Below are 72089 nucleotides of genomic sequence, written 5' to 3' on the forward strand. Positions count from 1 at the left end.
CTCTGTATGCCAAGCTGTAGGTCAGCCTACCTCTGCCTCCTAAGTGCTGAGATTAAAAGCCACTGGGCCTGACTTTTTTTGGGTTGTTAGAAATTGTTGGTGTGTTTATAAATACCAACAGTTTATAACAAAGACGGCCAATTGAATCGTAGTTGCTACCACCTGTATCATAATTAAGTAGTTCATGGGAAAATTTTACAAAATTTAATTTGACAAAATTTAACATTCATTTGTTTTGTTTTATTTGAACCAATAACAAAGTAAAAGATACTTTTCTTGACTCGAGTAAAAACAGCTTATCTGAGATTGGTGACTATTCAAAGATTAGGTCCTGGATGTTGTCACAGTTAATCAGGAACAAAGGCGGTCCCTTCATCATCTACTGTTGACTTAGAACAGTGGTTCTCAACCGTGGGTCACAACCCTTTGGTGGGGATCGCAGAACGACCCTTTTATAAGGGCCACATATCAGATGTTTACATTACAATTCATAACAGTAGCAAAATTACAGTTATGAAGTAGCAACGAAAATAACTTTATGGTGGGGGGGTCACTACAACATGAGGAGCTGTGCTAATGGGTCACAGCATTAGCAAGGCTGAGAACCACTGTCTGAGAAGCTCTGGTTGTCAGTGCAAACCATGGGCTACTTCAGAGTTGACATGAGATAAGTAGGAGACTATGGGCCAACAGTGAGACCCTGTCTTAACATAAAACAACAACAACAAAACAAAAACAAAAACAAAAACAAACCAACCCCCCCCAAAAAACCAACCAATCAAACAAACAAACAAACAAACAAAAAACCCTAAATGCTATAACTACTGGAAAGGCCAACTACCCTAAAACATCTAAGAACTTAGCTTTAAATTCGTTAAAGAATTCTAACCTGGCCCCATAGGGGCTCCTAGAGACTGAAACGCCAACCAGGGAGCATACATGGGACTGATCTTGGCCTCTGCACGCATGTAAGAGTTGTGTAGCTTGGTCTTCATGTGAGACTCCTAACAGTGGGAGCAGGGGCTGCCTCTGACCCTGCTGTCTTACTTTGGGACCTTTCCCCTACTGAGCTGCCTTGTCTAGCCCCAGTAGGAGAAGATGCACTTGATTTGCCAAGGCTGGTTGATATCCGTGTGGCCCATCCCCTCCTGTTAAGGGAAAGGGAGGAGGAGTAGATTGGGGGATGGGATGGGGGGTTAGGAGGGAAGAAACTAGGAGCAGAGGAGGGGACAGGAAACTGCGGTGGGTATGTAAAGAAAACTAATTAAAGATTCTTTGAAGTTGAGTTGGGGCTATAGTCAGTAGTGGGGTGCTTGCCTAACAGATGGGAAGTTCTGGGTTCAGTCCTCAGGCCCATCAGAAGAAAAATAATGGAAATCTGGAGCTGGGGAGTTGGTTCAGTTGGTAAGAAACCCACAAACCAAGTCCAGCATGGAGAGGGATGCTGTAATCCCAGAGCCCTGGGAAAGCCCCTGGGCTTGCTGGCAGCAGTCCAGCTAATCAATGGGCTCCAGATTCAGAGAGAAGTCCTGGGTTGACAATAATAATAATAATAATAATAATAATAATAATAATAATAATAATAATAATAATAATAATAATAATAATAATACAAGAGGGAGAGGTTAGGGAAATGGCTCAGTATTAAAGCGTTTGCCGCACAAATATAAGGACCTGAGTACAGATTCCTAGCTGTATCTGGCATGTAAGCGCTGGCCAGGCAGCGTTTCTGTAACCCTAGTGTTTGGATGGAATGGAGTGCACCGGCTGATCCCCAGCGCACATTGGCCAATCCTCCTAGCCAAATGGTGTACTTCAGGTTCAGTGAGAGGCCCAGTCCCAAAGAGTAAAGTGGAGAGTGATTGAAAGAGACACCCAGATTCAACCTCTGGCCCCTACATGCACATGCACACGTGTTCGTGTATGTGTCCCTGCATACACATGTGCACATACTACATTCACTCACATAGACATACACAAAAATTAAAGTAACCCTGCCTCAGATGTTTCTTTTTTGAGGGCCCCCACCCCCCCTCCCTCAAACACTCCTACAGATGGCTTCACTGTCTCCCAGGCACATTCACCACATGCAATCTGCCCACAGCAGCAGAAACCTCTTAGGCGTTGCCCTTGTCAGATGTACCTTTGTGACCTTAGGTAGAAGGATGCCTGAGTCTGGTATCTAGAGAAGCCTGGGCAAACGCAGGGCCAAGACTCTTAAGGCTGGTGTTCCCAGCCCACGTCCAGTCCCCCAGAGCTCATAGTAGCCTTGGGCTGTCCAGGGTAGGGAGTGGTGGGTGGTGGTGGATGGCTGTGAATACATTGGAGCTTCAGACTGGGGTGTGTGTGTGTATGTGTGTGTGTGTGTGTGTGTGTGTGTGTGTGTGTGTGTGTGTGTGTGTGTGTGTGCGCGCGTGCGCGATTCAAGGCAGGGTTTCTCTGAGTATCCCTGTCTGTCCTGGAACTCACTCTGTAGACCAGGCTGGCCTTGAACTAAGAGATCTACCTGCCTCTGCCACCTGAGTGCTGGGATTGAAGGTGTGCGCCACCATTGTCTGACTTCAACCTGATTATATATATATTCTTCTCTCATGCATTATATCCTCCCTCCGCTCCTCCCAGTTCCCCCCCCCCACGCACCTCCCCTCTCTCCCTCAGATCCACTTCTCCCTTCAGAAAAGAGCAGGCCTCCCAGGGATATCAACCGAATAATAAATACATAAATTACAATAAGTAAATACATAAGAATTTACATAATACCATAAGTAGATACATAAATAAGCAAATAGTATATTACAATAAGATTAGACACAAAAGGCCGGGGCTGCCAGGCCTGCTCCTGCAACTCCACACTGCCACCTTGTGGTTTCAGATGCAGTGCCATCACTAATTATGCCTCGCCTCCCCTGCCCTGCAACTCCCAGGCTGTTAACTCAAGAAATAGTGCTTTAATTTTAATTTTATCTTGTGGAGCCCATTATCATTGCTCATAAGAAAGAAACATGTCTAGGATTTTCCTGTGTATTAAAGAATCTTACTGATTATGGACTTTGTAGCTCTGGACCCAGAAGGGAACTGCCACAGCCTGAGCTGAGTTAACAGTCAAGACCTGTTTACATACAAAACACAAGCATAGCCACCTGGGAAACCAGCAGCCGGTACCAAATACCTTAAAAATCCATCCTGAGGATATCAGATATCCTGCATATTATATATTTACATTATGATTCATAACAGCAGCAAAATTACAGTTATGAGAAAGCAACGGAAATAATTTTATGTTTGGGAGTCATCACAACATGAGGAACCATATAAAAGGGTCTCAGCATTAGGAAAATTGAGAACAACTGTTCCAGAGGCAGCCTAAGACAGACAGTCATGTCCCCCTGTGACATTAGTAGAGAGATCTTCACAAATCTCTCCCAACAAAGTGACATTGTTATTTCTACTTCATACAGAAGGGCAATAGAACTCAGAGAATTTGTCGGCTTGTTGAGTGCACATGGGTAGAAAGAGAGCAAAAACTCAAACCCCGATCTTTAGGCTGCACAACTGGTGATCCAGCCACATGGTACTATACTATATTATACTGTACTGTACTATGGTACTATAGACACTGGGGCCAGGAACTGCAGTCAGATGGGGGAGTGGGGTGCAGAAGATTGCAAAAGCAGGAGAAGCAACCTCTTCAGCTGCTCTGACGGGATTGATGGGGTGTGGGTCCGCAGCCCAGAGCCACACATCAGAGATGTAGTTAGATGTTTAGGGTTGCATTGGGCAACAGAAGCCACAGGACAGAGAGAGAGAGGAGGTGACTTCCTCTCCGACTGCCTTGCATCTTTAACCACCCCACCCCACTCTACCCTGTCTCACCCCTCCCCCACCCCTGCCTCCTAGTGTCTGTTGCTCTCTGGTTCTCTAGTACTGAAGGGTTGGAAGTTCTGCTGAGCCATAGCATCCAACTTGGGTTCTTTTCTTTTAAGGAGCCCTAAGTGGGCTTCTTATGACAGAGTGGCTCTCAAAGTGTTTTCTGTTGCTGTGAGAGACACCATGACCAAAGACAACACAGGGAGGGAAGTGTTATTTCAGCTTACAACTCCCAGGTCACACTCCTTCACTGAGAGAAGTCAGGGCAGGAACCTAAAAGCAGGAGCTGACGCAGAAGCCATGGAGGAACGCTGCTCACTGGCTTGCTCTCCATAGCTTGGTCAGCCGGGTTTCTCTCTCTCTTTCTCTTAATTTTTAATTTCTTTAACTTTTTGAGATTATAATATAATTAAATTATTTCCTCCTTCCAAACTCTCCCATGTACCCTCCCCTTATCTTTTTCAAAGCCATTGCCTTTTCAAAAAAAAATTGTTGTTACATCCATATATGCATATACATTTATCTTCCTAAATACACAAACGCAAACTGCTCTGTCTGTATGGTGTTACTTGTATGTATGTTTCCGGTCAGGCTTCTTTTGTATACAACCCATGGCTACTTCCTAAGGGTGGCACTGCAAACAGTGGGCTGGGCTCCCCACATCAATCACCAATCAAAAAAAAAATGCCCACAGGCCAGTCTGGTGGAGGCAGTTCCTCAAATCTTGGTCCCCTCCTCCAAGATGAATACAGTTTGTGTCCAGCTGACAAAAAACAAAAACAAAAACAAAAACAAAACACTAACCACTTATGAAAAGGGTCCTTACAAAGCCATAATCACCCTTTAAAGCTTCCCAAAGGAATGGGCAGAGAAAACATGTTCCCTAGAGTTTTGCTCAGAAGCCTGTAGATCAGCAGTTATCGCAAACCACGCATTTGTAACCCACTTTGTCTGACTCTCATAACTGAGCTAGCTGGGCTCAGCGGTTCACTGACTATGGTCACTGCTAGGGCAGAGACAGGACCTGGCTCTCCTGACCTCCTGCTGGCTGAGATATATATATATATATATAATGTTGGCTGTCCCTTAGAACCAGAACCAAAGTGAAGTTCCCCTAAGCTGATTAGCTCCCCTGGAGACAACGAGAAGGAGCGGGGGCCGCGCCCCAGGTTTCACCTCTCCTGGCTCTCTTCTTCCTATGTTGGAGGAGGATTCGGCAACATAGAACTGAGATCAAAGTGACCAGCGTGGCTTCGGGTGGAACCTACCAGAGCTGAGGTCAGGGTGCATATGTCGTTTCTATGAAAATAAAACAACTCTTGAGCCTGATGGTTAGAAGACGCTTTGTGGTTGTGTGCTATTACCACATTCTAGTCTTGCAAAGCCACAGAAGTCGAGAGCCAAGAAAGACCATAGAGACATCTCTCTACAGGTGAGGCTGGGGCCCAGAAAGTGGAGGTGGCTTCCCAGGGCAGAGCAGAGATTTAAAATCCTTGATTACAATTTCTAGAATGTCAAGATTTTTGGAGCCATGATTGATACTGGCTTTTTTTTTTTTTTTTAAGGAAGCCTGCTCCACATGGTCCCAAGAAGTCTGGATCCCTGGAGGAAACGAGGAAGAAGGCACTAGCCCTCTGGCCTCCTCTCAGGCTCCTTCTTGCTTCTGATTTTATTGTGATCTTTTTCACACCACTGAGAATGCAGGGTGTGTCCCCAGTGCCACCCATCCTGTGGCAGGCAGGAGTGATGCGGGAGAAGAGGTAGCACTGACCACATTTCTACTAGGTACCAGGTCCCACAACTCCAGCAGACGACTTCATTTCTGTATGGTCGTGGGCATAGCTGGACGTCTCACATACCTGTTCGCCTTTCTAACAATCTTCTATTCTTTCCCTCTCCCGATTGCACTGAGATGTACCAGGAAGGTTAGAACGGGAACGGTAATGAGACGAGCCTCTGAGTTGACAGTGCCATCTAGGCACTGGTTGGGTGTCTTTATGGGTGCTTTACGAATGTGGCAGGAACAGGGAGATTGAGTCTCCTGATTTCCAGCCATCTAAATTTGAGAGAGAATGGCCCGCAGTCAAACTAGGGGCTGCCATGACAACTAAAGTAGCGGCGGCCATTCCGGTCTGTTTACCCTGCCTCAAACTAGGCTCCATTCAGTACCACCCCTGACCCTTCTAGTCCATATTCCCAAATGTCTGAGATGCACAGAGACGGATTCCAGGGAGTCTTTTTTTTCCCCCTAAAAGATGCTGGTTTCCATAGTGGCTTCTCCATCCACTTCCTCCAACTCCTTCAGCGACCCTGCAGGCCTGGACTTTGCGTGGAGGCTGAGGTTAAGGCTGAGATGGACCACTGGAGACGGACCGCTGGAGTGGGTCAGCAGTGTGGTGCGGCGGCTAGCGAGGCTGCTGTTGGAGAGCTGCCTGTGTACCCGAGGGTGGGGACCCCCGCAGCAGGCACGGCGACTCAGAAACCGTGGCAGCAGGTGGCTGTTGAAGCCCATGTAGATCCAGGGGTTGCAGCAGCTGCTGAGGTTGCCCAAAAGCATCGAGATGGTGAACGCCACGTTGGTGGAATCTGCCGAGACAGAAGCACAAAAGACCTTAGAGGAGCGGGGAGAACCCTAGGACAGAGGCTGAGTCTCCACTGAGAAGATGAAGACATTTCCCGGGGTTCTGTGCTTGGTAGGCTTACCTCAGACTCGACCCATAACTCCTGAGTTCGGTTCTCACCACCCTAGTTTTAGTTGCTTTATAGGGGTAGGGATAAGGTTTGTTTCAAGTTCAGTTTAGAAAAGTAAAATCTGCTGGGTAGGACTGGTCCACATAGAAGAAGAAGGGTTCGCTCTGTAATGCAGACCACGGGTCCTCTAACGGAGGCGTCTCTCCATGCTCTTCGCACCACGTCGCACTCCGTAGCCAGTCAAACTTAATGCAGGCCTCTGAAACTTTCTCTACATCTGATCCCTTCTCACCCAAGAAAAATGAATGTGTCCTAGGGTAGATAGGGAGACGAATGGAACAGTTTCTGATAACAGAACATGAAGAAATTAACTTCCTTCTTTCCTGTGTCCTCGTGACTGTGTGTAGTTTTCTCTTCGGTATGAAGGATCCTTTTCCAGCATCTTCTGCAGAGCCTAGTGGTCCTGGGTTCCTTCGGTTTGTTTTCATCATTGAAAGTTTTCTTTCTACTTTAGTTATAGTGGACTGTAAGCTGAGCAGAAACATATCTAAACCCCTCCTTGCCTTTAAAGACTGTTGAATCAGCAGTTACTCTGAGGGGCGTGTCTTTTTGTGTGAATTGGTGTTTCTCTCTTGTTGCTTCCAATGTACTTTAACTATATGATATGGAGAAATTATTTTCTGGTTGTATCTACTTGGTATTTTAACTCCATCCCTTACCTGGATGTGTACCTCCTTTAGATAGGTGAGTTTTGAAGCTATGATTTTTGGCTTGGGTTTGTTTATTTGTTTTTTATTTTGTTTTGAGTTTTGATTTTTTTTTTTTGAGTCAGGGTTTCTTTGTGTAGCCCTGGCTGTCCTGGAACTCACTTTGTAGACCAGTCTGGCCTCGAACTCACAAAGATCTACTTGCCTCTGCCTCCTGAGTGCTGGGATTAAAGGCGTGCACCATCAGGCTGTTTTTATTGGAAATGTTTTGTATGCCTTTATCATGAAAATGTTCTCTTTCTTCCCTGCCCATGATTCGTAGAGCACGTCTTCTCAGGGTATCCCTTAGATCGCTGATGTTTTGTTAGCACCTTCTGGCTAATTTTCCTTTGTCATTGACTGACCTAACTTTTCTATCCTGTCTTCAAGACCTGATATTCTGTTATTCTCATGATCCATCCTTTTGGTGAGGTCTTCCAGAGATTTCTAGCGACTTACTACTTTTAATTTTCCAATATTCAGCTTGTTTTTTTTCAACATGTTGAATCTTGTATTGTTTTCCTTATTTCCTCCAGCTCTTTGTGTTCTCTTGGAACTCATTAGGGAGTTTGTTTGTGTCCTCTATGTTTTCCTTTAACATACTTACAGTCATTCTTTTAAATCCTTTGCATGGGATTTTTGTCTAATTCAGTCTCATTGGAGGTCATTACTGTTGAATTAGTAAATTTTGAAGGAGTTATTTTTTTCCTTAGATTTTCATTTCCTTTATGGTTTGGGTTGGGACTTGTGCATCTGGAGTTAGGCCACTGGTGAGATTTTTTTTTAATCACTCTTATTCTTTCAGAAGATGTATTCACAGTGTTCAAGAGGATCTACATTATAGGGTTGAGGCATCATTCTCCTCTATTAGACGAGTGTTTAGGGCACCAGGATTGATCTCCCCTGAGAACGGAATAGCAGCTGCAAAAACAGTCACGGTGAAGGAGCAGACCCACTATGCAAATATAATAGTAGTTAAACAAACAAAACAAAAAACAAAAAACAATCTCTTCCTGAGCATTAACCATCTTTGGTAACAAAGAAGAGCTGATAGTACCATACCCCTGAGCTTATTAGTCAGTCTGGGTATAGGTAGGAAAGAAAAACAGAGTAGGACTGGTGCTGAGTTGATGAAGAAATAGCAGAGGAGGAAAAAGTAAATTGAAGGCCGAAGAGTAGGGACAAAAGGGAAATGTTTGATACTGTAGAACACAGAGCAGTTTCAACGTCTTTCGGAGTTGATTGGTATTCTGAATTTATAATAGTCAGTGTTGAGAAGGTCACTTTGTATGAACATGTAATATAAAATGACAGAAGGATGTATAAGACCTTATCTGATATTGTTGGACATTTTATCCTAATCCCAGGTAAAAGTTCACTCAGTGATGTTTTCTTATAACTGTAGAAGAATATTAAGTTAGAACATGGCTGCTCTGGCAAGAGATCACATGCAAAGATCTTCTAGGTCTGTGTGATCCGGCTGGAATACAAACACGCCTTTAATCCAGGAGACAGGGCCAAAGAGATCTGAGCACAAGGCCAGCCTGGTATAGAGCAAGTATCAGGTGATGAAAAGCTTAGGTCCAGGCATGGTGGTACATGCCTTTAATCCCAAATGAAGGTAAAGTTAGTTTGTAGAAGGAAGCACCCATGTTTGAAAATTATATCTAATTGAGTGGCAGAAAAAGTGACAAATCAGAGAAGATTTGACAGAATAGGATACACCCAACTCTCACAAGAGGAGAGTGGAAAGGGAAGCTACTTAGAGGCAGTTTTACACAGAGAGAGGAGGCAGTTTTACTAGGACAGTAATAGAGAGATGGGTTGCAGAGAAAGAACTCAGGTGAAGATGAACTGAGCCAGAAAATGAGAAGAAGCCAGAAGATTAGAGCAGATTGCTGAGTTAGTTTGAGGCCAAGCAGAGCAACTCTGGGCCAAGAGAGAAGCCAGATTAAATAAATCAGCTGGGAGAAGAGTTTGAGCCAGAACAGCTGAGTTGAGCCAGCCAGCCCAGAGCTCAGAAAGAACAAGTAAGGGTGAGCTTATTAAGCACGAAGTCTCAGATACTGAAAACATTCTAGGCCTAGGTTAGATTGTAAGGAGGCTAGAAGCTTCCAGGACTAAGCCTAGGTTAGCAGAAAGAGGCAGTAAGCCTCCCAGACAACAATTGAGCCAGGAGAATAAAAGGTACTTTTACATCTAATGTTTCCGATCCTTGTATGTGAACTGTATACGCGTGTGCATATGTGCATATAGGTGCACAGGATTGTGCATGCATGTATAGAGGTCAGAAGTTCATATCTCGTATCTTCCTCTATTACTCTCTACATTACTATTATTTTTTTTGACACAGGGAATCTCACTGAGCCTGGAGCCCAGTGCCTGGGGAGACTTGGCCAGCCAGCAATTGTTCAGTGTCTCCCTGGCCCAGCACGGGATCCAGCACCCACCAGACTTTCCCCATGGATGCTGAAGATCCGAATTCAGGTCCTCGGCTTTTCATGCAAACACTCTACCCACCAAACCACCTCCCCTCAACCCTGATTATCCTTAATATGATGCTAAAGTCGGTAACTCAAACAGAATTTTAAAACTCAAACATTCTGACCCAGTCCAATCCAAAGATAAGCTAATTCGATGCATGCCCAGCCGTGATGGCAGTGGTTTTAGTCTTTCTATTTTTGAGAGAGCATTCTTGCCATGTGCCCTGGTCACCATATTCTCCTTTGCCTCAGGTCCAAAGCAGTAGATCAGCAGACCTTCGGATGAAACTTATAAAGTTCCTTCAGTGTGGGGGAGAAGCCAACTGCTGCTCCAAGCATGCCTGTGGAGAGGCTTCCGTGGCAGGTTCATGTGGCCAGCCTATTCACAGAAGCCTGCCAGCCGAGATTGATAGGCAGGCACACTTGGAAGCAGATTTCCCCAAGCCGAGCCTTCAGGTGGCTATAGAGCTGGGTGATACCTTAACTGCTTCCCTGTGAGAGACCCTGAACCGTAGGACCCAACGAAACGGTGTGCGAATTCCTGACCCACAGAAATGGTGAGGTAAAGCGCATCACCATAAGGACAGCCAAGGCTCACCTAGATAGCTCCAGCCATCTTTATCTGCCTCCTTATGAAAGCGATCTTCACCTAGAGCTGTGGTTCTCAACCTTCCTAACGCTGCGACCCGTCAATACGGTTCTTCACGTTGGAGTGACCCCCAAACCCTAACATTATTTCACTGCTACATCATAACTGTACTTTTGCATTGTGTCATGGGTCATAATGTGAATATCTGTGTTCTGTGATGGTCTTAGGTGACCCCTGTGAAAGGGTCCTTTGACACCCCACCCCCAAAGAGAGGGGGTTCTCAACCTCCCCAGGTTAAGAACTGCTGATCTTTCTCCTCGGAGAGACTCATTCCAATGATACGTCTACCACATCATCCAGGGGTTTCAAGGCTACCCATGGCTGTCGTCTCACCAGCTCCTTCATGCTTCGCTTCTAGTTCCCCAGGGACGCCTCACTCAGCTTCCCCCCTGCAGTACCTGTTGTTACTTCATTTCATCCCTTAATTAGGCCGGGCCTCCATCTAGTCTTTTGCTTATGTAGCCTGCTTCCTGTTCCCCATTCCTCTTCCAGATCCCCTGCCAAAGATACCCAGGAACAGCTTGTCTTTCCATGAAGAGAAAAAGGTCTTTGTTTTCACATTAAAAAAAAAAGTATATTTATACAAGAGCAAAATATTTGTATACGCAATAAAAAAAAATTGGAGTTTGTAACGTGCGGTAGTTTTGTATCTGAGCTGAGGTGCTTCACGCAGCATTCTTTGACATTGTGTGGCATTAGTGCATGCACAGTGCAGAGTGTACATGCTGAGAACCAAGGCTGCAATGGGCCTGCAGGGCGCAACACAGGTGGGCACTGCCGGAAACGCATCATTCTCATTACACATTGGATGCTCAACAAATCCTTGGCTGCTGCACATTCAAAAATTCTTTGCTCTCACCATGATATTTTCAGTCCCCACATCCACCCATGTGACTCCATATGGGGCCCAACACACAGCCAAAGGGCTTTGTCCCTAATGGATATAGACCTAAGACGAGACATTGTCTACACCTTACCCAGGGACAAATGACCGAATTCAGGGCCCTCTGTGTCATCCTCACTTATGCATGTGGTCCCATGAACTGCATCCTCCTCCTTCTCTCTGGGATGGTCTTGTTCATTCTGTCACTCAGTCATGGAACATGTGGATCACTGACTTTGTGCAGGTGCCTGTACTAGGGACCCAGGAAGGCAATGAAAGAAACACGCCTGTCCTTCAAGTCTGCCACCATATCAAGTACAACAGGGCGGGCAGTTTCTAGGCGCAGAGCATCTACTTGGATCTCAGTCGTGTTCTCAAATTGCCACTAGGGATCTACTCTCTCATGGGAGAAAAAAAAATATGTCTCAGGCAGGCAAAATGTCTAGGTGGAAAACTCCAATATGATTCCTTCCAGATACAATTTTCTTCCTAGAGATTATATGAAACACTTCTTACAAACAGAAATGCTGCTAGAAGGACCCTGGGCCCCTGCTGGACACATCTGTGCAACCACACAGCTGGCTTACAAATAGCTTCTTCACAGAGGTAGAATTCTTGAAAGCAAGGACAGACCTGGAAGGAAACTCACAAACAGACCTCCCATCCTTCTAGGATAGTCTAGAACCACCATTGCCACACCTTCTGTCTCTAAAGCTGTGATCCTGGACCCCACCAGAGCTTCCTCCACTAACACCAAAGATCCAGTTCATGTGTTTACTCAGTAGCACATGACAAAAGCTTCTGGACAAGCATAAATGACTCTCTTGGGTATGCTCTGGGCATGGCCACTTCTGGGACAAAGAAAAAAAAGAGAAAGGGGGTGGGGACATCTGGTAGGAACATTCAATAAAAGGCACAAGTCACAAGGGAAGAAGCTAAAGCCATCCATTATAGATGGACAAACTCTATGCCTTAGGAAGCATGTTTTGATTGGTCCATCTGAGCCAGGCGTGGTGTAGGGGCTGGGGATGTGCATGAAGAAGCTCCAGATTCCATGGAGGCTCTGCTTCTCAGTCCTCATGGGAAGATTCACCACATTCTGTCCAGGCAGAAATTCAGTCCACCCAGGCAAGGAGACAGGTGTAACAAAAGACCATGAGAGAATGGGCCGTACTGAACAAACAATTCTAAAGCAGTGACTCAAAGCCCATGGGGTATTTATTTATTTATTTATTTATTTATTTATTTATTTTTTATTTAAGAACACATTGCAAGACAGTGATTTGTCCTGGCATGCAGGCCCAGAGAAGCCCTCAGCGGCAGGAAATCACCGTCTACGCAGACAATGTATTGGGGACATTCTCATAATAATGGTGGGCCCTTCAGGCAAACAGGGATAAATCACACTGCCTAACGGAGACAACAGAATTCATCTTCCCACACATCCTTCAATAAAGGGCAAAAACTACCTCATCCCTGGTGTCATTGGCCAGACTGTAATTGTAGGGAGAAAAGCCATGTAACAGATAAAGTTGGCCCATAAAACACATGATTCAAGTACCAGCTCCATCACCTGCTAGCAGTGGCATCTTGGGCTGGCAGCTTCAGGGCCTCTCTGAGCTCCAAGTTGCTCAGAGGTACTGCAGAGAAAGCTACCCCATAACACCATGAAGATCCACATACTTTGGTACCAATAAACCCTTCTTACTGGTCTGTCCTTGGCTAGAACAGGGAAAGCCTTAACAATAAGTTGGCATTAATATGCTTGTTGCTTACAGAGGAAATTGCAAATACCTTCCTGTCCAGGCTAATGTCAAAGAGACAGAATCAAACATGATGTCACACATCCGTATTTCCGACACCCAGGAGGCAGAGGCAGAAGAGTCTAGGTTTGATATCAGTCTGGGCTGCACAGCGAATTACAAGGTTAGCCTGAGACACCTGCAGCATTTCAAGCTCAGGAGCGAGTCATCTACATCGCTCCCGGTTGCCATGTAGAACTCAAGACTTTTTGAAGAATCTCATTTTGGTTTTCGGGTCAGGGGAAAGCCTCTCCCCTTGTAAAGACAAGTGAAGAGCCAGGCTTGTAGACAAGGCATGGGTTAAAAGGAGAAGACTTCGTCCACTCTCACCACCCACATGACGCCTCATGACCATCTGTAAGTCCTGTTCCAGGTGAGCCAGTGCCCTCTTCAGGCCTCTGTGGGCACCAAGCACGCATATTGGGTACAGACATTTAGGCAAAACTTCTGTACTCATAATATAAAATAGCTAGAAAGAAAGGAAGAAGAGAGAGAGAGAGACAGACAGAGAGAGAGAGAGAGAGAGAGAGAGAGAGAGAGAGAGAGAGAGAGAGAGGAGAGACAGATTGGGGAAGCTATGTCCAGAACAGAAGGCACCCAGAGAGAAGACAGTCCCTACACCCAACATCGCCATCCTGGACCAGATTGTATGAACCCTCCCCCTATCAGATCTGTCTATGGTCCCCAAGCCCATGCAGCATCCCGGAAGTTGGCTGAGCAAATACACCGGAACCTTTCTTTCCCTCAGGGGCCATACTAATCTCTGCATTGTTCCAGAGCAAACCTCTTTCACTAGCATCATAATTGTTAAATAAATAACCAAAATTTAAAAATCAAGAAATTCCACCTATTTGCTATTCATAGCTTTGGTGGGCTAGACGGGACCACGTGAGGGGCAAGACTTTGGTCTGAACATCTCTCCCCAGAATTTCTGTATTGGAAACAGAGCCCTCAAAGTCATATGCCAGTGGCGTTTTCAGGTGAGACCTTTTGAAAAATGGTTAGACCATAGGAGCTCGGGAATGTTAATAAATGATATCATAAGAATATGCCCATTAAGAATAAATTAATAAAGGAGAAAAAAATGAAAAAAAAAAGAATATGCCCATTTAAAAAAAAAAAAAACCAACGTGGCCACACCCAATGGTGCTCTTCACCAGCCTGGAAATCTTCAGAGAGTCCTCACTTTCAAGGAGAGCCTTCCCCAGACTCCCCAGCTTCCAGGACAGTGAGAAACAAACTTCTCTGCTTTAAGTGGTAGGTGGGCATTTGTTACAGCAGCAGAGAATGCACTAAGACAAACAAGCACCTACTTTCTTAGCTACCACGTTCGCCTGTGGCCTGGGAGGCATTGTAATCCTTATCCTCACCCTGTTGCCCCTCCCTCACCACCTCACATCAGCCACATACTTGCCTTCATCGGGGGCGTTGTCATCCCACACAGACCACATCTGGACACTGAAGAAAGGTGCCCAGCAAGCAATGTAGGCCAGCACGATGACAAAGGTCATCTTCACAGTTCGGATCTTTGCCCTGGAGATGGTGCTGATGCTGCTGACCCGGGACGGAGGCCCTCTAGTGGCTGCAGCAGCGCCAGAAGATGAGGGCTTGTCCCAGGTCCTCCAACCCGTTCTTTCCTCCCTGCCGGCCTGGGTCTTGACTTTCACGTTCTTGTAGATCTCGCAGCAGATGAGGCTGTAGCAGGCCGTGAGCGTTGCCACGGGCAGCACAAAGATGGCCATGGTGGTCCAGGTGATGTAGGCCCGTGGGCCCCAGGAAAAGTAGAAATCCGCCCAGCAGTCCAGCACCCCTGAACCCTGGATCACCTCTCGCAACGAAAAGATGAAAATTTGAGGGAGGCTGAGGATGGCAGCCAGCAGCCAAGGAGCAGCGATGAGAGGGTAGGTGGACTGGCTGGGCTGCTGGAGGCTTCGAAGAGGGTGACAGACAGCCAGGTACCGGTCCAGTGTCATGGCCAGCAGCATGTAGGTGGAGGCGAACATGCTGAGCACCTGTAGATACTTGACGGCCCGGCAGAGGAGGTCAGAGCCCTGGAAGCGGTAGGTGATGTCCCAGAGCAGCTGAGGCAGTACTTGGAAAACTGCCACACCCAGGTCAGTCAGGGCCAGGTGCAGCACAAACAGGTGCATGCGGGAACGCTTGCGGCCCTGGCGGCCCAGGGTCAGTAAAACAGCCAGATTGCCCCCTGTGGCCAGAACCAGGACCGTAGCTAGAATGCCAATCTCCACCTTGGCTAGCTCTTCATCTCTGCCCAGCCAGGGTGTGGTGGCATTGGGGACAGGCAGAGTGGCCCCAGGGGAGAGGGTGGCAGTCCAGGAAGGTTCAGAATCCATGGTTAGGATGTAGCGGAGGGAAGGAGAGGAAGGTGGATGGAGGGATGGTGTGAGTGCAAGAAGGTGGTAGATAAAACGGAGTGGGAGAGAAAGGTTTCGGGGTGAGGATGACAGGGTGACGGCAGAAACAGGTGAGGCAGTTTAGCAGACAGGCATAGGGAGGAGAATTGACATCTTTGTCCCCACAAGAGGCCAGGGAATCAAGGAAGAGGGTCTTGGAGCTGGCCATCAGTGTGCCAAGGATGGAGGGGGTTGGAGTGGGGGCTTATAAGAGGTGCCACAAAAGAAGCGAAGGGAGCAGCGGCCATCTCCCAAACCCACCCCAAATTCACTTTGTCCAGACTTTTCTGGAGAGAGTGGATGTCCCTAAGCTGTCAAGAAGGCGCAGTCCAGGTCCATGGGCCAATGCCTGCAGAAATTGGACACCCCAGCTAAGCCACGCGCTCACGCTTTCCCAACGCTCTAGGCTCTCACCGGAGCGTGAGCACAGGCAGAGCAGAAGCGGCAGCGTTTTATGCGTTTGGATTCCTAGTCCAGAGTCTGCTGCTTGCGGCTGGTTGGCTCTTGCAGAAGAGGGTGGGGTGAGACTCAGTGGCACTCTTCAGACCAGGGTACTGAGGGGAGGGGCTGAGGAGCTGGGTGGGACCATGGCGGCGGAGAATCAGGGAAACAAGAAACAGCAGGGAGAAGCAAGCCCTTTTCAGTTGTCAGGGATCCACTGGATACCAAACAAACTCACCCACACAGGCATCCTGGCTCTCTCCAAGCAGGAGCTTACTAGTGATGGGGGAGTGTGTGTGTGTGTGTGTGTGTGTGTGTGTGTGTGTGTGTGTGTGAGAGAGAGAGAGAGAGAGAGAGAGAGAGAGAGAGAGAGAGAGAGGCGAGGGGGGGGGACAGAGAGACAGAGAGAGAGAGAGAGAGAGAGAGAGAGAGAGAGAGAGAGAGAGAGAGGGAGACAGACAGACAGACAGACAGACAGACAGAGAGACAGACAGAGAGAGAGAGAGGCGCTTTCCAAACGCAAAGCGTTGCGGGGCACCCAGGCATGTGTGAAAGATCTCAAATTTAATTTTCAGGGATGGCTGAGAGGCATGCCCTAAAGAAACCAATGTTGGGGAACCAGATGTGGCAGCTATTTGTCTTAGGATGGGCACTTGGAGATTTGGAGGCAGAAGTGAGGACTTTTGTAATTCGGAGGAGTGGGGGTGGGGGTGGGTGGAGGCGGGGCTGGTGGAAGGAGCTAGATCCGGAGCGGATGACAGGGAAAATTCCAAACAGAGTTTGCGTCTCCTGGGTAAGTGTGAACTTCTGGCCTCTCTGGGCATACATCTCATGAGCTACGAGTGTGAGGCAGAAGCACAGCCGCTTAGAAATCATGTCACTTGCTTAGAAGGTTACAGAGCTGGTCAGCAGCAGCGCAGAAGCAGAACAGACCAGCGTGCATGCGTTCTGTGCCACAACAGAAGCGATTACATTATCTTCAACAGCACTGACGTGATGTGAGCTGTCTGAGAAGCGGCAGCTAATCGCAAGCAAGTAAATACCACCTGGCCCTGAGAACGTTCACAGCTCGATGGAGCAGGTGCTGAATGGTGTTGGTTGGGAAATTCACTTTATCTTCCGGAATTTCACGCTGATGGGACTCCCTAGGTAGGTCAGAATTCGGAGGAGCTGCGATCCTGTGATCCAGGCTTCTCAGGGAGAGGGCAGGGTCTGTAATAGCAGATCCTTTTAACTTGCTCTTTTAATCAAAGCTGATTCAAACTCTTGACAAAAACCACCCATCCATCTAAGCAGTTAGCATCTTTTTAGACTGTGGTACTTGCTATACACTTCACAAAATGCTTATCTTTTGCGCTTTGCTGTCCAAGCTTCCACTTTTCTCCAGAAATTTGCTGTTTATGAGCCAATTGTTTTCATTTTGTCTGCTGGATCACTCCTACCTCTATGCAAACACACTCTAGTACTGTTCACTAGGGGGAACATTCCAGCCTTCCCCAGAGACGGTACCCAGATTTCCATATGGCAGCCTCTTCTTGAACACAACATGCCTTCTTGCTCCCGCTCATTCACGTTGTTGTTGTTGTTTGAGACAGGGTTTTTCTGCGTAGCCCTGGCTGTCCTAGAACTCCATCTGTAGACCAGGCTGGCCTCAAACTCAGAGATCCACCTGCCTCTGCCTCTAGAATGCTGGGATTAAAGGTGTGTGCCACCACCATGGGGCTCACTTTTCTTTAAAAAGTTTTTGAGACTGGAACTCACTGCATAGTAGAGATTTCCCTGCAATCAAAAGTCGGCCTGCCCCAGCCTCCCAAATGCTGAAGGCAACATCAGTGAGTTGCAATTAGAAAATCTAGAAAGCTCTTGAAATTTCAGCATTCATTCAACTCTAGGTGTCATCATATTTTGAATTCTTTTCAGGGCAAGCAGATCCTATCTTTTCAGGGCCTGAGGCCTTTGTCAGGACCAGTGAAACAGTTTGAATCCGTGAATAGTTTGAAATAGATTCTCATTCTCGTTTGTTTGTTTTCAAGACAGGGGTTCGCTGTGCGGCCCTGGCTGTCCTGGACTTGCTATGTAGACCAGGCTGGCCTCGAACTCACAAAGATCCACCTGCCTCTGCCTCCCTGAGTGCTGGGATTACAGACATGTGCCACTGAGCCCGGCTTGAACTAGATTGTTTTGACTCATCTATTAGTAATAGGCTCTGTCCTAGTTTTATATCAGTTGCTATGGTTAAAACCCTAATATAAAACAAGCTAGGGGTAAAGCAGTTTATTTTAGTTCACAGTTCCAGGTTATTAGCCATCACTAAAGGCAAGTCAGAGCAGCAGAAGCTTAAGGCAGCTCGTCACATCATTTCAAGAGTAGAAAAAAAAAAACCAAACAAACAATGCATGCTTGCCTGCGTGCCTACTCTCAGCAAGGTTACTCCACTTACATGGCAGGACCCTCTGTCTAGGGAATAGTGCTGCCTACAATGGACTGAGTCTTCCTACATCAGCAAGTCAGATTAAGACGATTCCCAATCCAGTGTAGCAATCCCTCACTGAAACCCTTCCCTCTGGTAATTCTAGGCTGCATCAGGATGACAATTAAAGCTAACCGTGATATATTCCAGGTTCTAAAATGTAAAAATTGTTGACTGTCTGCGAAAACCAGATGGACATCCGGCATTTGCCTTCCCTTGCTAGTACCTTCAGCCTTTCTCTCACTCCAGGGCCACAGCCTGCACAGATCTGTCCCCTGTGCCTTTCTCAGGTCTGTCCTCCTGCAATATGTATCCAGAATAATTTCTCAGAATCTCACAGCCATCATGTCAATTTCCTATCTGTTTTGTCTTTTGTTTGTTTGTTTTGTTTGTTTGTTTTGAGAAAAGGTGTCACTACGTAGACTAGGCTGACCTTCCTCCTGCCTCTGGCTCCTGAGTCCTGGGATTAAAGGTGTGCACCACCATTTTGGGAGTTCCTTTTTTCTTTTCTTACTTTTTTTTTCTTTTTTTCTTTTCCTTTTTTTTTTTTTTTAGTTGTCTCTACTATAAATTTTAAGCTTCCTAGGGACATAAGCTAGATGTGTTTTTACATGCCCTATGCCTCAATGACTCTCAAACCTTGGCAGAACAACTTGAAATGTAACTCCTTGGCTTTCGCCTCAGAGACACTCCCAGAGACTGTGGGCCCGGGAGGTTCAGGGGCTTCACTTTAAAGTCCCAAACACAAACCACAGAAAAGGGTGTTGGTGTTGGTCTAGAGATCACAGATTGAGAAATTGCACACACATGTTTTAGTTTACGATTGTGGGTAAGCTAAAATGGATCCAGGCCTGCCTGTAACTCATTATGTAGGCCAGCCTGGCCTCAAACTCATGGCGACACTCCTGCCTCAGCCTTCCAGTCACTTGGAAGTCACAGTCACTTCTACTCACAGGTATAAGGCAGGATTTCTGGCTTCTCGGCATGTCTGTTTTAGTCTCATTTAGAGAAACATTCTCTCTCTCTCTCTTTTTTTTTTTTTTTTGAGTTGGTTGTCAACATTCAAGCATCAGATGACTTAGCCTTAAAAAAAAAAAAAAAAGAAAGAAAGAAAGAAAAGAAAAAAAGAAAATCCTAAAAATTATCAACTTTCGTGAATAACAACAGTAAAAACCAGATCTGGTAACTTCAGATTACTAGGACACAACTTACCAGCCGTCACTCTCAAGTCCCCAGGACTCACTCTTATCTCCTTGCTACGGGGATTAGTCACTTATCTCACTCACCCGTGCTGTGTGCCTGCCCCTGTCACACTGGAGCTGTTGAGCCCTGTAACAACACTTTCAGCACCACAAGGCGCTGCCAAACTCTATGTTCTCCCACTGCTCCTGCCCGTTACCTTGGCATAGAAATATTAGAATGCTCTGGGGCACCAGTGACCTCCCCAAGAATATCAAGGTCTCCTGAAAAGTGGAAGGACGACTAATCAAAGAAAATTATATTCTTCTGTGATGATGTTGTGTGGCTGTCAGAGGAAAGCATGTCAAGAAGAGTCCACTCCAGACGTGCCAGTGGACAGAGCCCTGGTGTCTAAAGGTCTGAGGGTGGTCTTTCCTCCACCTGGTTCTTGGCCACATCCACTCCTCCTTTTGGCTGATTTACATGCTCACCAAATAGCCTCCTGCTTACACAATTCCATTCCAGGAGGTGGGTGCCTTGGAAAGCAACGGTGACTATTTTGGTCACTGGACAGCTGTGACCCTGTATAGCTAGCTCACTGGTACAGAGGCTTCCTGGCAGCCGTGTTTCTTATGAGGTTAAGTTAGTGCAGGCCCCCACAGAGTCGGAACCAATTAAAAAAATGGAGCTCCTGACCTTGCACACTGAAGACTTGAGCAAGATTCGAGGAGGGACATCCTCACCAAAAGGCAATATTCTGCTGGCCAGAGATCTTTCCTCTGAATTGGGCCTGTCCCAGTCCTATTGCTATAACCTATTGCATGTAACTCCAGCCATGGTCTATAGAGACTGGTGAGTCTTGGTGCTACCCTGAGTCTAGCTGTCCCTGAGTGATGCCACTGTACTTTGTGTTATACCTGACACACGGGACCAATCTGGAACCATGAAGGGCCTCAAGCAGAAACACTGAAGCAGAAGCCAGGTGACCGACCACCCACCACCCCTGCCCTGCTTGAGAGCCTGTGCCTTTCCATTTCACCAGTCCCTTTCCTTTCTGTGTGCCGTGTCTAGATTCCTGGGGCTGGCAGGGAGAAGTGGCACGAGCAAGAACAGAACGGAGCTGGCATTCAGCCAGCGAACAATCGCTGAAGGGCGGAGACCCACAGCCGTTGCCCGCCATGCATCTGTCAGCTTCCAGGTGGCTCAGAGGCACTCTTCTCAGATCCCTGGATACAAGGAGAGAAGAAGCTCTGAGGGAAGAGAGAACAGCAAGGTTATCATCTCTGTGGCAGCAGGACCAAAGTAGCACAGGGCACAGAGGGGCTGGTGGCCTGCTGCACAGGAAGAGGAGATCTTGCAGGAGAGGTCAGCCCTGCCCCTAAGGTTAAAATGGGTTGCACAGCCCTTACTTAACTGGGCCAAGTACAGGAGTCCCACAAAGAGAGAGTTTTTGGTTCTTGGCTAGCAGTCATGGATGGCGAGTAAGCAGACCCACCCATCCCTGATATTTCTGTGCCCCACCCTCACCCGACATCAAGCTCTCAGATCTACTAGTCCTCTTTGAGGCCTACAAGGTCCCCCAGTTTGCACTGGCTTTACTTTTCACAAAGAATATCAAAAGGAATCCTGTACACACACCCCCACCTAGATTTAGTATTGTTTCCATTTTCCTATATTAATTCTGTTTTATGCTAACTAGTCTCAGTCACCATGAAATACGAAGCTTTAAACAATAAAGATATTTTGTCATCTTACCTAGTGCCATTTTCCCTAAAAAACCAAAACAACCTGTTGTCACACCTAAGAAGATGGATGATTGTTCCTTAATGTCACCTAGGACTAATCTATGCTCAAGTTTCCTCAGTGTCCTAATAATGAACTTGTAAGCCTGGTCGGTATATTGCAAAGCTTTTTGTTTTTATATTTTCCTCCTTGCAACAGCAGCTCTTGGTATAGGGCTGGCTGGCTCCAAACTGCTTATCCTCCTGCCTCTGCCTCTCATGTCTGGGGATACCGGTGTGAACCACCACAGCTGACTTCCTTTCTCCCTGAGGCTGAGGGGAGGCCTCAGGGTCTCAGCCCTTGCTTTAGCTAGATTTGTTTTCTTTCTTTCTTTTTTCCCTTCACATAATATTTTTGTTAATTATTTGGGACTTTCATACATTGCTCCCTGATCACACTCACTCCCCATTCCTCCCAGGTCCACCCTCCCACCCTTGTGACACAACCCCCCCCCAAAAAAAACCCCACCAAGTCCAATTTGTGTTGCCCACTGGAGCATGGTCAAACTCTCAGCAGCCAGCCCCTTAAAGAAAATGGAGTCTAGTCCTGTTCCCCATCTCAGCCCGGCCCCATTCCCTTCCTTACCAGAAGCCATCTGCTGTGAAGAGCTACACTTCAGCATTTTTACCACAGCTTTTAAGGACTCTCTTCAATGGTTTCCTGCCTGGACTATTTCTTTTTTTCTCTTGGGGTGGGGCAGGAGGTGTGTGGGCAGGGGGGTTGTCACAAAAGCCTTCAACATCTCTCATTCTTATTATGAGGCTGCAGTGGGCTGGAGAGATGTCTCAGCCGTTAAAGGCTAGGCTCACAACCAAAAATATAAGAGCTAGAGCTGTTTTCATTATTAGACACATGCAATTATTTTCTGTTGAATTTGTTTGAAATGTATTTCCATGAGACACGATCTCTGTTGTATTTTCAAAGAGAATACCTGTATGTGGCCCTAAACCTAAATGACAAATCTGCTAGTGTTGTGGGAGTGGGAGCCCCCCCAGGGGTGGTCACAAAGGACTTCAGGGAGAACGGGACAGCTGTTACAGAACAGATGTTATTCCCGAATGGCATGAGGCCAGACTCACAAAGCAGACTTTCCCAGGCACTTTGCACCTGGCAGTTTCTGCCCCCAATACTGACACATCTACTGTGTTGCTTTTCCCCCTTGTAGGCCCCTAGATGGCAGTCTGTAGAGTCCCTTGTGGTTCTTGCCCTGTCATGGGCCAACTGGCACACTGAGAGGGCACTGACTCCAACCCCCTCCCCTGCTGCACTTTCCATTCCTTTTCTCAAGTCTGCTCTAAAGACCTAAAGACCCCATAGACCCTACCCATTACAGTTAAGCGTTGCCAAAATAGGTTTCAGTCAGGCGCAGCGGTCAGTCGCAGTCCTGTCTGCCTCAACAAGCAAGAGTTCTCTCTCCCTGCAGCACCGTGTCAGCCAAAAGGCCACAGCAATTGTTATCCAGCCTGAAAAGAGGAAAGTGTCCATAGAACGAGATTCTAGGAAATTCTGACCTCGTGTGTGTGTGTGTGTGTGTGTGTGTGTGTGTATTGGGGGCTGGGGTGCTTTACAATCCCAGCTTTCAATAATAGCTTGAGAGCTTTCTTCTCCTTCAGGAAAAGAAGGCCAGATTAAACCACCAAAACCCTCACTGAGCTCCTGAGACACCAAAGTTATCAGCAGTCATCTTGCTCTCCTGTTAAAAATGCAGACTCATACGCTCTGTAAAACAGGGGATAATGACCATCTTACACACACACACACACACACACACACACACGCACATGCACACACACACACAGACATGTCTGTGAACCATCAGCTAACACACTTATCCACTAACACACAAACACGCAGAGCCCACACTGAGTAGAGAAACACTGAGGGGTATTTTAAAATGAGACTTTAATCCTTTTACAGTTACCTATACTTTTTGTCAGGCTTCAGTGGGGGCTGACAGACAGACCCCTCCCTAGCTTTAGCCTTGGACCTGGCTAATATGTGTAACTACCTAGTGGGTGCCTGCTCTTTTTGGCTATATGCAATGCATATGGTTCGACACTTTACCTGGGATGTTTGCAATCTAGTTGGCGACACAAATCTACATACATGCTATGTATGATAGTATATGCTCTTCCCAGTCTAAGCCCAGGATAAGACTCCAGACAAATATTCCAACATTAAATATCAATCATATATCCATTCACATACCTAACAAGCCTTTCCTGAGGACTGACTAAATGCCAAGTGCAATCCTACACCACACAGACAGAGTGGTGAGACAGCCACAGTTCCTACTCCAGCACTTAACAAACCAAGCATCTTGAGATGTTTTCTAGCATGCTCTCATCATCAAAACTGTGAACTCCAGGAGAGCAATGACCACCTTCTACCATCGCCTCATCTCTCATCTCCTCGCCAGCTAGCATCTGACCGTAGAATATAGTGAATAGAATCTGAAGGGCCAGGTTATAGAAAATTTTCAGTGAATGTGAATAGCTTTGAATGAGGCTGGGCTTCATGTAGCCCAGGCTAACCTTGCACTTGCCTTGAACTCTCAATCTTCCTGTTTCCACCTCCCAAGGGTTGGGATTACAGGTGCATACCCACCGTGATCAGTTTTGTGCGGTGCTTGGGATTGAACCCAAGTACTTCGTGCATGCTAGGCAAGCACTCTTCCAACTGAGCTACATCCCTAAGCTCACCATAATGAAACTCTAACACAGAGAAACCTTAAAACCCTTGCTCACTCTTCAAAGTACAGCTCAAATATCATGGCGTCTTTGTCATTACCCAAACAGGCTTGGACTCTTTTTTAATTGCCAAGTCTACACACTTGGTGAAGACCTTGGTCCATAAAGGCAGTTACCTTAATTACCAGTTTCACCTTAGACGAGCAGTTGGGTGTTTGGGGAAAGGAAGAGAGAGTCACGTGGCCTATCCAGAAAGAGAGCTCCTGTCTGTTTCTTGGACATAGTGAGGATAGAAAATACATGTGTCCAGGGGGATTTCTCCTGATAGAGTTACAGATATGCAAGTGAGGATGTACACATTACACATCCATGTAAATCTAGGACTGTCCTCCCTACCCTATTTTTTCTGTAGAATGTAAGAATAAATTGTCCTGGGCCTTCATGAGAGGGCCATGGTCTAATTGGAGACCACTGAAAACTCGAAGGTCAGGAGACCTACCATAGTGAGGTCAGAAGACTTACAGACTGTCCTCACTCAGCACTATCAAGAGACTGGTGGCAGTTGACAAAACCAGCCACCAGGGGCTAGGACAGCGACACCTAAAAGGAACCCAGGATTAAGGGCAATTAACAGGGATCTAGACATCTGGGAGAAAGGATGGTGATTGGGGGGGGGGGCAATGTTATGATTAGGAGTCAAGTGTTACAGGCATGTGATCCTCCCAGCCAGAGACGGGACAGTGTCTATAAGGAAGAAAGCAACCTCAGGAGCCCACTCTCAGGAATGGCATTACCAGATAAAAATCTGAGGCAGGAACCCAGTCTTGAGAGATAAGGAGGAGGCTCAGACATTGCAACTGCAGAGGCGGACATGGCATGACTGATTTCAGAGCCTGGCATCTATAGGAAAAGGGGACAAGGCTCAGACCTCAGATAAGTGGGTACACAAACTGCCTAAGCCTCACCCCACAGTCTGGAACACAAAGCTGTTTAAAGAAACACGTGAGATTATACGTGAGAGAGTTTAGGACAGAGCTTGATGCACAGCAGGCTCTACAATAGTTGTCTCCTCAGGAATGGCTCCTGTGGAGGATGAGCATAGTAGGGTAGTGCAAGCGGAGGTGGAACACTGGTAATGAGGAAATATCAAGAGTCTGATATGTGGAATTAAAGTATTTATGAGTTGGCATCAAATGGAAGTCAACCTATTGGATCCCAATGCTACTTTTGCTGAACGCTAGGTCTACAGTCCTCTTTCAAATCAATCAGATTCTTGCCTCGGTTTCCTCATCCATCACCTGATGTTGCTCACACTCACGGTGCACTCCTCCCAAATGGCCTGTGACAGTTTCATCAAACCCGGGGTCTGCAACCACCCACGAGGGTCTTGTACCCAGGCAATACCTGATGAATGTTGACTCAGTTTAAGGGTCAGGATTTACCACTGACACTGGCCCAAAGCTGAATGAATTGTTCCTGGGTTTCCTTGATTGAAGGAGGGTACAATCCAGGCTCTGGGCCAGGTTGAGGTTACCAATGCCCTTTAAGTGATCTCAGTAAAGTGATCACTGTTTTGGTCATAAGCCCTCTCCAAATGGCCTGGCTGTGACCACCAGAAAGCTGAAAATCCTCGGAACCAATCTTGAAAGAAAGGATAAAAGAAGTCAAGACTTTGACTTGACTGGGCGTTTAGGTTTCGGATCTGCTTGTGAACTGAGGGAAATCTGGAGCAGATGAGGATACAGGTTTGCAATTTTAACCTGAGGCCAAATCTCTCGGCCTTCTTCTAGCATCCCTCCTTAGTTAACTGGAAAAATTGAAAGTAAATACATTTTTGAAGGGACGGGAGTAGGGTTCCTGTTGCTCTCGCATGATCCTCTGCTGTCGAAGATGATGTCATTATTTTGCTGCCTTTAGAACCAAATGGAGATTTTCACCTTCCTTCTCTTTAGAGCCATTTGTGTGGCAAGGATCATGGCAGTGAAAGTCTCCAAAATTATTTATTTTTGGTGTTGAAACAGGGTCTCTCTCTACATAGCCCTGGTTGTCCTGGAACGCAAGGCTGGCCTAGAACTCACCTTTCTGCTTCCCGGGTGCTGGGATTAAAGGCATGCACCACCATGCCCAGAATTTAAAATGTATTTATGTATGTGTATGGGCGTTTTGCCTGCATGTATAAACTCTCTTCAGATGATTTGGCTGCGACCACCAGAAAGCGTGCACCACACAAATGCCTGGTCCCTGCGGAGGCCAGGAGTGAACATCAGATTCCCTCGAACTGAGGTTACAGGTGTAGGTACTGGGAATTGAACTGGGAACATCTAAGAAACCAGAGCTTTTAATTGCTGAGTCATCTCTTCAGCCCCATCTAAAAAATGTTTTTAAACTACGGAGTTTAAAATACTCCTTTGGAAAACACACTCTGCATTAACCGAGGTGGGCCTTAGCAGGGCAGCACACTGTTTGCTTTAGGCAGACATCTGAAGTGGTAGCCATGGTGACCAGGTGCATCCACTGGCTGCCATCTATGCCCTGGGACTCAGGCAACCATCACAGAGATACTGGACGAAATTAACATTTTATAACCCACCAAAGCACTTTTCTCACTTTAATTTGACTTGTCTGCTGGAGCTAGTATTTGAGCTGAAGGGCTTTAAAGAGAAGGCGCCAACTGTCCTGATTGCTGGGGATTTCCAGAGATGTGGGAGTCTGATTTAAACCAGAACCATCTGCACGGACTGTGACAGTGTTCATCCTACCACATAGCGTCCTATTTTCCTGTTGTTGGTGTCAGCAAAATGTGGCAAAGCGAAGGGACAGGACAGCACAAGCTCTTCTACCAAACCTCAGGCTGCATTTGGGGGTCTCTGGGCTCACTAAAGAGCTGTGGGTCCACCTCTGAGCTTCTAATTCAGCAGATGTGGGTAGGAGCTGATACGAAGCAAATCCCTACATCAGATTGATATTGCTGGAGCAAAGACCATTTTAGAGAACCACTGCCTTAGATTAGGAGTTCAAGGTAATTCACAAACGTAAGGCCAGCCTGGGCCATACAAGACCCTGAAACAACAAACAAAGATGAATAGTCATCTATGTGTACATTTATAAAGTGAAAGAAAAAGGGAATCTCTGCTTTAAGGCAGCTAAACTGGAATCACTTTAGGAATACACACACACACACACACACACACACACACACACACACACACACACATGCACGCACTCACGCACAAGCACACACGCACAGGCACGGGCACGCAGCACATAGCCAGGGCCTTTCCAACTAGGAAGTTCCAGAGAATGGTACTGACCAATGTCCATCTTTTGGTCAGTATTTTATATCTAATAAAGCTTGCTTTAATTTTAGCACAAACTGGTGGAATTGATTTTTCTCCTATGAATCTTAGTTAAGAGCAGTGACTGCTCTTCCAGAGGGCCCAGGTTCAATTCCAACCATCCACATGATAGCTCATACATCAAACTAGAACAGGCTGAACACAGAGCAATCACAGCTGTGCTCTTCCCTGCCTCTGAGTGTTAGGCATACCTCAAAGTTCTGTTTCAATTGCCTCGTGAGACTTCAAGCCTTCTCCAGGTGACTCTAATGTACAGCACTGACTGAGAGCACTGCTCCAAACTTCTGCTACCATTGTATTCAGAAGTGAGCTGAACGGATTTCTTAATATTAATTCATTTGACATTCAACATGAGTTTGTTAAATTACTATGTGCCAGGCACTATGCAAAAAGCTGTGCTGGCTAAAAGATGTATGAGATCTCTCTCTCTCTCTTTCTCTCTCTCTCCAGCCCTCTCCCGCCCCCCACCACCCCCCACCTCCACCCTTCTCAGAGCTCAGAGCTTATTGAGTAAGTGAAAACAACACAAGCAATAAAAACAGGTATGGTGGTTTATACCTGTAATTTTCGTATTAGAGGAGACAGAGGCAGAGGAGGCAGAAGGATTGCTAGTCTGAGGTCAGCCTGAACTATACAGTGTGACTATATGTCAATAAAGAAATAAATAGCGAAAGTGCTGGTCATAAAGATCAAGCAGCCAGGGATCAAAGAAACCATGAAGCCAGGAAGTGGTGAGGAGGAGGAGAGGTAAAGGGTCTGGGAATTGAGGGGCAGGCGCTTAAAAAGCTCTTTTTCACAGAGAAGTCACTGAGGGTGTCTTAAGGGCGACAGAATGACACCTGAAAAATTCATAGTCAGTGCACTGAATGGAGGCAGAAACACACACCAAGGAATAGAGATGGTTCTAAGACCCACAGAAGAAGGGATGTTCCTGGAGGGCCACAGAGAACAGGTGGCCTGAGGGACGGTCAGTGGAGGAGGGCTGCCCGAGCCAGGGGACTAGCTGCAGGTGGAGTTGTATTCTAAAAGCAAAGGGAGCCAGTGAGAGAGCTCAACATTTCTGTTTATGTCCCTGGATCTTTTTAATTGACATCCATGTTCATATCTATGGGGCTCATATTTTTGTGTGATAGTTTGACACGTGCATATATGTCAGGATAATTAGCATTCCCGTCATCCCCCTGCATTGCTCATTTCTTTGCTTTGGTAGCACTCAAAATCTTCTTTTCTAGCTTCCTCAAAGCATATTGTAACTTGATTTAGCCGCAGTCATCCTGCTGTGCTGAGGAGACCTGGAACTCCTACTCTTTACGTTAAATACTCACCGTCTACCCTCCCGCTCCCCTCCCCGGCTTCTGGTGGTCTCCCTCTATGAGACCCTTTTTAACTACTGAAAATAGAGGCATTCACCCTTCTGCAGCAGAGAAAGGGAGACTGCAAGTAGGTCTAGGTTCTCCAAAGACTTCTAGTGTGGCGCTATCTTTTCAGTAGATTGCTGAGTCCTGGGGACTGCGTGGGGGTGGGTGGGGGACGGGACACCGTGTGCAGCCAGAGCTATGGGTGCGTGTGTAGCAGGGGACCTCGAGTACCAGTCACTAGGGATGAGTGCACCGGCCAGGTTTGCATCTCTTTTGTGCAACCTCACCAGATTTCAGGTGCACCTGCACCTCTTTGGGGGGTGGGGGGGATGGACTTGGCTGGATGCTGTTCTAATGAGGAACAGGCTTTGCAGTTCTCTGCTAGATGAGCTGCAAGTGCTAAGGCTGGCAGCCAAGCAGGGAAGCCCAAAGCCAGGCTCTGGGGCCCAGGCAGTTGGGAGTCCCAGGTGCACGGCCATCTGCAGTGAATCTGTTGCCCAGATGGAGGGGCCGATTAAAGGAGTGACTGACCAGAACCTGAGGTGAGAGTATAGAGGCGGGGACAATCTGTGAGCGAGCCTGTCCTTAGTAAGTAGGTGCTAACTCCGTTAGGGCAGGAGAACTTTGTGTTACTGAAAAAACATCCCCCCCCATCTCATGCCAAAAACATAGCACAGGACTCTCGCCTTGACCTGAACTACCTGGGGAGGACGGGGGTGGGGGCTGGGGGGGGGGGTTGACTCACAATATCATAGGAATATAGAAGCCCAGAGCAGGGACAGGACTTCCTACCATGTAGAATAAAGCTATCAGATCAGATACCCAGGCTCCTGTTTACCCAAGACACTGTCCCATAAATACAGTATCCCCAAAAAGCTTCTAGGCCAGAGAATGTGTTTCAGAACACCATCTCTGCTATTTGAGAGGGGGGGGGTGCAAATGCAAATGAACAAAGCTAGTCTGGAAGAAATTGGGTCTAATAATTATGTTCTCAACACTGAATGCTCACTGATTGGCATCTATGTGTGTCAGGAACTGGGACCAATGTTAAGAACAAAAAGACCCTGGTCCATGCAAAGGAAGGCCATTGGATCTCCTGGCGCTGGAGTTACAGGCAGTTGTGAGCAGCCTGCTGTGTGGGTCCTGAGACACACACTCAGGTCTTCTGAAGAGTGTTGTGAACTCTTCTTTACCTCTGACTGTCTCTCCAGCCCCCCCCCCCGAAAAATGATTTCTCGATGTCATGAATTCAATGAGGCAGGCCTGGCTATCACTGGACACTCCCTGATCTGCTTTAGAGCATGAAAGTTTCTTCCAGGATGACTACAAAGGAGATCCTAAACAGATGATGGAAGCTTGGGGAGGGAAAAGTGGGGCGAGGGTCTTGGCAAATAATACAAAGAGAAAGCAATGTAGAGTGTCATAAACAAATCTCAGGTGGAAAGGAGGAGCTGGGTGCAAAAGGGGCCAGTTTCCTACCTCTGCAGGAGACGAACGATGGCTGAAACTGAGAATTCAATGAGAAGGACTCAGTTAGCCTTTAGATACACGAAAACAGACGCTAACGGCGGTTGCCCTTGGGGGAAAGGACAGCAAATACCACCCTGCAGACTTACATCTCTCCTACACATCTGATTCCTTTAGCTTAAACCAACATTAACCAAGCCTGTGCATCATATGGCCAGCAACCCCACCGAACAAAAACAAAGAGAGAAGATGGGGCCTGTGAAACGCCGAGTAAGGACAAGCCGTCGCGTGGTGGGATGGTGATGCTCCCCTGGGGAACTTCCAAAATCTTTCAAAATGAGGTTTGGTTTTCTGAGTCAAATGGGAAACTCCAAAAAGCTAATTCCTTGGGGAGGAGATGAAACAGTGATGGAAACTACGGGAGGGAAGAAGGGTCAAGGTTAGATAAAAGCTAATCTGCGGTTGCTCCTCGCTCACGCAACCCGGTTTGTCTAGCATAACTCAGCCTCCTCCAGCTTGAGGACAAGGGGAAGAGGCCCTTAACAGAGAGAAGCATAAGGGCAAAGGCAGAGGATGTAAGGACCAGACAAACTCCATTTTGAAAAATAAATTCCATTATGTATTAAACCTGGCCTAGGGCTGAACCCAGATCCAGGGAAAACCACAAAGTAGTCTAAACAGAAATACTCCGCTAGCAACATAATCAAGTCACTTTGGGAAAGTCCAAGTATACTCTCTGCTGGTCAAGCGGACCAGCAGGTGGTCTGGCACATAGCAACAACTAATTAGGAGATGCTAGGCCAAAGTTCCTAATGCTCCCATGACTGCTTCAACTAATCTTTTCTTTAGACCAACTTGCCCCTATACCTATTATCCAACCATGAAACACCAAGGCTTGTAACTCCCTGCTTGCAGCTTTTCTGTCCAAATGCCATCCAATCATATTCTGTAAAATCCGTTTCTTTTTCTCAAACCTATAAAAACCCCTCTCAATTGAGACTCAGGGCCACTTCCTTGCATCTGTTGTGTCAGTGCATTGGAGGTGTGACCCAGGCTCGAGCCTGCAACAAAGACTTCCTTGTGATTGCATTTGGACTAGGCTCTTGGGCAGTCTGTTCAGGGGGTCTCTCTCAATTGGGGCCTAACAAGGACAGAACCAGGGCTGGAACTAGACGCTGTAACCATCATGTCCAGCTCCTTCTTTGGAGAGCGTGAAGTTTTGGTGGTTGAGCAACTTGTCCATGGTGCAGAGGGGCTGAGCTGGCAGCCCACAGAGTTTGCCTGTTCTGCCTCCAGCCCAGGCAGGCATCGTTTACTTTGCAACATCACTCAGGTGACAAGATGAGCAGAGCGAGCAAGGGGCTGGTGCCCTGGTCACTGGCTGGATCACCAGACCTGGGCTCTGGCTCAGCTCCACTAAAAACCTAGGTGACACATCACGAGGTTCTGGTTCCAGCCAAAGAAGCCAATTTGCAAACTTGAAGACAGATTTTACGCTCATGTCCATCTGAAATCCAAACCTGGAGGGCAGAGGCCCATATGTTAAACTGAACTTGTGAACTGAAGTTTTTAGGGAAAAAGCCACACATGCATCAAAGGTTCTACAACAGTAACTGATTGGTTAGAACTTCATTATCACTCGAGGTAGCTGTGGTGGTTCATGCTTCTAATCACCTGGATGGTGGGGACAGGAAATCAGGAATTCACACCATCCATAGCTACACATCTGTAGGAAATTTGAGGCCAGCTTGGGACCAAACAAACAAACAAAACCAACCTTCTCTCCTAAAAGCAAACAAACAAACTACAACAAAACTTGATGTTTTCACACAGCTGACATATCACAGAGCCACAGCCAGATTTTCTTGGGTTATCTTTAATTCCCTCAACAACTATTCATGGATTATTTCTGTATATTACATACTATCCTTATGATTGTCAAGTATAGTCTTGTAGAATGTATTAATTTAGCAGACTGCTAGCTTCTGTCATCACAAAAACTAAGGCTGTCAAAAGACAGAGATTTCCCACTGCCTATCTGATGTCTACGCCAACATATTTGAGACACTGCTTCAATTTATGAATTTCTTTTGTTCCATAACTAAGAAAACTCCATGAAACCAATTCCACATTGGAACAGGTCAACCTGAATCTGTGTTCCTTTTTGGTTTGTTTTTTGAGACCAGGCCTCTCTCTATAGTCCTGGCTGTCCTGAAACTCAATATGTAAACCAGGCTGGCCTCGAACTCATAGCGAGCCTCCTGCCTCTGCATCAGAGTGTTGGAATTAGAGGCCCACTCCTCTGTGCCCATGCTGCATCTGGGTTCTTAACTACTGAGCCACCTCTCCAGCCCCTGGAAATGGATATTTTTTAAAATCCTAAGATATATAGCCATGGCTACTCGTAGAATAAGCTATCTCTTGTTCCTTTGAGGTTAGGAACTGTGGTGGCACACACCTTTAATCCCAGCCCTCATGAGGCAGAAAGAAGCTGATCTCTGTGAGTTTGAGGCCAGCCTGGTCTACAAAGAGAGTTCTAGGACAGCCAAAGCTACACAGAGAAACCCTGTTTCAAAAAACAAAATAAAACAGAAAAAGAAGGAAAGAAGGAAAGAAAGAAAGAAAGAAAGAAAAACCACTGTACAACATGAGTCACTCCTGACACCAGATTTGAGCAGAGAATGTGTAGACATCGACACAGGAGTCTCTACACACCAAACAGCAAGCACGCAATCCTACAGCAGCTAACAGCCGAGTGTCCTCTAATATAATTTTGTTTTGAAGTGACTTGGAGAGGGCACCAGATGCCACAGACTGAGGGCTTAGCCCCCAAGAATGTCCTTCCCACTGCCAATGCCAGTCAAAAGCCCCTCGTGCCTCCTGTTGTCCAGATGGTCTTGTGGGAGCAGTTCTACAGAACAGGCTCCCTGACCTGTGAGCCTTGTCAGATTCCACTTTATGATGGCAAGATTCTAGACCTGGATGGCAGGTTCAATGTCTTATGGGCCAGATAAAAACCCAGGTTCTGCCAGAATGTCACAGAAGAGCAGAAGCTTATGAACTGAAGGAGGGAGTTCATACACTTGGCAATGTGTGTCATGTCTGGGCACTCAGTGTCTGCCGCATGGCCTAGATGAACACAGAAACACTATATCTGCCTGTGGTATGCAACCTATGCACCCAGGAGGCCATTTCTATGCACAGAGAACTAAATTCTGGCTGAAACTCCAGTCTCCGTACCCAGAGTTCTAGCTTCTGTATTTGTGTGGTCACGTTTTATTTATACTTGGACACTGAGATTCCATGAACGGAGAGCCACACTCATACCTGTGTTGTCAGACATTGCAAATGGTAATTGAAGAGTGCTGGGTTCTGGTGCTATAAATGGACAAATATTTCCTTTGAGATCTACGTTGTGAAGAAAGCTAATTTTTTTTTCACTTTAGGCCAAATTTCTAACTTGGTTAAGCTAATTCCAGTTCTACAGAGAAGTTTTCACAAATTCAAGGTCTTGGGTCCTGTCTGAAATACTGGATGCTGTATTTGGAAAGTAAAGTTTGAAGCCAGGCTCCATACCTGATCAGCCAGATGATGTGACTTGTGGCTCAGGTTTGACACAGGAGATCATGGCTCAGTCTTGCAGGTAACAACTCATGGTATATGAAGTCCTAACCCCATGGCAGAGGCACAGGATCCTCAGAAACAGCCTGTGCCACACACCCGGATGCTGTAGTTTATGCCAAGGGAGGCAAGATTTACATTTGAAGAGCAAGTTCTTGTCAGGCAAGTCAGATTCTGTACTTGAAGAATGAGGTGTCCTGGTCAGAGGACCAAGCTCCCAGCCCAACAACTGTATAGAGGGTTATACGAATGTGGGAGGCCTGATTATATGCCTAAAGAGTAAGGACAGTACTGAGAAAGTTCAAAATGAATAAATGAGCATCAGGGCTCGTTCTTGGAGGTTGAGGCTCCTTACATGGATTGCCAATTTCCAGCCCTGGAGAACGAGTTTTATATTTTGAGTTTTTAAGAATATCTGTTTCCAGGGGCTAGAGAGACGGCTTGGTGGCGAAGAGCCACTTCCTGATCTTGCAGAAGACCCAAGTTTGGTTCCCAGAACCCATACGGCATCTCATAAATAATCTTACTTCAGTTCTGGGGGATCCGGCATGTCTTCTGGTCCCCACTGGCAGCAGGCACGTATATGGTGCATATACATTCATGAGGTCAAACAAACATACACATAAAGATAAATATTTTTTTAAACCCCTCTCTTTCCAATTTCCTAAGCCACAAAGCACACTTTCTTATAAACAGATTTGTCTTATTGTCTGTTTGTGGTCGAGGAGTGATGCTGTCTCACTGTCTTCATGTCTCCTTCACAATTGCAATTCCCCCTTTTACTAAACATAATAAATAGGTGAATGAATGGCACAGCGTAGAGTACTGGCTGGGTGTAATTGTAACGCATTTGCACTAGAATATAATAACCGCCTGTGTAATAATGGATGATTTAATGTGCTCTAGTTATAGAAACCACTGAAATCCCACACCAGGGCTGCCTGCTCTTGTCTGTCTTTTTAGTAGTCCTTATAAGGTTGAAACATAGAAATGGCATTGTTTGGGGATGTCCTGACGTCATCTCTCCTGAGAAGTAAAGTGACGGGTGTGATGACAAGTTTGGCTTAATGATCTTCCATTGTCTAATATCATCAAAGAGTGCATGGCGTCTATGGGAGGGATCCGGGAGAGAAAGAGAGTCACTAGAAACCAGCAAATTTAGCAGAGCTTTTTTCATCCAGGTGACAAAATGGCTCTCTCACTCTCTCTCTCATTCCCTTCATCCTTTTTCTCTTGTATCATCTATCTATCTATCTATCTATCTATCTATCTATCTATCTATCTATGCAGGTTAAAAGAGATTAAAAACTATCATTATGCCATAGACCTTCATCTGTGCTTATTCGTGTCCTAGTTGAGTATTTCACATTATCTCAAACAGAAGACGGGAAGTCCTCCCTTTATCTCCAATAAAGTGTTGTGTTGTATCTTCATGTTAGGAAAAAACTATTGAACGTAAGGGGTGGTACCTGATAGTCCTGGAAAGGCTCATTCAGACTTGTAGAAAGATTATTTTCATTAAATTTATCCAAGATATTATATTTTACGGCATCATGGATGGAACCCAGGACCTTATTCCTGCTAGAAAAGGGCTCTACCACTCAGCAACCTCCCTAGTCCTCTTGCGTTTTACTGATGCTATAAGATCATTGCTGTTTTTTAAACGGGCATACCCTCCTGATTTTTATAACAACCCTTTTTTCATTCCACGTACCCTTTGGATTGAGACTAACTTTATAAAGGCATATTGTGACTCAAGTGAAAAATGTGCACTTAGTTACTGTATCTTTTGTAAGCACCTCACTTTCCAGGGGCACAATACTTCCTTCTTTGACTATTTGTTTCCATCAGGCAGATTAAATCCCCCTATTAACAGTGGGGTATTTACTTATGCAGAACAGGATGTTCCTAAAGGTAATCTAGTATGTAATGACTTGGGCACTTTAGAAAACTAGCCTTGTTCATTTTGTTTGGGGAGTACATACATAAAAATGTTATAGATGTGGGGAGTCATGCACATAATGGCAGCGCTCAGGAGGCTGAGGTAGAAAAATGAGGGAATAGAGTTCCAGTTGAGCCTGAGCTACACAGCTCTATTAAAAAAAAAAAAAGAGGGGAAAATTTGAAAACTACCATAAGAAAAGATGTGAGGTTATTTGCATAATTGCTAAGAGAAAGAAGCAGAGCTCCAGGTTTGGAGGGTGCGAAGTCGTTCCTGTGAACAGATGCAGGTGACAGGCACACAGGACACGGGGTCAACTCCTGCCTCTTGGGGCCCTTTTTGTGTTCTCACCTGAACAGGTTTTTACTCACAAGCACATCTTCTGCTCTGAATTATATCAGAAGCACAGCTTGGAGGAGTCAAGGGAAGCATGGCGTGGGGATGAGGAGGTGCCGGGGGAGGAGAAGACACAGCACTGGCTTTTCTTTCCAAAAGGCAGACTCACTAAACGGGAGTGTCCCAAGTACAGAAAAGTATCCCAAGCATGTAGATGGCTAAACAAAAATGACACACACCACACAAACTATATAAAACATGGTTTTAAGCACCAATGTTTTCTTGAAATCAATATGTGATCAAAAATTATACTGAAATGGTAATTTTGTTATGCTTTATTATAACATTGGACCAGTCTTTTATTTTCTCCCTTTTAACGAGTCACATATGGTTCTTATTTTATTTTAAACCAGTTGCATAAAAAAATATGACCTGCTAATAATAAATAAATCTTAAATAAAGGTACTCTGTAGTGCTGGGGTTGGCATATTGACATGCATACAGAAATATATATGTTGCAGTATGAAAGAATCTGTTTCTAAGGCTTGGGGTTTGATTACTGCACCGTCTATTTGAGACAGACAGTTGAAATGGCTTTCGACACACCCAGATCCACCTGGCTGCCTGAGACACAGCGCCCGGCCGTTCTTCACCTCACCTTCGCCTGCTCACTGTTGGGGTGAAGTGAGGACATGGCCACTCCACGGTGCGGCTGAGGGAAGGTGTTTATTGTAGCTACGAGAGAGAGTGCAGCCAGAGGCGTCTGGAAGAGTCCAGAGCGAGGAGAAACAGTAGTACACAGAATACTACCAGGAGACTGAACCGGGCTGTGCAGGGAGAGAGAGGCAGGGAGTAGGGGTGGGAGTGGGGAGGGAGTGAGGGGGAGGGGGGTTAAGCAAAAGAGGAAGAGGAGAAAAAGGAGAGAGAGTGAAGGAGCAAGAGAACGCATGGCTGAAATAGCTGGGATATGCAGGAATCAGAAGCTGGGGAGGAGAAGCAGAGCCCAAGGGCTGGAGAGGTTTAAGGTAGAGGCCGGGTGAGAAAAGCTGAGAGAGCCACAGGTCCTGGGTGGCCGGCTTGGGCTTTGGCATTCTAGCAAACACCTCGGTTAGACATTTGTACTGAGTTTCTTTGGGACCTGACACTGTTGAATTGTATCATATGCTTTAACTGACTAATGATGGGGTGACCAGGGCCATTTGAAATGGAATGAGTGACTTTGTAAAAAAAAAAAAAAATTAAAAAATAAAAGAAACAAACAAGCCCAAGCCTAAGCTTAGGGTGTAACAGGGCTTGCTCAGTATACATGTGTAAGAGCCTGGCTTGAAATCCTTGGACCTGGACTCAAAGATCAAGTGCAAGAGGGCTTGAGACGACTCTGACGACTGGCTTCTCATTTACTGGGAGCGGAGACTCTTCATACCCACAATATGTTATTTGCTGAAAAGGTGCTTATAAATAGCAGCCTGAAACCTTTTATCTTATTTGTTCATTTAGAAACAAAACAGTTGAGGCCTTATCTTAATGCATGTGATATTCCGGTTGTAACCAGTAGAGCTTTTAGTCACAAGAAGTGACAGCAGGCTGGGAGTGTTCACTTTGCTTTCAACCAACCCATAAAATGGAGATGAGCGACTAGATTAAATACTAAAGCCAGGAGCTAATCCCTTAGCAGCCCTGTTCGAATTAGAATGGGAGGCTCCTGCTATCGAATAAACACCCCTTTGAGGCAACGAAGGACTGTGACTTAGCTACCACTCTTCCGCAAAAGGTCCCCAACCTAGAACAGCTGGTACTTTGGTGCTGCACATGGGGCCAGAGAGGCTCAGAGGGAGGGCGTCACTGACTCCAGGCACCAGATGGTGGACTCAGTGTGGACCACATCTGCTCTATGTGTGGAATACCTGAGGCCTCAGTCTCCCCGTCATTCCCTAGGCTGCGCATCCCAAGTGTTGGCTCCATGGTGTCCTACTGGCTATCCCAGCCCATATTATTCTTTCCAGTTATTCTCTCTTCCAGTTCTCATGGCTCAGCTGAACCAATCATTTTTTTAACACTTACTTATATGCTGCCCTGCCCTGTTAATCACTTCATGAATGCATGTATATCTTTCTTTACTTTGAAGACATTGATATATATTGCATCTGAATAATGCCATGACTGCTTCGTTAAGTTTTGTTACCTTGTACCCTGGTAATGGGTAACTATTATTTCCACAGGAACATCATACAATGATCCGGAAAGGACTAATTGTCATCTCAGACCTGGAAAGGTTTCATGAGACTCAAGTGTTGGAATCCTGTTTATTGCTTGAGATAGAGTGTAGGGTCTTGTTAATTCAGAGATGCTCAAGAGAATAACCAGTTTCACAATTTTGAGCCAAATTTGAAATAAGCTTTAATTAAATAGTAACCAGGATGGACTTTAGTCAGGACCACTCTCTGGAATTTACGGTGAGTGGCCCTGAGATATTTGTTGGACAAAACCAGATAGCCACCGTATTTTCCCATGTGGCTTTGTTATTTTTCCAAGAACTACAACTCCCAGTATTCCAGGAGGTTGTTCAGTCTTAGGGCAGATGGGGTTTATAGGTGAACTTTAACCATCTAACCTTAGAAACTGTTGTAACTGAGTGGGAAGGACTTCAAAGAAAGGATGCTGTGCCTTTGTAAATATGAGGTTGGGGTATGAGGTTGGGAGGGGTCCTTTATCCAGAAAAATGACAGGGTATCAAACAAACTGGAGAGTGTCAAGAAAGCAAGATGGCAGCTAGCTGTCTTCTGGCTGAGAAAGTATTGACCATAAACCAAAACAAGCCACACCCACACCCCAACAAGGGTCTATGCAGTCAAAAGAACCCTTCAATGTTACCTTAGGAACAGAAGTTTGCTCTCTGGAATTCTAACAGTGCTTAAACTTTGCATTTCCCTTTTTTCCATCTCTCCTAGTATCAAGTGACTACATCCTGGAAACATAATATGACTATGCTAAGAGGACTCAAGGTAAAGTGCTCTGCAAACTTGAACCTCCCCTTTCACAGAGAACTGAGCATTGACTGATCAGCACTGAGTTCTCCACAAGCATGGACTCTTATTTGCATGAAGGACCTGGAGGTATCCCTTTGGTGAACACCCTCCCTTTATTATCTCCTCCTTTTCCTTTTTAGGGGCTGCTGGTCTGACTTGCTCTTGGTCAGGGCTGCATTTGGCCTGATACTCAAGCAGATGTCCCAAGATAAGCCTTGCCTGTATTCATCTGCGTCCAATCTTGTTTCTACTATTTATGGACCCAAGAATGTGGGCCCAGTAGCCAATAGTACCTATATTGATTCCTCATGGCAATCTTAGGGGGTCAATGATCAATGAACAATTATAAAGATCTTTGAACACTATAAGGTACATTAAAATTGAAAATATTATTAGAGATCAAATGTTCATTTTCCTAGGTATGGTAGCATTTTAATTCTGTGGTCCTAGGGATTAAATCCAGGGCTCTACACATGCAAGACAAATGCTAATATGTTTGGTTTGGTTTGTTTTTCAAGATAGGGTTTCTCTGTATAGCCTTGGCTGTCCTGGACTTGCTTTATAGACCAGGCTGGCCTCGAACTCACAAAGATCCACCTGCCTTTGCCTCCCAAGTGCTGGGATTACAGGCATGTACCACCAAGCCAGGTTACAAATGCTAATTTTATTCTATTTTATTTGTATTGCATGAATTGTTAGTTCCTTCTCTCTAGCCTCTTAAGTTCCCATTCCCTCACTAGCGGGTTGAAAGCATAACTGAGCACCAGCATACGAGCCACACCCATTCTTACTAGGAGAATTCAGACAGGTTCAGTCTCACTGAGGTGTGGGCGGGATCTGGGTATAGAGGAGTGATGGGTCCACCAGGGAGCTATACATGGCAAGCAGAGAGATATAGGATTGACACATGTGGTGCTGCTTTGTACCCCCTTATCTCCCAAGAACCAAGATTAAGGGGAGCCAACCAGTTAAACAACTTTCAGCTGTCCATCTATAAGAAGGGATACATCTCTAGGATAATAACACAATAACAGGAATAGAACTTAGGAGCTGGAGAGATGGCTCGGCGGTTAAGAGCACTATCTGCTCTTCCAGAGGTCCTGAGTTCAATCAATTCTCAGCAACCACGTGGTGGCTCACAACCATCTATAATGTGATCTGATGCCCTCTTCTGGCGTGCAGGTGTACGTGCAGATAGAGCACTCATACATAAAATAAATAAATAAATAAATAAAATTTTAAAAAGAAATAGAACTTAGAAGAGTAGTTTTATGAGAAATTCTCTCACAGAGACAAAATGGGATTTGAAGAAATACTTCACCGAACACTTCAATATCGGGCTTAGGGAAGTAGGCACTTGGAAGGTTAAGGCAGAGTATTCTCAAGTTTCAGGCCAGCCTAGGCTACATAGAAAGACCTTATTGAAGAAGAGGGAGGAGGAAGAATAAAGGAGATGGAAGAGGAGAAGGAGGAAGAGGAAGAGGAGCACTCAGGGAGGGGTGAGGCCCTATTGGTCATTCTGGTTCTTCTAAGACGCATGATCATGTGAACGACACAGTTGCTGTTTTGAAAAAGGGCTGAATCTCTCTGTATTTTGGAAGCTTTATATGAACAGCCCCCACCGTCCTTTTTACTGGGCAGAGTGCTATCCCTAAGAATCGAGAATTAGCATGTACCAGTTGGTGTTTAGGGTGCCAAGGCAGAGATATATGTCCTATGTCCATCATATTGGGAAACACCACTGTCAAAATAGGCTTGTGCTCATCTCCTTGGCCAAGCACCTGCACCAATGGGAGGATGTATAAACTGACAGCTGCACCCGTTGGCCATGCTTTGTCCCCCTGGTCACCTGGAAAGCTTATATATACCCTCTAAGGTTCAGAATAGAACCCATTCTTCCCAGAAGACTTCTTTGACCCCCCGAGTCCAAGTTAGGTGTCATTCGTTGGTGCTCTGACGGACCCTGTAATTCTCTGTTGCAACACTTACATGTATGTTGTCATTGCTTGGTTATATATATGGCCAGGGTCTTTGCTGGCCTATGAGCTCCAGAGGGTAGGAACAATGTCTGTACTTCACTGCTGTACTCTTGGTAATGAGCACCTAAGCCACCAAGTACACAGTCACAGCCACTTGATATTTGAATAAGGAAAGAAAGACAGTGTTGCCAGGTATTTGTAAAAGTCAAGGATGGGTACTTTAATTGGAGTGGAGTGTCACTTACTTCAGCCAAGCATTGGGCACATGGCTGGGAAGTAGCCAGAATAGTTCAGACTGGTTAGAATAGATGTAAATGTAATAGCCTCATTATCTGGGGACTAGAGCTGGCTTAGGAAAAAAAAAATAATCCCAACAGCTGTATAGCTATTTTATTTGATTTGAAACAATTCCAAGAAGGCTCTTAAGACACAGGAAGTGAACAAAACTTAGAAAGCTCAGGAAGTAAACAAAACTCACAAGGCTCAGGAGACTAGAGAAATGGAAGATTCATATGGTCCCTCCCCAAGGTTAGACAAGCAGTCACAAGTTCTGAGGAGCCGAGACTCTTCAGCCAGCTGATCTGTCTACAAGTTGTACAGGAAGCTTCAGGGATGCAGCGGGGATGGGCTTCTCAGTGATGGAGCAGCCTTTGAGTTATCTACTTTCCTGAAAGTAAGCTTTACCCACACCCCTGCAAGCCCAGTGAACTCACTAATTCACCATGAAGACTGGGTAGAATCTTTTCTTTGGTCTGTTGTCAGTGTCCTATCTGGAATAGATAGAGCTGTTGACACTTGTTTCTAAACTCTACTTTACTTGGGGTATTGAAGCCTCTATCTCCCATTCCACCAACCCCTCAACCCTGGGTATGAGAAAGAATGTTAGTGGGGAGAGGGTGCAGAGCCCTTTACTTCTCCTGCCTGTTTAGGGTCAGTTGAACTCTTCTGGGGTAATACCAATCTCCGTCAACAGCTAATGCAGCAAGCAGTCTCCTCTGAGCCATTGCATTGAAACATTTCTCTCCTTCTACTGCACGGTCCGACTCCGGTCTCTCCAAACTGCTACAGGTCACACACCACCACCTCACACCACCTTCTCTCTCTGGGCTCCTGTATTTATCTTCCTCAGAGCCCTAGGCCACACCCCTCTCCATGCCCTAAGAGCCAGGCCATTACCAGCTGGCAAAGACCCACATGAGACAGTTATCAGCTGTGTACAAACTAAAGCCCAAACTAAAATCCCCACACTTGGGATAATAACAAAAACATATTTACATAACATAACTGAGCTTACAAAGATCCCAAAACTTCCATTACACAGACCTTTGTTTATGTCTCCTCAACAAGCCACAAAACAATTGGTTCCTGAACAGAGACTGACAGAACCAAAGCTGAGCTGGGGAGGAGTGTTTGCATAGCCCCTGAGATGGATCCCGAGTCATATAAATAAACATGACTTGGGTAAGGGTAAAACTTCTGTGGAGAAAAATCTTGATATGGTTCTCTCTAAGGGGTGACCTTCTGTAGTGGTGGTTGCGTGCCCCCCTCAGTGGGTAACGGAACATGCAACCAAGGGCAAGCCATCTGAGAGGCAAAGGCTGCATGCCCCTAGGCAATACATGGGAAATCAATCCCCAGTGGACTAACCCATACACACCATTCAGGACACTTGGTTATTATGGGCTGAGGTCTTTATAAATATCAGGGCCTGGAGAACATCAGAAGAAGAACAGGCATTATCAAGACCTGCACATGAAAGAAGGTGTGTTTGCTATCCAGTTGACCAGGTCTGACAGGACTTGTTGCCCACAGGATTGCTAAGAAAGATGTTGATTCACCAGGGCTGTCAAGACTGGCATAGAGCTTTAATGGCTTTGGTGAGACTCACGGTGACACATATTCTTCACAAGGTAGGAGAGGCTCCAGAAGGTATAAATTCTTTAGATTGGTGGCATGTGAGTCAGGTTCATAAAGGGCAAAGGGCAATCAAGAGGGATAGGGGAAGGTGAAAGCAGACAAGGTGGGATCTTGGGCATTTGAAGACCAACATGCAGTGAGAATCATCTCAGGTGTGGGATATGTGGCAGTTTTAGATACCCAGTTTTTTGTTTTGTTTGTTTGCTTTGTTTTGTTTTGTTTTTTATGCATATTTATTTATTATATATACAGTGTTCTGCATGCATGTCCACCCATAGGCTAGAAGAGCACATCAGTTCACGTTACAGATTGTTGTGAGCCACCATGTGGTTTCTGGGAATTGAACTCAGGACCTCTGGGAGAGCAGTCAGTGCTTTAATCCTCTGAGCCATCTCTCCAGCCCAATACCCAGTTTCTTAATAGAAAGATATCCATGTATACATGTACTGAAACATCTTATGATAGCCCCTTAGAATATATAATTTTATGTGTGGGTAAAAAAACAAATTTAAATACATATTAAAAAGGGATACCTAAGGATTCGCTGCTTAAGAGACCACCTAACTATCTAGGCATTACTGCCCCCACACAGTAATTTCCTTCAAAGTTAGTGACCCAAGTGTTTCACACTAAATACCTTCACAGTTCCTCACAAAGTCTAGTTATGTGATAAATACTAAAATTAAAAAAAAAAGTCTAGGCTAGGGCTAGAGAGATGGCTCAGTGATTAAGAGCACTGACTGTTCCTCCAGAGGACTTGAGGTCAATTCCCAGCACCCACATGGCAGCTCACAACTGTCTGTAGCTCCAACTGACACCCTCACACAGACACACATGCAGACAAAACACCAATGCACATAAAATAAAAATAAATAAATCATTTCTAAAATTTTCTAGGCTGGGTGTGGTGGGGCACACCTTTAATCTCAGCACTCGGGAGGCAGAGGTAGGTGGATCTCTGTGAGTTCAAGGCCAGCCTGGTCTACATTAATGAGACCCTCTTTCAAAACCTCTCTTTTTCTAAAAGGCTCGTAGAATGAGAGAGAGGAGAAGTGAAGAGGCGGAGTCTGTACGCTCACTTCACACCTGGCGTCTTATTAAAGCAGAAGCCAGAAGTGCGGATGGGGAATCTCGCTGCACCCTATTCCTGACAACAGTACTTTAGCGGGAACACTCTTATGATGTAATTTCAAGGAAATCAGACATTTGAGGCAGAAAACACGCATGCACAAATGAATAGAGCTAAATACGTAACGGTATCACCAGGAACAAAACCTCCCTTGGCTGTGTTATGTGTCTGGCTAAAGGACAGCAGGTGGCAGCAGAAGCAAGCACGGGGCTGTAGGAGGCGCCGGAGAAGCAGTTTTTGAGTAAAGCCTTCCGTCTGAGAAACCTCACCACGAGAATAAAAATAGAACAATGAGGATCTGGTGCCAAGAGCTCCAGCCACTGCGGGTGGACCGTGATATCATACACCGCCTGCCATCTGCAGAGCCTTGTCCTTCCGGGAGAAAGAAACCGTCCCAGGCTCTGTGTGGCCCCATCCTAGCTTTGCTCAAGTCACAGACCGAAGCTGGTTCACCAGGAAAGGGGCTCCGGGCAGGGCGGGGCATGGGTAAAGGAAAGGTTTTGAGGAGACTTTCCAAGCAGTGAAAGGGAAATGAAATGCTGATACACAGACCTCAAAACCACCACGCCAAGTCAAAGAAGGTAGTCACAGGAGACCACAAAATGCCTGGCACCATAAAGAGAAATGTTCGGAATAGGCAAATCTAGAGACAGAAAGGGATTAGTGGTTGTCTGGGGCTGAGGAGGTGGCAACCGTGGCAGAGCTACTAATGAATACATAGTTTCTTGAGAGGATGAAAAGATCCTAAAATTAGACTGTTAGTGGTTGTAACAAGTCTGTAGGTGTGCTGAAAACGACGCAGTTCTACATTTGAAGCGGGTGAAATTTATAGTGTGTGATTTATAGTTTGGAGATAGATAGATAGACAGACCTGGCTTCAAATCTCACTTCTTCCACTTACTAGCTATGAATCTTCAGCTTCTTTTCTATGCCTACATCTCAAAACCAAGTCAGCATAATCTAACGAAGAAGGCTGTGGAAATGCCAGTCCATAATGAGCATGGAATTTGTGTCATTTTTGTTTTCCTAGTATGCAAGTCTTTACAAGCGAGTTGAGGTGTTTGTTTGTTTGTTTGTTTGTTTGTATTGTTTTTTTATCTCAAAGCCTAACTGTGTCAAGTTTTGCTTTTGGTTTAACTGTAAATGTCTCCACTGCCCTCATTTTCTCGGCCCAAGTCTATTTTCAATCAAAATATTGATTATTACACAACACTGGAAAGTCCCTGAAAACAGAACGTTAATAGCTTTGTTGTGTTGGGAAGAATATGAGGAGGAGGGAATCCCCCCTTGGCTACCAGAAGAACAAGATGGAGTCACTACAGCATCCATGTAGTTCACACATGTACAATCATTGTGCAACGGGAACACAGTCCCCGCCACTGCCAAAGTTCTAATATTGGAACATTAGGGGTGTTGTAATAAAAAAAACATTTTCAGAAACTGGAATACTAGAAGGAAAAGCCAACACAATGTACATTATTCCTTTAACTTCTGTACCATACCTGTGAACTGTTGAAAGGCTTCAAAATTGGACTGGAGAGATGGCTCAGCAGTTGAGAGGACCAGCTGCTTAATCAGAGGACCTGGGTTCGATGCCCAGCGCCCACATGGTGGCTCACAGCCATCTGTAAATCCAGTTCTAGGCCATCTTTTTCTGGATTCCAAGGGTACCAGGCAGGCAAGTGGTACACAGATATACAGGCAAAGTGCCATACACATAAAATAGAATAAAACAAAAGATGTTAAAGACTTCAAGGTTTTCTCCAAGTAAAAGAAAAGGGTATCTTTTTCCCCCTTTGGTTTTGGTGACGCACGCCTTTAATCCCAGCACTCGGGAGGCAGAGGTGGGGGGGGGGGGCAGGGAGAAATCACTGCGAGTTTGAGACCAGCCTGGCCTACAAAGTGAGTCCTGGACAGCCAAGGCTACACAGAAAAACCCTGTCTCAAAAAGCCAAAAACAAAACAAAACAAAACCAAAACCAAAACAAAACAAAACAAAAACAAAAAAGGAGAAGGAAAGAAAAAAAAAAGAAAAGAGTTTCTTACTGTCTTAACCCATCACTAAGTTTGTGTAAATTTTATCTTTAAAAAAACCTGTTACGTATAATCATATGTACCCAATAACTCCAGCCCTCTACTGTCTCCCTTTAACTTATCCAATCACTGATTCCTTCTTGGGAGTGTTCTGAACGTTCTCGCCACGTTCGAAGTGTATGAGCATCGGTACCTTCTGTTTTAGCAGCTATCCTGCAAAACTGGGTGACCCTTGATATTCTGCCTTTATGTACAGAACCATCCCTCTAGTCTACTAAAGTAAACAACACAGATTAAGTCTCACTTGCATGGAGTTTACTTCATGGTGGAAGGAGCTTACAGCAACAACAGATGTGTATGTATTGCTGTGTTCCTAGTTGCGATGCCCCCGCATATGTTGGAACTCTAACTGCCAGTGCGATGATAATTAGGGATGGACCCTTTGGAAGGTAACTAAACTTAGTGACATTGTGAAGATGAAATATTCTTGATGAGGTGCGCCCTTTTAAGACGAAGGAGAGACGGCTAAAGTTCTATGAGCATCACCCAAAGACAAGCAGGGAAACAGCTGTCGGCAAATTAGCAAGCTCCCTCCCGGGACCAAAGATGTCCTTACTTTGCTCTTGCGCTTGCCAGTCTCTGGAACTGTGAGAAGTGAGTGTGCTATTTAAGTCATCCATCCTGGGGGAATTTTGTTATAGCAGTCTGAACAGACTGATACAGGTTAGGATGTAAATGTGCATTTAAATAGGCATCCTACAAATGCTATATATGGATATGGTTTGCTCTCGCCAAAACTCAAATTGAGACCCAGTACCCATGTAGAATATTAGGAGAAGGATCCTGAAAGAGATTAATGTGTTTATCATGAAGCTGGATCAATTCTTGAAAGAGCAGGCATTACAACAACCATTCCCCTCTGCTCAGGCATATATGCCTGTTTGCCACTCCCAGAGGCACTCCTGCCGGGTGATGTCATCTGCCATGTTGTAACGATGGCAGTAGGCCCTTCTCAAATGTAAGCGTTGGATCCCAAACCTCCCTGCACCCAGAATAAACCTTTTTCCTTTATAAATTACTTGGTCTTTAGTATTTTGTTATAGCAACCAAGAGCGGCCTAAGATGGCTGAGCTTACTGTCCTGGACAGCATCTTGGTGAGGAGCCTGCCTTGGGGAAGCCTCGTGACTCTGCTCACACTCTGGCATCTGTGAAATACTCATCTGTGAAAAGGTCCCTGAGGTGGGCGATGGTGGCCCATGCTTGTTTTAGCACTCGAGAGGAAGAGGCAGGTGGATATCTGTGAGTTCAAGGCCAGCCTGGTCTACAGAGTGATTCCAGGACAGCCAGGGCTACACACAGAGAATTTGATAACATTTATCAAATTTTATAGTACAAAAAGGGTTTAAGCTGCGTGGTGGTGATACACACTTTAGAAAAAATAACTTTTTGATTCTTTATGACTTTCACATCATGCACCCCAATCTCATTCATCTCCTCATCCCTTTGTATCTACCCTCCAACCTTGCAAACAAAAAAACAAAAAATAAAAGAGTCCCTGAAATACTTGGTTCTGCCCATCTTAGGGTTGGGATAACTATTCGCCTAAGCACACGTGCAAGGGTGCTAGAACTTAAGATGTTAGGTAGAGCATCCTAATTATCCTGACTGAATGTTCAAATCCAAGAGTATGCCTCTAGGTCGGGATCTGGCTTCCTAGTTAACAGTGTTTCCTTCCCGGAAAAGAACCAGTGTGTGCCAGGCAGAACAGCCCTTCCCATCAATTCTGCTTCCCCATTTCCAGGTAGCAGCCCAGAGAACAGAGCTAATGGCTTCCCAGAGGTTCTTTAGATATGGCTGATATCGGACCGATCCATTGTGATTTCACTATCTTTTTTTAACTTTCTCAGAAAAAACTCTAGTGAGCATCACAGCACAAAACCGTCATTTAAAACTTATTCAGACATTTTTATAAAATTCGACTTCTGCTTCTCTCACCTTGAAAGCTTTTTCCTGAGTGTTTCAGGTGGAAGCAAAAACAAAACCAAAAAAAAGCTTTAACCAAGCTCGTCTTATCTTGGATTCTCCAAAACAATGACAGCATCCAGTGATGTGTCCGCGGAAGCATCTTATTTTCAGCCTTTACTCCCAGGGGACCCTCCACTACAGACTGTGCAAAAGGAAGTGATATTCCTCTCCGGGTGACTCCCTGGTGCCGAACTGAGGGATAATCTCAAGGAACTGGGAGAAGAGCACAACGTGGGTCTGTACAGCAGCTTGCGTTGGCAGACAGTTTCCCTGGTGATGAAGCTGAAAGGATCCTCGTTTAACTGGCAGGTAGATCACCTTCACTTCTGAACAGTCCATTCTATGGAAGTTACAAAAAGGAAATGTAGGGGCTGGAGAGATGGCTCAGAGGTTAAGAGCACCGTCTGCTCTTCCGAAGGTCCTGAGTTCAATTCCCAGCAACCACATGGTGGCTTACAACCATCTGTAATGAGATCTGGTGCCTTCTTGGGGTGGGCAGGCACATGTGTGGGCAGAATACTGTATAAACAATAAATAAATCTCAAAAAAACAAAAAAGGAAATGTAAATGGGATTTGAAAATATAAAAATACATTTGTATTTAGGATACTTAGATTTGCAACATTTTTTTTTCTTCCTCTTCCTTCCATCCTTTCTTTCTCTCAAGATGGGATTTCTCTATGTAGCCCTGGCTGTCCTAGAACTAGCTCTATAGGCTGGCCCATAGAGATCCATCTGCTTCTTCTTCCTGAGTGCTGAGATTAAATGCCTGGACTCGCTTTGTAAACCAAGCTGGCCTCAAACTCACAGCGATCCGCCTGCCTCTGCCTCCCGAGTGCTGGGATTAAAGGCATGTGCCACCACACCCGGATGACAACAATTTTTAAAGTGAGTAACCACTCTGTTGGTATTCTTACATAAAGGTGGTAGGAGTTTATTTTGTTGTAGGAGAGGCAATTTGATAACATCTATCAAATTTTATAGTACAAAAAGTTTTCAAAGCCGGGCCTGGTGGCGCAGGCCTTTATTCTCAGTACTTGGGAGGCAGAGGCAGGCAGATCGCTGTGAGTTCAAGGCCAGCTTGGTCTACAGAGTGAGTCCAGGACAGCCAAGGCTACACAAAGAGACCTTGTCTCAAAAAAGAAAGTTTTCAAGCTGGGTGGTGGTGACATACACCTTTAAAAACTTTTTTTTAATAGCCGGGCGGTGGCAGTGCACACCTTTAATCCCAGCACCTGGGAGGCAGAGGCAGGAGGATCTCTGTGACTTCAAGGCCAGCCTGGTTTACAGAGAGAGTTCCAGGACTGCTAGAGCTGTTATGCAGAAAAATCTTGTCTCAAAAAACCAAAAAAAAGTTTTTAAATGTTTTATTGATTCTTTTAAAAATTCGCATCATGTACCCCAATCCCACTCATCCCCCATCCCTTTATATCCACCCTCTGAACCCCCCAACAATAAAATAAAATAAGATAGAATAAAAAATATAATAATCTCGTGGAAGCTGTAGTGTGCCACAGTGTGTCACACGGCGCACCTTTTTGTCCACACATCTTTACTTGCAGATGTTCATTGCAATGAGTCATTGGTCTGTTCACAGCCTCTGGCTTAGGCTACACTATGCGTACTGGACTCTCACTGGGATATCTCCTGGGATATCCTGCTGTTGCTCTGTGTCCTGCAGCTTTGGTTCTGCAGGACCCGCCCCTTCACGTGCTCCAGCAGTTCATAGATGGGATAGATGCTGGGGTGGGCCTGGAAGGTAGCTGAGTTCATCAGCCAGCCAGCTCTCTGGCACCCCAACACCAGGATGAGTGCTCCAGCACTGCCCTGGCAAGTTAACCAACACCACAGATAGCAAGAGACAGAGCCAGCTCTCCTGCTCTCATGTCCTCTGGCCAGCTTATCCTTGCCCTCACCAGCAGAGCTAGCTCTATTGTGCTGCCCAGGTGAGGTGCAGGGCATGCTCTCCTGAGTGTTTCAGGGCCAACTCTCCTACTCTCATGACCTTGGAACCAGCTCTCCTTCCTGCCATGGGTGTCCAAAGGTGGTCGTAGGACATGGTGGAGCGCACCTTTAGTCTCAGCACTTGGGAGGCAGAGGCTGGAGTTCAAGGCCATTCTGGCCTACAGAGTAAGTTCCAGGACAGCCAAGGCTACATGGAGAAACTCCATCTTGAAAGAAAGAAAGAAAGAAAGAAAGAAAGAAGAAACAAACAAACAAACAACAATGGTTTCAGTAATTTCACTTCTAGGAGTTTACTCCATTGATATTACAAACATTTTTAAAAACATAGTAGAAAAATGTCTATTGCCATATTATTTATAAGGGCAATGGAGGCAGGGGAATGAAGTGTTCAAGGTCAGCCTCAGCTGCATAGTAAGTATGAATTTAGGTGTCTGGTCCTAGGTTTTCCATGACACCAAAGCAAAGAAAAGACCCTACAGGTCATTACTCCCTAGATGCAAACCAACCTCCTCTTCCTCTTCTTCCTGAGATGCAGCCTCACTATGTACCCTGGACTGACCTAGAACTCTCTATGTAGACCAGGCTAGCCTCAAACTCACAGAGATCTGCTTGCCTCTAGGTGCAGGATTAAAGCATACACCACCACACTCACCCATGACAAACTTTGTTACCTTCTTGGGAAATTTTCTCTTCCCTGTTTTCTTCTGCTTTCAAAGCCTTGGATAACATCCCCCTCAGTGAGTTCAGATTTTATCCAAAGATTCATGATCATTCTGCAAGAATCACTTCAAAGTGAGAAATTACTTAAAAGAATTACCTAACATGCTTAGATCAATGAGGAAGGGAAGATACAAGATGAAGACAAAGTCGTATTTCAAGAAATGTTTCCACTACAGAGACAGAGCAATGAAGAAGAGTTATTTTTGAGAACTCCCCTCTTTACCAAATTTCCCTTTGTAAGTATTTGGACTCCGGTGTTATGGAATGTTGGTAGCAGATTTGGCTGGAGACACGAGACAGTTAACATCCGCAACTTGAATGCAGGGGCCACCAGAGGCCGCTGGCAGAAAGGGGAGACACAGGTAGCCTCTCTTCGCGTACTAAAAATCTTCACATAGAATCAACCAAGTTCTTGGCCCCTGTTCAGCTAACCAAACCCTGAGCACAGAAAAGAATGCAAGACTGCAACCCAAGGAAGGAAGTGTTAGAATTCAAGGGCCTGGAATCAAAGAAAACACATTTAAATGGAGACCAGGCTGCTACCAGGACTCAGGAGTGGCTGGACCAGGCAGAGGGATGGATGATGGAAGCATACAATCCCTTTCCTATAGGAGCGTGGTAAGAGTTCTGCCCCTAAATTCCATCTGTCACCAACGGAAAGCAGGAAGGAAATCTGTAGTAAGAGCCAAGCCAGGGGAACTAGTCCCAGATGGGTGTGCCCTCTGTATACTTAATACTTGTGGCCTGCTCAGCAAATCTGTGTTTCTCCATTCCTTGGGCTACTGTCTATTTTCATGACTAGGACACATTTGATCTCAAGCAGTTCAGAAACCCAGTTTCCTGCTTGCGTTTGTCTAGGCCCAGAGGAAAGGAATAGCTGTGCTGCTCTGTTTGGCTTGTGGATGCTTTTGGTCAGCAATTCCCGGTCCTTTGCTCCACCTAGTGGATTGCCTCGCTAGAAGAGGCTCAAAAAGAGACCTGCAATGAGAGAAATGTACCTTTGCTGGAAACTCTAAATTTCCAGTCAGTTTCTTTTCTGATAGTACTCAATTCTGTCTCTAGTATGTTCTTGTTCACATCGATTGAATTTTCACTAAAAGTAAATGCGTACCTGTGGGTCAGCAAAACACAATGTACTTTTTTCCTCCTTCCTATAGAAATAACATTTTATAGTTAGGAGCCCCATACCAGAAACAGAAAAGCATATCTCATTCATAATTATATCCTCTGATGGCCAAATCCAATCAAAGACCCATAGGGTCATTTAATTGAATAATGCCCTACATAATTAGTACTTCAGAGGCTCCTTTGAACAATAATTGGTCAAGCAGTCATAGGACTATTGTTCACACTTAGTTATAAAGACAGACAAAAGAACACAGAGGTATGTGGCAAAGCTAAGGATTTCAGGTGCCGAGGGATTCTGAACAGCTGATTCACAGATGCAAATGTGGAATGAAAATTTACTATCAGCATAGGCTTGGAGCATTAGCATCTACAATATAAATTCAGCAGTCTGTAGCTACTTGCTAGTTTACCATGCCTGTCACTGACACCACAGCTATTCAAGCCATCATTTTTTATTCTTTATTCTTTTTTTATTTAATACTTAAGTTTAATTATGGGTTGAATTTTGTTGTTTTTGTTTTGAGATAAGGCCTCATGTAGGCCAGATTAGGTTCAAATTCACTACGTAGCCAAGGATAACTTCACCTGAGATTGCAGGTGTGCATCACCTTGCCTGGTTTCTGGGTTTAATTTTTGTCTCCGTTAATATGCATATGTTAAGGTATTAATTCTCAAGCTTTCAGAACATGCCTTCTTTGAATATAGATGTTAGTGTCCTTATTAAAAAAAAAAAGGGAATTTGGAGACAGACGTGCACAAAGGAAGAACACCATGTGACTGCCCATCTACAAGCCAAGGAGGGAAGCTGGGAACAGACTCCTCCGGCAAAGTTCTCAGAGAGAACCAGCTTGCCAACACCCTGCTCTTGTCCCACCAGTCTCAAGAACTATGAGACAATACGTTTCTGCTGTTTAAGTCACCTAGCTTGCAGTGCTTTGTCACAGCAGCCCTTGCTAATGGATATCATCCATTCTGGCAGATGAATAAGATGCTCTCTACAAAAAAATAAATAAATAAATAAAAAAGAATCTGTGGAATGCTAAAGTTGGAAAGCATCTCCGAAAACATATTGCTTAACCTTTCTGTTTTGAAATCATATCCAAGGCTACTCAGTGATTAGGACTTAGTGCCCTTTCAGCTCAGCTTTCAGTCTTTCAGTGTTCTATTACACTTTGCCAACTAAGTCAAGGACGGGCAGAATCTGACAGTGATGGTGATTACACCTAGACGTCATTGGCATCCTTTGGAGGAACAGTATGTAAATCTTTGACCTTCCTAAATATTTGTGAATAGAAACATATGCTATAGAGAAGGGTTAATTGCTAGCCGGTGGCCGCACAGAAGGCTAGTATACAGTAGAACAGCAACAACAGGTAACGTGACCTCCAACTGGGCCCACGGGCTGGAGCACACCATCTGCAGGTGAGGATCCGGCTGTAGCAGGAAGCTGCCCCCATCCCACTGAAGATGACTCAGCAAGGCAACCCATCACCTACGAGTCAGATGCTCAGGTTCATGCAATCAGAGTGGAGGCAGAAGGATGCAGAGTCTGAGTAATGTCTCACAGTGGGCGTGGACGCTTGTTAGCCTCGTGAGCATGCTCTTGATTAAAGCCCATGACACACGTAATTGCTAGAGGTTCCAAACCAGTCATAGTATAGGACCACAGAGTTCTAATATCAGACAGAGAACCCAACTTCAACTCTGCGACAGAGCCCTATAAAAAGGTCTCAGAGACAGTTGGCACTAAACCCATAACTGCCAGAAGGAAAAATGCACCCGGTATAATCTGATCACCAATTACACTTAATTCACAGTTCCAGACTGGGTAGGAATGGAAGTATCTACACATTTATATATGTTTGAGATGTTTGAGATACAACTTCCCTGTTACCAAGAATTCAGTTTTGTATGGATGGACAGTGCTGTTGTTTCCCCTTTATGGAGGACTAGGCAATAGTAATTTGGACAGAGAGAAAACTCAATAGCAGGCTGATAAGTGATTATTCTTCATTGAAACTTCTTGCCCCTCACTACAACACTGACTGCTCTCTTCCTGGAATATGGAAAGCACACCCACAGTGTATGGTTAAGACAAAGGACTGCTCACCATCGCTTCACTTCATAGTGTTACCATTGTCATCTCTCTAGGTATTTAAGGAGAATATGCCCCTCTTTGAGAGTATAAACTACTTGTAAGTGTATATGCTCCTGCTTTTCCCAGCAGGAATGGTCTCTTGATCCATAAGGACAAAGGACTAAATATAGTTGTGGTAGATGGACGCTGCAACAATCCATCCTGTACCATGTGACTTTTGGCAATAGTACTTAACCACAACTCCCATAAAGACATCGAGTCTGTTTTTTTTTTCCTTCCCTTGAATCAAGGCCCTACTTTGACCAACAGAATGAGCCAAAGTGATGCTTTGTGACTTCCAGATTTAGCTTCCATTTTTAACCTCTTGGAAGGCATACCAGTACATAAAAACAAAACAAACCCCTCAGACTAGATTGCTGAAATTGTGGGAAGGTGAACCTATGAGAAAGGGCATAGCATTTAGGGTATCCTATCTTGTGAGTGGAATCTTCCAGGACCTGCTAGCCCAACACAGTTGATAGTTGAACACACACACACAAACACGCGCACACGCGCACACACACACACACACACACACACACACACACACACACACACACACACGAAGCAGAGTGAAATCAACAGAACCAGTCCTCGTTAAGTTTGGGAGATGTTTCTTACACAGTAATTGATAATTGAAAGATCAGTGAGTTTCAGGTTTGCAGATTTGAAAGGGGCAAGTAGTAGGCATGGCCTCTAGAAATAAGAAGCTGTCCACCACCTAAAAAGAAATTTTTCTGTTGTTATTTTTATTACATTGTGTGTGTTTGCTCACATGAATTTAGGTATATGTTGTGCATGCAGAAGCCCTTACAGGCCAGATTCCCTGAAAGTAGAGTTGCTAGTCATGAACCTTTATGTGGATGCTGGGAACCAAAGTTGGATGCTCTGCCAGAGCAGTAAGTTCTCTTCACCATTGAGGCATCTCTCCAGCTCCGTTACTACCATCACTTTATTGTTACTATGTGTGTGCATGAGAGAGAGATAGAGAGACAGAGAGACAGAGAGAGAGAGACAGAGAGACAGAGAGACAGAGAGAGAGACAGACAGAGAGACAGAGACAGAGAGTCTCATCCAGCTGAGGAGGACCTTGAGTTCCTGATCACCCTTTCTTCACACGTCAAGTTGTAAGAGTTCAGGTGTGAACAAGCATGCACTGCATTTTGTTTTCCAACACAGTCTCCTGGAGGCTGGGCCTCCAACTTTCTATGTATCTGAGCCTGGCCTTGAACTCCTGATTCCCTTGTTTGCACCCATGTGCTGGGACTGAAGGTGTGTACTGCCTTGCCCGGCAGTTCTACCCTATCACCTTAGTCATGATCTGGGCGTCTGGAAGCAACTATGTTTCAAGCCGTATCAAGGAGTCATTTTAGATTAGCAAAATGAGTAATCAGTGTGTAGTCACCGCTCTTTCCCCCACTGAAGTTGGTTCTGGGATCAAGCTTGTACAAATACATATGTGCATATAGCTAGCAAAAAATAAATTATATCCAAACCAATAGCTGCAAGGGAGGCTGGGAAACAAAACAGCTTTTGAAAGTATATTACAGAAAAGTACTGAAGGGGTTTCCCCCCTTTATGAGTTTTAAAAAACTGTAGTACTTAAAAATAATGCCCATATAAACTATGCTTATTAAATATAGGCTAAATGGGTTAACTAGTGCTTGATAAATAAAAGGTATGATTTAGAGATCAGGGCGAGACTACAACATCCTATATGCCTAAATCCCGTGTGTCTGCCATTTCACTTTGTGAGAATTTGAAATGTTCAGGATACTTTTAGATTCAAGCTTCCTTCACCGCAATAGTTTCTACCATTTCTACTGCTGTGGAACCATCTTGAAATGAGCATGTACGGTCTGGTTGTTTGCAGTACATTTTCATTAGAAGTGAGTTTGGGAGGGTGGACGGAAGCTGCCAAAGGCCAAACTCTTAATCATTCTCGCCTCCTGTGGCTTTTGCCATCACCTCTCTTTTGCAGACGTGTTCTTGATGATACAGACAGCTTGATTTCCCTGGGTAATGTCGTACAAAGGAAATTAGCTCAGTATGCCTTCTACTGAACTCCATCTGTAGCTCAGTGTTCTAAGGTATTTGTGAATGTGGTTACAGAGCCATTTTGATAAGACAAGGCAATGTTCCAATGGCTGAGAATATTTCTCCTAAAAAAAAAAAAAAACCATTTGAAAAAAATTTTTTCTCTGAACACCACACCCTGGAAATCCACCCACGCACGAGCAATCTCCTGCAATATTCAGGGAGCTTTTCAGGTGTCACAGCCATAATAACAGGTGCTTCCTCTGGGGAGAGAAAAAATATGGCAAGGAGAGAGAGGCAGAAAGCAAACTGTTGGGATATTCTGGGTACAACTTCCCTCAAATGAATCATTCCCATATGCCTGCGTTTGCTGTGGGCCGCTTGGCCGAGGAAATGACTTGTGTGAACGGAGGCGGACAGATACATTCTGGTGGCAAACTTCGGTAGAGCCCGTCCTCGGCAAGTGCGATTGACTGCTAGCTATTTGTCAAGCCGCTCTGCCATTAATATCAAAATGCAAAGTCTGAACGTAAATTTAATACCTGCTTTCGCTTTTCTTGTAACATATGCATAATCTTGCATGAAAATCAAGCAATACTCATTTGAGGTTAGATGGCTTCTGAAAATGTGCATAAATATAGCTTAAGTATAAGCTTAGAAGAAAAGGGAGACCAGGGACATTTGCAAAAGGTGATCATTTGGTTCGCCTTTTGGGAAAGGCACATGGCTTAAAGCACTGTGAACTTACTGCAAGATGGAAGTCTGAACTAGTGAAAACGACTTCATTTCCAGCCAGACATATAGCAAAGCTTGGAAGGGGTAATTCTTTCCCTCCACCATAATGTATAAGACCAGCTTTCTTATCAGTTGTGGTAAAACAAGGTTCTCTTGCTAAAAAGTGAGATACCGTTGTCCTCGTCTCAATTTACAACAGAGTCCCTGGGGCTAAGAGGGAAACGTGGGCACAGGAAGGCCGCTAATGGAAAGCTGGACTTGTGTGAGTGGAGGTCAACAACACCGGGAACATAGGGGACGTAGCTGTAAGCTGATTAACCAGGGCCCCTCCACATCTTATGGCGCTGTTGTTTAGTTGCTCTGCCAGCTTAGGAAAGGTATTTTTTCCAAGACCTCTCTCTGCCTCAGTTTGTTTATTTCATATTTTCTATGGCAAGGCTAATAGGAACTACTTGTTAGGGATTATGTGCAAAAAAAGTACTTTGAGTGATGGCTGGCATACAGTAAACACTCAATAAATGTTCTGTTTCCCTTCGTCCCCTCAAATAACATGGCTGTACTTCTAGCATCTGTTTTGTGCACAAGGAGATCCATAAATCTTTGTTGAATGGATTAATTAAAGCAACTGAATTTTGAAAGTAAGAGAAAATTTGTCTTTGGACTTTGCTCAGCGGTAGAGTACTTGTCCAGTGTGCATCAGCCCCTGAATTTAATTCCCAGTGCAGGTGATGGGGAGAGAAAAAAAAAAGCAGACCTAGAAAATTTGTCATAGATTTCATAGGTGGGGAGGATTTAGGGTCACTTTGGAAGGTAATAGAGATCCCTAAACAAAATGAGAGAATTCAAATCTAGTTTAGAGTCTTTTAAGTCTTCAGGTGTTTGAATTAAGATTTTTCTTTCTAGCTTAGCTGGGCATAGTGGTGCACATTTGTAATCTCAGCACTTGACAGACTGAGGTAGGAGGATCACTGCAAGTTCAAAGCCAACCTGTGCTAAATAGTGAGGCCTTAAGAGTGGGGAGGAGCTTTCTTAATTTGTGAAGTGGAAATGAAATGCTGACTCCAAAAGGATTCCAAGAACTAAAGAATTTGCAGAGCTCTCAATAAAACATGAAAACATGATGTTGCTAATTTTTACATTAGTAAGTTTGTACATTGAAGAACAATAAAATCATTCCTTAGTGTTGGAAGAAAAAACCTTTAGCTAAAGATTTAAGTACTAAAAATATTCAACCCCAGAGGTACCACAGACATAGACTAATTTTTTCCATCTGTGCAGTTTAGGATAGATTTGGCTTACACTCAATACCAGGAAAGAAAGAAACTATGGTTTAGTCTGCTTTTAAAGGATGGGGTGAGAGAGGGAGGGAGGGAAGGAGGGAGGGAGGGAGGGAGGGAGAGAGAGAGAGAGAGAGAGAGAGAGAGAGAGAGAGAGAGAGAGAGAAAGAAAATCTTTCCTTTTATGAGCATGAATGTTAAAATATAGAGCCACCATCATGTGATTCAGTACTGAGGCAAGCATGTTCAATGCAGTCCCCCCCCTACCTCTGCAACTCACTATCTGGATTCTCTATAGTTAGCTGTCTTCTGTACCATGGTTTACATATTATGGTCACCGCCTTCTTACCAAAGGAAAGTAAGTATAGATTACTCTTAATCAGTCCCATGTGACTCAGAGGTCAAAAGATCAGTTCTTAATAGGACAAACCTCCTTAAAACACTAATATTTAAGGACCTGTTTTTTAGAGCCCGCAGTTATTAAAAACATAATAGCTTTAAGATTGAGTCCCACCCAAGATGCCTCATCAGAGACTGGGTATTGAGAAACTGATTTGAGGAAAAGATAAAGTGGCAGAAAAATCCACAGCAATTGAGCTGATGACTCACTGTCCCTTCCTTGAACATCAGGAATGGTGAGCTGGAGAGGGAAAAGGGCAGTGCCTCTCAGACCAGGGCTCTCTCTGAAAGACAAGCGATTCAGCGGGAGGCAGAGGAGGTGGATCTCTCTGAGTTCGAGGCCAGCCTGGTCTACAAAGCACGACCAGGACAACCAGGGCTACACAGAGAAACCCTGTCTTGAAAAACCAAAACAAACAAACAAACAAACAAAACAAAACAAAACCAAAAAAACAAAAAATAAAACAAAACAAAAAAATTTCATAGGTTTAAAGGGTGAAGACATATCATTTTCACAGTCAAGTTAAACCCTTTGAGGAAAGAACATTAGAAAACTAAACTTGACTATAATTTAAAAGAACTATTGTCCTAAATCTGGTAATTTTTTTCCCCTCTTAAAAACGTCAATAACTACATTCCTTCTGGGTGAAGTCTGTACTGACAATGACAAACTGCTTTATCTTGAATTAATCCTTGATATTTCCTTACAAGGTATGGGGACACTTATACTTTCCCAAGTAAGCAAGAGAGCCCCATCGCCTGATCCATTTCCTCAGATGCTCTCTGCTCCAAACTCTCACCCCAGCCAGCTGGTGAGCTCGTGCACAGAGGCCATCTTAAGTGTTAGTTTTCCTTTAAGTCTTTCTCGGCTCCCACTCTTTCCTGTTACTCAGCATGACTGGGCTCCGTCTCTGGAGTCCCAGGACTTTAAGCTGTTGTTGACTCACTTGCCGCCATGAGTTGAGGCCCTCTCCCCAATCCCTGCCTTCTCCCTCAAGTGCAAGCTGATTACTGTGCAGTTCTTGCCGCGTGATAGGAGACTAGTACACATTGTTGAGTAGATTATTAAAAGACAGCAAATATGTAGATGGTTTTAAAACCACCACTTATGCCAAGACCAGAAAGCATACGCTTAATCTGCACACGTACATGATTCTGTTTTGGTCTTTCCAGACTTTGTAATTTGTTTTTGTTTTAAAAGGTAGCTTAGTGGTAGAGCCCTTGTCTAGCATGCCTGAGGCCCCAGGTTCAATCTCCAGTACTAAAGGGGTGGGGGAAGCATCATAAATGTATTTCTTTTTAATATTTTTTAAATAAATTTATTTATTTATTTATACTCAGTGCACATCAGATCTCGTTATAGATGGTTGTGAGCCACCATGTGGTTGCTGGGAATTGAACTCATGACCTCTGGAAGAGCAGTCAGTGCTCTTAACCGCTGAGCTATCTCTCCAGCCCCTTCTTTTTAATATTTTTAACAATTTCTTTTTATTTTATGTGCATTGGTGTTTTGCCTGCACGTATGTCTGTGTGAGGGTGCCGGCTCCCCCGGAACTGGAGTTAGGGTTATGAGCTGCCATTTGGGTGCTGGGAACTGAACCTGGGTCCTCTAGAACAGCAGCCAGAGGCCCCAGTTAAAAGCCAGTGCTTGCTCATAACTGCTGAGCCATCTCTCCCACCCCGTAAAGGTATTTCTCTAGATAAAAATGTATGAATTCGTTTGCTACCTAAAATGGGTTTTCCTGTAAAAGAACCATTTAAAAGTAGCTGAGTAATCTGAAATATTGTCTAGTTGTAATGGAACGTTTGGGTTTATTTCAGTATGCCTCTGTCTGGCACTGCCTCTTCACAGAGTGCTCAAGTCAAACGCAACATAGGGAGACTTGAGCTGAAGGGGGAACCTGATGAATTCTATTGAAAGTTAGTCTTCAATTTTAACATTCTTGACTCCAGCATTAAAGTCTGTTTCTTTAACTGAAGAATATATAATATGCTATGAATTTTGGTTTTTAAATTTTTATTTAGCTTTATTTTATGTGCATTGGTGTCTTGTCTGCATGTATATCTACGTGAGAGTATCAGATCTTGGAGCTACAGACAATCTTGAGCTGCCATGTGGGTGCTGAGATTTGAACTCAGGTCCTCTGGAAGAGCAGTCAGTGCCCTTAACCACTGAGCCATCTCTCCAGGTCTCGTTTTTTGTTGTTTTAAAGCCTATCCAAAAATCCATTTCCTTCCAGTACAAGATTTAAGAGGGCATTAGAGGGGTAGAGCTGGCTCTGCACTGGCTGGCTGTGACACTGGGAGAACTAGCAGTGGCACTTCTGGAGAGCTCGCCCTGGTGGTGTGGGTGCAGGGGAAGCTGACCAGCTTAGCTACTACCCAGGCCCAGGGCTTTGAGGTGGCCCACCCCAACATCTACCCTGTCTGTGAACTGTTGGAGTGTGTGAAGATCCACAGCTGCAGGATCTCCATGACACGGGCCAACAACAGGACATCCGCGATGAGTCTCAGTCTTGATAGTGTAGCAGAAGCCAGAGGCCTCCGTCCAGACCGATGACTCACTGCAAGGAGTATCTACAGGCGAAGAAGTGCGACTGACACACTGTGACACACTACCGCTTCCACAACCAGATGGGTTTTTTTTTCCTTTTGTAGGGGAGATTGCAAGGGTGGGGGGCGGATACAAAGGGGCAGGAAGATGAGTGGGATTGAGGTGCACAATGTGAGAGTCACAAAGAATCAATGAAGAGATTTAAAAAAAAATTTAAGAGCAAGCCAGGCCTGAATAGAAGTCTGAGGCAAATACAGGCTGAGGCAAAGAATTATAAATTTAAGGCCAGCCAGAGCCACACAGAACAATGCAAAAAAGAGGGAAAACACTTCTATAGTATGCGGTGGCTTAAGTAATCATTTCTTCAGTTTTTTTTTCTTTCTCTTGTAGGCTTTAGACCTAGACTACACATCTAAAATTTGCTATTCACAGAAAAATCCCTAGGGAGTGGATAACTTAAAGATGAAGTTTGACACTCTCTGTCTCTCATGGTACAATATCTATGTAAATAATTAATTAATATTGCTAAACCATACACATTGATAATTTTCTGGCAAACTCATGTCTAACATCATTTTCAATACTAAAGCAGTCATCATCAGTACAGCGTATGATAACCAGTACCCATGGAAACCTGACAAGCCTGCTCTTTTAAAACTTTAAAAAAATTCTTATTATATTCAATTGAGGCTTGTATTTTGTGTGGCTGATATAGGACGGGGTATTAATGTTCTTATTCAGGAATACAGAACCAGGCCATCTGGTATCAAGTTGTAGAAAAACTCTGTCCATGTGGAAGGTAGCTTGTGGAATTTCTGATTTGAAGTCAAGAATATACCAGCCCTGAGCAGAGGGCTAGGGGAGAGGAAGCAGTAGAAAAAGGAGAAAAGAACTGGCTTAGGTTAAGCTGAAGTAAGTAATTTGAAATCGCAAATAAAATAGTAAATGCTCCACTGGCATTTTAAACCACTGGTAAATCTTTACTAGCAATGTTAAAATTGACCAATTAAATATTTTAAATAGAAAAATTATACAATATTTTGTACACATCCTGATTCATTCATCGAATGCACTCTTCTGCTGAGGTCTCTAGCAGCTCATCATCTGTACATTCTTCTGTCTCTGGCAAGTTGCCCCAAAGTAGAAAGTTTACACCTGAAAATAAAAGGCCATAAAATTTTTTAGTGCTTACTACTACAATTCAGAATATGACACATAAAACTTTATATGTCAAGCTTCTCATATAAACTATGGCATCACTAGTGAAGACAGTGGCAGAGAAAGATGCCTTACAAATAAAACTATCTAATAGTATCCATCTACGACATGTGCATCTTTTTACCTCATCTTTTTTTTAATTTACTTATTCATGTACTTTATGTATATGAATGCTCTGTCTTCATGCAGCCAAAAGAAGGAATCAGATCCTGTTATAGGTGCTTGTGAGCCACCATCTGGTTGCTGGGAATTGAACTCAGGACCTCTGGAAGAATAGACTAGTGCTCATAACTGCTGAGCTACCTCTCTGGCCCCCAACAGAAACATTTTTAAAACTCTTTTAAGCGAGAGCTTGAATGTTAGAGTCTTAGAACTTAAAAGGAACTCTAGAGTCCCCATCTGCTCCAATCCAGCCTAGAGCTACGTGATCCCACCCATAGCTACGTGATGCCACCTATAGCTACGTGATCCCACCTATAGCTACGTGATGCCACCTATAGCTACGTGATGCCACCTATAGCTATGTGATGCCACCCATGTTCTACACTGATAATTTAAAAATATATTTCAATGATTTTTTAGAATAGAAATTGCGTAAGAATCTTTTAGATTGAGCACCTTTTTGCAGGGTACAGGGAAATTTCTTTCTTTCTCTCTTTTTTGTTTTGTTTTTTTGAGACAGGGTTTCTCTGGGTAGCCCTGGCTATCCTGGACTTGCTTTATAGATCAGGCTGACCTCAAACTCATAGAGATCTTCCTGCCTCTGCCTCCTGAGGGCTGGGATTAAAGCCGTGTACCACCATGCCTGGCCTAGGTAAATTTCTAAATGAGTCATTTCATCAATATATAGAGTATATGGAACAATAAGTAATATAATTTTCCCATCAAGACGGGCCTGCTGGCATTCGCTATAATTAATCCTAGCTAGTGGTTGAGATAATTCCAAGTTCTAGACCAGTCTGGACAACTTACTGAGATCCTGTATCAAAAAGTAAGAGGCTTTGTGGTATAGCTGAGTGGTGGAGCCCTTGCCTAGCAAGTATGAGGCCCTAGGTTCAATCCCCAGTACGCTGGTGTTAGAGCAATCAATCACAATGTGGTTTCCTAAAGTAGGCGGGCTTTAGATTACAGGCTGTCAAGGCAGAGCTGTAAACTTTTGGACTAGGTTACAAGAGTCACTATAACAAACAATAATCTAAAACAGCACTGATAGAGAATAATTAGATTTCATATCAGAGTCCAGCACAGGTATATAGTACTAGGCCAAACATACTGAGGATAATAAATGACTAAAGTACTAAAAAGAATAAAATAAAATAAAATAAATCATGAGGCAACCACAAACTGTCTAGCTGGTGGTGTGAGCAAGAGGAAGGGCCACCAGCTCTGGCTATCTGTTCTACACTGAGATAGAGGCCACACGGTGGCATGGAATGAGCCGGGGCTTCTGCCTTTCTGACTATTTTTTTCCACCCAGATGTAGACTCCTAGTCCTTTGTTCTCCAATGCACCATACTGGACACACAGTGACCACTCATCATTTGCAAGGGGTAGGTTAAAATCACAATACCTCACTGGGCTGATGCAACATTCTGTCTGCTCACTATTGGCATTTTTACTACAAGTGTATATAACTGTAGACAATAGATACTATTGCTTTATATTATCGAAACTTTTATTGTGGTTGTGTTTTGTTTTGTTATGTAGCCCAGGCTAGTCTCTAACTCATTATGTAGCTGAGGATGACCATGGACTCTTGATTTCTTACCTCTACCTTCCAAGTATTGAAATTACAAGCAGGCACCACTAGATTTGGCCAAAAATTTATATAGACTGGTATTATACTATATGTATTTTCTAATGTATCTCATTCATCTTATTTCTGAGTTTTATCTGTTTGACATGTGGTGTAGATTTAGCTCATTTACTTTTTATTCTATAGAGTATTTCACTGAAAAAACATCTTTTATTTTTAGTTGAATGTAGCTGATGTGGGGGGGGCATATGTGTGCATGCTATGGTCCCCATGTGGAGCATGGAGAACAGCTTTGGGAATCTCTCCTTCTGCCTTGCTGAGGCAGGGCCCTTCTTGTTTCTACTACAATGTGCTGCATACTCCAGCCATAGTGAACTTCCAGGCAATCCTTTTGTCTCTAACTCTCATCAGAACTGAACTCAGCTTATCAGGCAAAGTGTGCAGCCAAGTGCTTTTACCTGCTGAGCCATCTCGTCTGCCTAATCTTCTAAAATGTACTGAAAATTCAGCCTGTCTTTGCTGGGCCCAATTTGCATCAGCATCAAGAGAGACGTATACATGGTTGAAGCAGTGGGAGTAAACAAGTTTATCTTGTTTGACAGAGATACTACAATCTAATCAGGCAAGAAGTTAGTCCTTATTTAAAGTGACAGAATACATAGATCTCTACTGTGTTCTTTTCCGTAATGGTTTTGTGTCTGAATTGCTTAGTATAAAAAACATTTCCTAACACTCATCCCAAGAATAAATGGTGATTGGCTTCTGGTCACATGTGGCTGACCAGATTGTGAGTGATTCTTAGGCCAGAATACAAGTGAAGATTAGAATCCATAAAGGTAAATGGAGAGCGAGCCTAATACCTTTGGGGCTATTCTAGGGAATGCGATATGATCTCCCAAGCATATTTTGGAAAGCTCTGGGAAATTAGATTTAGATGAGTAGGGTAAGTAAGATGCAGACTTTTTAGAGAACTTTCACGCTGAACATTCTAGAATTTTATATAACTTGTGTATACATCCCTTTGTTGCTACTTATTCAGGTGATTCAAGGACAGTTCCAAAGCCGTTAGAAATCTCCTTTTGACAAACATCTAGGAAATCTTACTTTAAATCACAATATTAAGGTTACAAAGGAGAAGTCTGATATTCTTGGAGTCTGTGCACAGGACCCATGAAGCAACTTAGCACAATTGGTTCAAAGGAAAATAAATAAATGTGGAGATTGGCTCTGACAGAAGACCCACCTTGCTCTCTCTGTTAAGGAGGAAGGAAATCCTGTGATACATCTGTTTCTCATGGATTAGAGTCAGTGCAAAGGAAAGAATGCTGGTCTTTTATGTTTGAAAAATTGACCAATATTCTAAAGTAAATCAAAACCGAAAAATCTCCACCCTGTGTTTTGAATCCTGTGAAGCAGGAAGAACCATATCAAAGCAGAAACTTTCTTTAATGTGTCCCATGGGCAATACAAATATAAAGGGAAAAACCTAAATTAGGAGCCTATACTTTACTTGGGGGAGTTAGAGGGGTCCTTGCTTGAAAGCCATCTTAACATATATAGTTTTAAATTAACAGGCCAAAGTGATGGATTGAAAGCCACTGTTGGATCCCAGGCAATCAAAACATAAAAAAATCAGTTTTAAAAACAGGCATAATTGGAAGGTCTAAAACCCTTCACAACCATAGCCTGCAATTCATGATCTCTTGGTCTATCGAAGCAAATTACAAACACAGACACAGACTGACAGATAGCCATACCCAGACACACAACACACACACACACACACACACACACACACACACACACACACACACTCTTTTAGAGGAACATGCTGAGATAGAGATGTAGATGTTTGGTAAGGTACTTGTCTGGCATGCACAAAGCCCTGGGTTTAAACTCCAGGACTTCATAAAAACCAGGCTTGGGTCAAGCATCCTTGGTTGCATAGTGAGTTTGAGGTCAACCTGGGCTACCAAAAACCCTGCCAAAGAAGAAAAAGGAGGAGGGGGAGTAGATGGAGAAGGAGAAGGAGAAAAGGAGAAGGAGAAAAGGAGAAGGAGGAGAAGCGACAGCAAGGTGAGCAAGATGGCTCAGTGGATCAAGGTACCTGCTGCTAAGTCTGACAACCTGAGTTTGATGACTGTAACCTACAAAAAATGGGAACTGACTCCCACAGGTTATCCTCTGACCTCCATGCATGCCAACGTGTCTGCGCTCTCCCTCTCCCTCTCTCTCTCAATAAAATGTAGTAATGATGTTAAAAATGAATCTATAATATATTTTCTTTTTCCTTCTTTCCTCTATGTGTGTGCACACATGTGTGCACGGTCAGAGGAAGACATTGGGTGTTCTGCTGCATCGCTCTCTACTTAAGCTTTTGGAGACAGTGTCTCTCACTGAACTTGAAGCTTGCTTTTTTTTGGCTAGACTGTAAAGGAGACCCTGTTCCTGTCTCTCAGTCTGTCTGGCTTTTACATGGATGCTAGGGGTTCAAACTCAAGTCTTCATCCTTGTGCAGCTCTCTCACCCACTGAGACATCTCCCTAGCCCCTAGCCCCTAAAATAATTTGTATAACACATTGGCCTTGACTATTTCGCTTGACTAGAATTCTATTGTAGCTTATTAATATACATGTTAATATGTGTGTTTTATGTATATGTATGTTTTTATATGTATACATATATAGTTTAAAATTTATTAATTTTTGTTTTATGTTTAGGTGTGCTTGCCTAATTGTATGCACACCACAAGAAGAAGTAAGAAGAGGCATTGGATCTCTAGGAACTGGAATTACAGACAGTTGTGAGCTGCCTAATGTGGATGCTGAGAACCAAATCCTGGTCCTTTGCAATAGTAGTAAGGCTCTTAACTACTGAGCCATCCTTTCAGCCCCTGAAAGAACTGTTAAATAGAGGCCACTCACTTTTCATCTTATTCCTTACTTCCCTAGCCCCTTCCGTCCCTTCTTTACACACACGTGTATGCACACACACCCTTGACTAGTCCACTACTGTCTTCAAAAGCTATCTGTAATCAGAATATATATTAAGGTACTATCTGCCAGAAATAAAATGTTTACAAAGACAACATATGGTGGTGCACATCTATAATCACTTTGGACTGTGGCAGAAGGATTGAGGGTCAGAGGACAGCCTGGGCTACTTAGTGTGACTGTCTCAAACCAAACAAAACATCAAACCAAAACCAAAAGAACAACAAAGCCTAAGAAATTTAGATTAGGCTGAAGCCTTCCCTCAGTTCAGTGAATAGAGGTGATGAGTTTTGGCTGGTGGTTTTCATAGCTGCATGTGTGAGGGAAAGGGGACCAATATTTCATTCTTGCTGATCCAATCTGGCTGCGAAAGTGTCAGGGGGTTCCCCTCAGGGACAGACAGAGAAATGTGACATGGAAAGGTAGAAATCAGTTGTTTCTTACCAGTGGAGTCTAGTCTGTTGATGCCATAAACCGCTTGGCTGTGAAACATCCAGAAATGCCCATTGTTGCAGGAAAGAAGGCAGGGACTACACGGAACAATCACATGATAGCCTACAATGTTCCCACTTTAAAAAAAAAAAGAGAGAGTAACTGTTAGCAGATAGCATGTGTAGTAGGTAACACCTGGACCTCAGAAACATCTGTCTGGTAATGTAAAAAGACCATGCAAGTTTCACCCCCTCTAAATGGCCTGATGCTGGCTATGAGAAGGGAGCTTACTCCAACAGTACTCACAGCCTACATGTCTGTAAGTGAGACAATACTACAGTACTCACAGCCTACATGTCTGTAAGTGAAATAATACATCTTTGTGCATTTCTTTGCTCATATTATTTTATTCATACTTTCTTTGAAGGCTAGTTTCAGGATGTGATTTGCTCTAGAAAGTACTCAAAATTGGAGTGATATGTAGAGAAAATTTATTAAATAAAGCTCAGGTCTTTGGGTAAAGGGTTTTTCTATCCTCAGACTATGGCAGGTGAGTTTTCTTTTCTTTTCTTTTTTAAAATGAGATTTTAAAAATTGTTTCAACAAAGCAGAGAGGCAGGTGAGGGCATGGGACATGTAAACTAAGCATAAGATGACAGCTCTCACTTAGTTGCAGTGATTCTGGGGATTTAGAAGTGAAGCAAATCTCTAGCTCCTAGAGAAAGTTGAAAATGGTTTGTCTTCATTAGATCACCAAGTTTCTCATTTTCAAAGCCTATGCTAACTACAGTGAACATACGGGGAATGTCTTCTTCTTCTTTTTTTTTTTTATTGGCACCAGAGTTGTTTATACTTTGGTGGTGAAAATTCTTCCTATAGCTCCATGCCCTGTGAGATTTGGGGGCAGTTACTTTTGCAAGACCCTACCAAGAATACCATAACAAATAACAGCATGTTTCTAATCACAACACACTTAGCAGGTAAGTGACAACCAAACATGTTCTTGGGCCGGAACTAACAGTTGTTTGTGAGGCTTTGCTGCAAGAATTCATTCATTTGTCTATCCACTCACTCATGTAGCTAATATTTGCTGAGCATCTACTAGGTTCTAGGTGCTGAAAATGCAACCAAGCCCTTGTTTTTATGGCAGAAACATTTCAGTGGGTTATACTGGATTACTCTGCTCCCTTGCTAACGCCTTCAATGGCTTCCCACTACCCAAGCAGTTTAACATAGTCAAAGAACATGTTAAACGTCTTCCTGCATGTGCTATTCCCTTTGCCCAATGCATTCTTTTTATACTTAGGACTCAACTCCACTGTTTACGTCTCTATGAGATAGCTTCCCTGACAATAATGTCTGAAAAAACTCTTACTTGCTTTCTCAATTTCTGGTATTTTCTATTGTATATCATATTCCCACTGCAGTAAATATCTTATTTATCTTAGTCTCAGATTGAATGATCATGTTTCCACTATAATATGCCCAGAGGCCAGTAGCTTTATCTTATGAATATCACAGTTTCTAGTCCTGACAGCATCAACTGGCGCATGGTAGGTCCTCAGTAAGGTACAGCTTGGATTGGTAAGGTCAAACAGCCACTAACACATCAACAACTGCTGACTTGTAACCCAACCCTATTTAGAAACTCTCAACATCTCTCTGCCCTAGAATAACAAAAACTCATTCATCTTTTAGAAGATGACAGTAACTGATCTCATCCATGTTTCACTTACACTTCACGCAGCCTTTTAACATTTAGCAATTCATTCCCAACACACAACTTTAGAGGCTAAATGCAGACTGCTTTTTAATGCCTATCTTCATATAAAAATAGAACTATTAAGGCGAATTAAAGAGCGGGGCGTGGTGACACACATACGTGACCTAGCACTTAGCAGCGGCTGAGGCAGAATGGTTGTGAACAGGAGGCCACTTCCACCTCCTCAGGGAATTCAGACCAAGCTTGGCTGCATAGGGTGACAGCTTCTCAAAAAAGAAAGGAGAGAGGGGTGGAGGCAGTGAGGTGGGGACTGTGAGGGAGGAGGAAGAGGAGAGCGGGGGAGAACAAAAATTACATAAGGAGCTGGGTGCGGTGTTTCACCCCTATAATCCCAGCACTCAGGTGGTTGAGGCAAGACAGTTGCCAGAAATCAGAGGCTATCCTGAGCTATACAGTAAATTCAAAGCCAACATGATCTTGTTAAGACAAGTAAGATCTTGTCTCAAAATGTTTTTGTTTTTGTTTTTTAAACAGAAACCAAGTTTGCAAGCTTTGGAGATTTAAAGATTTTATTCAAAGTCCTGCAGAGAACAGAGATAGGCCAGGGATCAGGTCTGAGTTGTGTGTGTGTGTGTGTGGGGGGGGGGGTGATTAAGTGTATCTGGGGTCTAGGTCTTCAGGAGCCTTCCACCTTGTTTTCTGAGAAGGGTCTCTCACTGAAGCCTGAGGCTTGTCAGCTAGGCTAGGCTGGCTGGTGAGGGAACTCCATGCATCCTCCTGCCTCCAGCAGTTCCCCAGCGCCAGGACTGCAAGTGCATGCTACCACATCCAGCTCAAATTCAGACCCTTACATTCTGCACCAAGCACTTGACCAGCTGAGCCATCTCCTTTGCTCCTTGACTTTTATGAGTGTAAATCCCCTTGTTACCCCTTAGGTTACATAAGCTTATTGGGGAGCAGATATTTGCAAATGTGCTTTGAAAAACTACAAATGGAGCTGGACATGGTGACGCGTGCCTGTAATCCCAGCACTCAGGAGGCAGAGGCCTCTATGTGAGTTCGAGGCCAGCCTGGTCTACAAAGTGAGTCCAGAACAGCCAGGGCTACACAGAGAAGAAGAAGAAGAAGAAGAAGAAGAAGGAGAAGGAGAAGGAGAAGGAGAAGGAGAAGGAGAAGGAGAAGGAGAAGGAGAAGGAGAAGGAGAAGGAGAAGGAGAAGGAGAAGGAGAGGAGGAGGAGGAAGAGGAGGAAGAAGAGAAGGAGGAAGAAGAGGAGGACGCAGAGGACGAGGAGGATGAGGAGGATGAGGAGGAAGAAGAAGAAAAGAACAACTATAAATTGCATTTGTAAAGACTCTTTAAGGACTGAGAAGATGGCTCTGTGGCGTTTAAGCTGGAAAACCTAAATTCAATCCCTGGGTCCCTTATAGTAGAGAGAACCAATTTCCACAAGTTGTCCTCTGATTTCCACACATGTGCTTTGGCACACACATACCCATGTACATAAATACATAGATAAATATAATTTTAAAAATAGCTCTAAGAAACAAATGTTCTTTTACTGGCTCATTGCATGGGTTATATCAATGCTCCATGCTGTCTACAGAATCTTTCTGTGGGTTTTAATGTTGATGATATCTACCTGCCAAACCCAGGCTATCTACAACAGTGCCACAAATTACCATTTTAAACATGCGATGTCCTTCAGTTTACATTTGCAGATTCCTGTGAAATAGCATCTTCCAATGAAATCCACTGTGCTGGAGGGTAAGAAAAATTTAGAGTCAGTCAAATATACCAAAACTTTTAATTCTAAAATAAGATAAAAAGTTGTCACATGTCCCTTCTAAAAATTATGTGTGTGTGTGTGTGTCACTAGAAATGGAACTCAGGACTTTAAAATGCTAGGCAAACTTACTCTACCATTGTTTTACCACTGAGCTATATTCTTAGGATTCCATCTTTCTTTTAAATATGTACAGTTCCAAAGTATTGAACATGGTTACACTGCCATGGGATGACTCTTTAGACATTCTCATATTGCAAAACTGAAACTCTATACTTATTATATATAACAACTCCCACTTCCCCTCTCCCCATCTCCTATCACAGATACTTCGTATAAGAGAGCCATGCAGTATTTATCGCTTGGTTATGGGTATTTCATTTAGCATAATGTACTCAAGGCTCATCCTACTGAAGCATGTGATAGGACTTCTTTCTTGTAAGGCAACCTTCTGGATAGCCACTTACTAGATGAGTCGATGGAAATGTACATTATTTCTATCTCTTAGATTGTGAATTCTCTTACAAATACAAGATGCCCATCTGAGTTCTTTGGATTTATACCTACAAGGGGAATTATATGGATCACATGGTAATTCTGTGTTTAATACAGAAAGAACGACCAATTTGTTTTTCTTTATCAGTTCACATTCCTGCAGTAAGCAAGGGTCCTGATTTTTCCACAGTCTCACCACCAACGGCACGTTTAATCATGAATTGGACAGATCTAATAAGTTCAGAGCTGAACTAGGCTCTAAAATATATCTGTAGTTCACCTTCGTACAAGTTGGGTAATAGTCGTGCTCACTATAAATATTTGTTAGATTTTCTGCTAAAAAAAGAAAAAAAAATCCAAAATGAGAGCTGGAGAAATGGCTCAGTGTTTAAGAGCAGTCACTGCTCTTGCAGAGGACTGCTGTTCAGTTCCCAGCCCCCACATGATGC

General features: G+C 44.4%; 2 protein-coding genes and 1 long non-coding RNA gene across 4 annotated transcripts in view; 1 reads left to right on the forward strand and 2 right to left on the reverse strand.

The window, feature by feature from the left end:
- Positions 1–6115: 6115 nt before the first annotated feature.
- On the reverse strand, positions 6116–15475 carry AVPR1B (arginine vasopressin receptor 1B; the record flags this gene model as incomplete). Its single annotated transcript, XM_084784949.1, has 2 exons — positions 6116–6453; positions 14536–15475. 2 exons carry the CDS (start codon positions 15473–15475, stop codon positions 6116–6118), a joined length of 1278 nt encoding a protein of 425 aa, XP_084641075.1.
- A 1526-nt stretch (positions 15476–17001) lies between these two features.
- On the forward strand, positions 17002–21379 carry LOC311600056. The gene is made up of 2 exons (XR_014780120.1): positions 17002–17125; positions 20697–21379. It is a non-coding gene; the product is annotated as an uncharacterized lncRNA (long non-coding RNA).
- A 40814-nt stretch (positions 21380–62193) lies between these two features.
- Positions 62194–72089, reverse strand: part of FAM72A (family with sequence similarity 72 member A) — a 12027-nt gene continuing 2131 nt past the window's right edge. The window contains exons 2-4 of one of the 2 annotated variants that reach the window (XM_084791100.1): positions 71042–71119; positions 67651–67775; positions 62194–62394 (exon numbers count right to left, since the gene is read on the reverse strand). In XM_084791100.1, coding sequence (XP_084647226.1) covers positions 62300–62394; positions 67651–67775; positions 71042–71119 — 298 coding nt within the window. In that variant the 3' untranslated portion in view covers positions 62194–62299. The remainder of the gene's footprint in view (positions 62395–67650; positions 67776–71041; positions 71120–72089) is intronic. The other variant, XM_084791101.1, reaches the window with a different exon arrangement.

Source organism: Acomys minous, assembly GCF_964271855.1.
Source record: "Acomys minous genome assembly, chromosome: 1".
Lineage (NCBI taxonomy): Eukaryota > Metazoa > Chordata > Mammalia > Rodentia > Muridae > Acomys > Acomys minous.